The sequence below is a fragment of the Ctenopharyngodon idella genome, chromosome 17, assembly GCF_019924925.1.
Source record: "Ctenopharyngodon idella isolate HZGC_01 chromosome 17, HZGC01, whole genome shotgun sequence".
NCBI lineage: Eukaryota > Metazoa > Chordata > Actinopteri > Cypriniformes > Xenocyprididae > Ctenopharyngodon > Ctenopharyngodon idella.
Window position 1 is genome coordinate 11,966,234 of NC_067236.1, and position 72,089 is coordinate 12,038,322.

The 72,089-nt window shown below is 37.0% G+C and overlaps 3 protein-coding genes and 1 long non-coding RNA gene across 5 annotated transcripts in view; 1 reads left to right on the forward strand and 3 right to left on the reverse strand.

The window, feature by feature from the left end:
* Positions 1 to 9,535: 9,535 nt before the first annotated feature.
* On the reverse strand, positions 9,536 to 31,887 carry LOC127498700 (uncharacterized). Its single transcript, XR_007925950.1, has 3 exons — positions 30,778 to 31,887; positions 22,568 to 22,716; positions 9,536 to 10,354 (listed from the first exon to the last, which is right to left on the reverse strand). It is a non-coding gene; the product is annotated as an uncharacterized LOC127498700 (long non-coding RNA).
* An 833-nt stretch (positions 31,888 to 32,720) lies between these two features.
* Positions 32,721 to 36,760, reverse strand: ctsl.1 (cathepsin L.1). The gene is made up of 9 exons (XM_051869065.1): positions 36,611 to 36,760; positions 36,324 to 36,424; positions 35,850 to 35,992; positions 35,521 to 35,718; positions 33,784 to 33,975; positions 33,524 to 33,689; positions 33,305 to 33,410; positions 33,107 to 33,209; positions 32,721 to 32,932 (listed from the first exon to the last, which is right to left on the reverse strand). The coding sequence occupies exons 2-8, from the start codon at positions 36,421 to 36,423 to the stop codon at positions 33,110 to 33,112; spliced, it is 1,005 nt and encodes a 334-aa protein (XP_051725025.1). The 5' UTR covers position 36,424; positions 36,611 to 36,760; the 3' UTR covers positions 32,721 to 32,932; positions 33,107 to 33,109.
* A 7,182-nt stretch (positions 36,761 to 43,942) lies between these two features.
* vgll2b (vestigial-like family member 2b) lies at positions 43,943 to 53,743 on the reverse strand. Of its 2 annotated transcripts, none has more exons than XM_051869265.1 (4): positions 53,435 to 53,743; positions 52,154 to 52,481; positions 46,509 to 46,925; positions 43,943 to 44,915 (listed from the first exon to the last, which is right to left on the reverse strand). In XM_051869265.1, the coding sequence occupies exons 1-4, from the start codon at positions 53,519 to 53,521 to the stop codon at positions 44,872 to 44,874; spliced, it is 876 nt and encodes a 291-aa protein (XP_051725225.1). In that variant the 5' UTR covers positions 53,522 to 53,743; the 3' UTR covers positions 43,943 to 44,871. The 2 variants fall into 2 exon arrangements, with proteins under 2 accessions (XP_051725225.1, XP_051725224.1); XM_051869264.1 differs by having other exon boundaries at positions 46,509 to 46,928; positions 53,435 to 53,736.
* Positions 53,744 to 66,446: 12,703 nt separating this feature from the next.
* ythdf2 (YTH N6-methyladenosine RNA binding protein F2) overlaps positions 66,447 to 72,089 on the forward strand; it is a 14,189-nt gene continuing 8,546 nt past the window's right edge. The window contains exons 1-4 of the mRNA XM_051867471.1: positions 66,447 to 66,663; positions 66,828 to 66,852; positions 68,468 to 68,547; positions 70,103 to 71,725. Coding sequence (XP_051723431.1) covers positions 66,637 to 66,663; positions 66,828 to 66,852; positions 68,468 to 68,547; positions 70,103 to 71,725 — 1,755 coding nt within the window. The 5' untranslated portion in view covers positions 66,447 to 66,636. The remainder of the gene's footprint in view (positions 66,664 to 66,827; positions 66,853 to 68,467; positions 68,548 to 70,102; positions 71,726 to 72,089) is intronic.

Genomic DNA, 72,089 nt, shown 5'->3' on the forward strand with positions numbered 1-72,089 from the left:
TAGTTCAAAACATACTTTTGGCGAGATGTGTTTGCTTTGGGCCACCCAAGGCACTTATCCACTGAAGCAAAGCAATGAAGAGTGTGCACACTTCATAATGAAAATGATTATTAAAACTTTAAACAGTTACCCTCAGGTGGCTGTGTTTCAAAATTGAACAGCTAAACCCTGCAGCTGTTCTTTAAAATTGGAAGGTTAATTGCTCCCGTTGGAACTCTCTTCTTAAAGAGATTTGATAAATTTGTCCATTTGTTGAAGCTTTGTACAAACCATGTTTGCGTCTTCATCGCTTCACTCAGTAAACATCCTTCACGAGCGATTACACAGATAAAAGGGCTCAAATTAATAGACACTCACTTTTCATTCGGCTGCTTTTCTTTGCCTTGGCATGAACTCAACGCAGCGTTTCCTGTGTTCTCTCTTTCTCTTTCAATTCCTGCCCAATACAATCCCAGAATGCTCCGCTTCCTCTGTTTTTATTTATTTATTTGCTTCTCTCTGCATCATGAAGACTTTAAAATATTAATTATCATTTCCACAAAAGACTCTTGGGAGGCTGGGACTGACTCCATTATAATAGCTTATTTGCTGAGATAGAACCTCTTGTGTCTAGACGCATAAAATTTAGAAAAGTTCAGCACACTTTCTATGGGCTAAAATGATTATGGTTTGTTTTGTGGAAAAGACAATCATAAAAGACAGTAAACTAGACTATGACATACAATACTGTGTGAAATATTGCATATGGTTCATCCGACCACTTTACTTTTTTTATTAGTAAAATATTTTACACACATTTCATGCATTTTATTTGTTTGTTATCCTTTGCAACGCCAGGGCTGCCAACTCTCACGCATTCAGTCGAGAAGCGACTTGGTTTAGTCACGCAATTGACACTGTTCTCACGCGACAATGCATTAACAGACAAGACAGAGCAGGTTACTTTCGATCTGAAACTCTCAGCCTTCAAAATTTGTACGTTTTATTATGAAATTCAAACAATAAATACCGTTTTGGCGCTCTTAATATGGCGTGACAATTCGTCTCAGTTTAAGTGAAGCGATAATGCATATGAACTTATCTCTTCCACCTTACACTACAAAACAAACATGAATGAACATCAGAACATTGAAAGAACCAGTACAACTTACTGAAATGTATCATGTCTCATGTAATTGCTTAAAGAGATAGTTCACCCAAAATGAAAATTTGATGTTTATCTGCTTACCCCCAGGGCATCCAAGATGTAGGTGACTTTGTTTCTTCAGTAGAACACAAATGATGATTTTTAACTCCAACCGTTGCAGTCTGTCAGTCGTATAATGCATGTCAATGGGAACACAATCTATAAGAGTCAAAAAAACATGCACAGACAAATCCAAATTAAACCCTGCGGCTCGTGACGACACATTGATGTCTTAAGACACAAAACGATCGGTTTGTGCGAGAAACCGAACAGTATTTATATCATTTTTTACCTCTAATACACTACACTATACGCTATGTCCAACTGGGAAGGGTAGGACATACAGCGTAAACTTTTTTAAGAATACAGAAAGCGGAAGCACGTGCAAAGCAATCATTTGTGTTTATAAAGCATATACATTTGTATCTTTTTAGAAAATGACCAATCGTTTCGCTAGATAAGACCCTTAATTCCTCGTCTGGTATCGTATAAAGCCCTTTGAAGCTGCACTAAAACTGTCATTTTGACCTTCAACCGTTTGGAGTCCATTGAAGTCCAGTATAAGGAGAATAATCCTGGAATGTTTTCATCAAAAACCTTAATTTCTTTTCGACCGAAGAAAGACAGACATGAACATCTTGGATGACATGGGGGTGAGTAAATTATCAGGAAAATTTTATTTGAAAGTGGACTAATCCTTTAAACTACGCCAGAGCATGTGCACACCCCACGCACCGGATGCCATGCACAAGGCAGTTGGACATAGTGGTGTATTAGAGGTAAAAAATTATATAAATACTGTTCAGTTTCTCGCACAAACCAATCGTTTCGTGTCTTAGGACATCAATGTGTCGTCACGAGCCACAGGGTTTCATTTGGATTTGTCTGTGCATGTTTTTTTTACTCTTATAGATTGTGTTCCCATTGACATGCATTATAAGACTGCCAGACCGCAACGGTTGGAGTTAAAAATCATCACTTGTGTTCTACTGAAGAAACAAAGTCACCTACATCTTGGATGCCCTGGTGGTAAGCAGATAAACATTAAATTTTCATTTTTGGGTGAACTATCCCTTTAAACAGTGTTTCAACCATGGATAAAACAGCTTGTAAACAATGTGTCAGGTAACAATTATCTCAGAATAACCATTCATTGTCCATCACTGTTCACTGTATAGTGAGAAAAATGTATTCTAGAGAAATTGATGATGGTCTTTGTAAGGGAGTCCTTCAGTAATTCACTCAAACAATTAATTCAAACACACTTCAGGAATGAAAGTGACTCGTTTGCGTCGCAATTTGTATACTATCCACCCTAAAAACTATTTTTACAATATTACTAATCTCGAATACTATGGATATGATGCAAACTGTGATGCAGGTGACGCTTGTTCAAGGTTACTACTCTCTATTCTCTAATACTATTTAGAATGGATAGGATGCGAGACGCAGGACTGACTTTGTGAATGAGTCATTGAATCATTCACTCAAACCAGTTGAAACACTCTGATTCATTCAGGAACTAAACACTGCTGCGCTTGTTGCTCAGAGGCGCACAGTGGCTCTTCTATGGCATCGTTTGGAAATATTTTCGTCTGCAGAGCAAAAATACACAAACTGCAAATACTGTGTATAAAATGTAAGACTCAATATTAACAACTTCTTGTTTGTTAAACTGTAAAAGCAGTCCCACACTAGCAATGCTGTTGGTCCTTTCCTCTCTTGTAAACCATGGGATTTCATTAGCCCCGGTGAAAGGCTGTAGCTACGCCTGTTTTATTCAGAACATCTGTTAAATAATTCGCAGTCAGACCTCAGGCATATTCCCTTCTGTCGGTTCTTTAGATAGAGATAATGGGTCACACCCATTTGAGACTTGTTAGAGCTGCTGGATGGGATTGCTATTCCAATCACATACCCTTTCATTTGTAGTGTTTTCTTTTGCAGATTTCATTTGGTTGATCTATCATAAGACACCATTAAAACATCATTCTGCTGTTGGCTAGCCTTTTACTGCAGCAAACATTTTAATTGTTCAGTGTAATGGATGCATTTTTTGTTATGCTTGTTTCATTTCATTTGCTTTTGTTGGCTTTGGTTAATGGCTTAAAGCACCCATTTCCATTAGAAAGATTCTGTAATTTCTATAGTAGCTTTCCAACATCAACACTATTACTGGGGAACTCAAAAATAGCTTCTGTACATCTCTCTGCTTTTATACACACACTGTAAAAAAAAAAACTGGCAGCTGTGGTTGCCAGAATAATTCTGTAAAAATACAGTAAAAGGTAAACATGTTTACATAAAAAATACTATTTAAAACTGTAATTTACACGGAAGCCTGCACTGCGTTCGCTACGTCAACTGCGTATGACAACTGTTCAAATTGTTAAATAAAGTCGTTTATTTTTATTTTGTTTTGGCGCACACAAAGTACTCGCGACGCTTCATAACATTAAGGTTAAACCACTGTAGTCACATGGACTATTTTAACGATGTCTTTAATAAATTTCTAGACCTCAAAAGGTGCAGTGACGTTGCTGCCTATATGTGTGGTTCAGATACCCTTGGATTTTATCCAAAATATCTTAATTTGTGTTACGAAAATGAACGAAGGTCTTACGGGTTTGGGACGACATGAGGGTGAGTACTTAATGACAGAAATTTCATTTTTGGGTGAACTAACCCTTTAATTAGCAAGGTCATGCTGTTAATAAAATCCGTTTTGTACCTTTAACATATACTGACAACCACTATAATAACACTGGTGTTAAAGAGAAAACTTACTGTTAACCAATTACGGTAGCATTTTCCAGTTAAAAACATTTTTATATTGCACACACAAATGGCTGGAAGTCCAACTTACAGTGTTTTTCCAGTCCTTCAACTACCCTTATGTCTAACCCTCTAAGTTTTCAGTAGCTATTGTGGTTTTGTCTCTGATCTACACCTCACGGGGCTCACGGCCACGGGCCTTATAAGACAGCATCCTACCTGCTGCTGCTTTTTTTTTTTGTTCCAGGATCCTCCAGCCCAATGCCACTCCCAGCGATTAATCTCCTTTCTCTGCTTTGTTTACAGCGGCCCGTAAGTCAGACCACCGCTTGACAGGGTCATCCCTCTCCCTCTACGAGATAAAACTTTTACAGGGCTGCAAAGATAACAAACTGCAGCTACTGCCATGGGAGGACAGAGCGAGCGAGAGAGGGAGAGAAGGAGGATAGAAAAGGATAAATAGCTGCTTGTAAATTTGTCCTGGCAGCCTGTCTTTTCTTAGAGCTCCAGCTAGCTTGATGCTAACTGAGCTGAATATGTTTCACAGTTATATGAAATGCTGCATATGCTTAATAGTTTTATAAAAAAGATAAACATGCATGTTTTTCTACTGTATCCTACATACTTTCCAGTGACATCTTTTGTTTTTAAACTGAACTAATGCTATTTTATATCCCCTGACCTAAATGTAACCTCACAGAAACCTTTTTACATTTTTATGAACTCATTATTTAATGTGTTTATTAAGCCATTCCCCCACAACATGTATGATTTGAGGCTTTAGTATCACAATATAAGCAAAACCTAAACACACACTTCATCCCTTTGAGATCACTCACATCAGTAAAGTGCATTAATATGCAAAGTAACGAGTGGTTTTGGGTTGCTCTAAAACCAGACATTTGGGGGTGATTATCTTTTTCATGACCCAATAAAAGCATCGGCATTCCGGCGCTTCTTGTTTCCATCTGCTAAAATGGCATCTCAAATCTTCAGCACTGCATTGTACTATAATAAAGCTCAATAAATACCCATAAAGCTAGTTTTGCCCCCCAACACTTGCACTAAATGTGTACCCACGAGGCAAAATACAAAAACAACAGCTGAGCTTGTGTTGTAATTAAAACGTATTATCATATCTGCACCATTATGAGATTTGTTCGAGGGAGTTTTGGGAGTTTGTTCTCAATCTCTTTGTACTTTCTGTCTTGCAGATCTTTCATTGGTGCCACTATGCAGAGAAATTATTGTTGAATTACACTGATGTACCTGCCTAATATGCTGTTGGTCCTCCGCTTGCTGCCAAAACAGTGTCGACCCACAGAGACTTAGACTCTACAAGACCCCTGAAGGTATCCTGTGGTATCTGGCACCAAGACATTAGCAGCAGATCCTTAAAGTCCTGTAGGTTGTGAGGTGGAGCCACAGTGGATTAAACTTGTTGGTCCAGCACATCCCACATACATGGCCGTCCATGTAATGTAAAAGAAAACAGGATTTATTGGATGAACTGACCTTCTTCCACTGCTCCAAGGTCTAGTTCCAATGCTCACGTGCCCATTTTAGGCACTTTCGACATTGAACAGGGGTCACCATGGGCACTCTGATTGGCATAGGCAGTAGATTGCGATGCACTGTATGTTGGGACACATTCCTTCCAAAACCATCATTAAAACTTTGTGTGACTTGTGCTACAGTAGACCTTCTGTGGGTTCGGACCAGGCAGGATAGCCTTCATTACCCTTGAGCATCGATGAGCCTTGGCTGCCCAACACCCTGTCAGTGGTTTGTCCCTCCTGAGACCACTGTTGGTAAATTCTCACCACTGCTGACCAGGAACAACCAACAAGCCTTGCAGTTTCAGAGATAATCTGATCCAGTCGCCATAGGTGTAATTTGTGGGTGGGACATGTCCCCACCACTTTTTGCCAGGGTCGATATTGTCCCCACCAATTTTTGAAACATCTCGCGGCACGGATGTATCTTATACAAAAGAAACATCTCTAGTTGATTAGCAATTAATTCGTTTGTGTTAAATAATAGGCGACCTGGCGCTGGGATGTGCTGTTTTTGAAATCATGTTGAGTGCTCGTTGTCGCTGTTATCAGTGGCGCAACAGTGTTCTCTTGGCACTAGTGCACACTGCGCAGTCTTCACACGAATGAGCGCTTTAATCTATCGCTTAACGCTGTTGCGGAGACTCTCTATTTGTTCCGGTGAAATCACAAAACAAAATACACATAAACATGTCCTGCTCTTGATATACAATCTTTGATAAACCTTTTTGGTTTTAATAAGAAAATAAAATGCATTATACGAGGGCGGATTAGAACCCAGAACCTCTGGCACGCTGAACAAAAATTATACCACTAGTCCATCAGGACAATCTGATATTAAATGCGGATCCACATATATAAATACTAATGGATTAATGTAAATACTCTCGAGATTAACAATATATTGTATTATAGTAGATGTAAGGATGAAACTATCATGTTAAACATGAGGTCTATGTCAATAAATTTTGTGCATTTATTATTGTGATAATACAATTAATACACCACCCCACCACACATTCCTGTCCCACCCACTTTTTAAAACAAAGTTACGCCACTGCCAGTCGCCTTGCCATAACAGTTTGTCCCTTGTCAAAGTCGCTCAGATCTTTATTCCTGCCCATTTCTCCTGCATCCAACGTGTTGTTTACGAGAATGAATTGTTTGCCTAACACTTAATCTAACCAGATCTTATGCTGCATTCACGCCACTGCGTAATGACCGTAATCTTGAGATGACAACACGTGACGTTATATTCGGAGCTGTTCACGTCCTTGGACTGGGAATTAAGCATTTCGATGGCACAAGTATCAATGCCTAAATGAATCTACAGCAGTCAGGTGGTACAGCGGCCACGTAGTACACGTGGGAGCTTTCAGAAAACTCCCAGCATACAAAATAATTACAAGCTCTATGAGGACATAAACGCTTTTTTCGAGCCAGAATCTTGTAGTTAAAGTAATTATGATATGGCATGAACGCACCTTTAATATGTGGCCTTATTTAGAGATAATCAACGATATTCACCTCATCTGGGATAATCACAATTATTTTTGGTCAATATTAAAATCACAATTATTTAACATGATTGTTGGTGGGCGATATGATCAAAGTTATATTTTACGATACGAGTGATTTAAAATATTTTGACTGGCATAATGTTTTGGCTCATCAGTGTATAGCAGGGGTCATGTGACCTCCCCTGTAGCAGAGGCTGCAGGAATTAACTGATCTGGGCTGTTTCCCAAAAGCATTGTATGCCCAAGTAGACAGTAGAACCATTGGCACCAGTGGTCTCTACAGTGAACTTATTTATTTATTTATATATATTTTTTTAAATATTAGGCCTACATTTATTTATTTATTTAAATGTATTTATTTTGTTTTGTTTCTTTTTTCTCTCTTGTGTAGCGGTAAGTGTTCCATGATGTCCAATCGATTGATCCAGGGAAATCATATTTTCCCCCTCTCCACTATCCTTTAGCAAATTAAATTTGCTCCTAACTGTCCCACTGCAGTTAATTAGCTGCCTGTGGTAGCAAATTGCAAATTTACATTTTTATAGTTTTTCAAGTTAATTAGCCTGCTCACTCAGCCAGACATTTCCTGGTTATGTGTCTTCCGTTTTGGACCGTCTGTTTCAAAACTATTCAAAACAATGTCTCTTGGTGACAAATCTGCGACAAACCCTCAGCATTACAAAATTCCTCAAAGTGACATCATGAATGATATAATAACATAAAACGAAGTTTCTCTAGAACACTGATTAATGGATGGAAATTAAACAAACTCTTTTTTCAAAACTTTATTTATCTTCACTCTCCTTATCACTTTTTTTTTTTTTTGCAGACCCTGATGGATTGGCAAGGTGACTCAGCTCACTATAAATGCCTGTTGCATCTCAGACTAAGCACTCCTGTTGCTCAGCAGATTAAACCTACCGAGGAAAGTAAAGGGAAACCTTGATTCTGAAGCTGCTGGTCAAATATGTTGAACATATGCCCACTCTGCAAGTCAGACTATAAAGATAGCACCAAATACCAAACAGAATTACAAAAAAATGTTGGTTTTGAACTGCTCAAACCAACAGAACAGTGTGAGATCACCCCTCTGTGACCTCAAAATATGTCTGTTTATCACAGAGGAAGAGAAAAATCCTTCTGCTGAGTCACATGACCTGTCAACCCAGAGCACAGTGAGCAATGCGCTTTAACAAGATTCCTCTGGGTGACAGAAGCTTCACACTCATTTCATCTGTTTTACAGTGCTGTCATCATTAATTAAACATTCAGATTGACTTGACAGTGTGTCTATATCTCCTATATGCAGTGCTGGCCAAAAGTGATGTTCGGCCTAGGCCTAGGAAAATTGACGTCCTGTATTTACAGTAAAAATTAAAAATTTGTTAAATACTTCGTAAGCATATTGCATAGTTGTGCTTGGAGTGAATTGTTTGATTTGTGATAACACAATAAAACAGGCCAAATTGTGCGGACATATGCCCAGGCTGTCACAAAGAAATTATGAAGAAGAGAGCACCAACAAAATATTAGTAACTGATGTAGTCGGTGTATGCTTTTTCCTGTCAGCTTTTTGTTTTTCTACGCATTTTTTATGCATAGTAAAATAAAACCTGCCTTTTTTGCCATATAATTTCGTTGTGTATGTGTGTGTGTGCGTGTGAACAAAATGTTTACCACTGTAAAGCTCAATGCATCCGTCTGTCAAATGCATCCCTCTCACAGGCCTTGCTATGGGGTGGGGGGAGGGGGGTTCTGTCTCGAACCTGCTGTTCCCCTCATCTCCCCTTCTCTTAGTTAGTGGCAATCTAAGCCAGCTGTTTATAATTAAATTTATACACAGTGGTGAATAGCCAGATAAAGGGAACAGATAGTTCGGTGTGCTTTAACTACAATGCAGAAGGTAGACAATTATATACAATACCACTAATTAAGGGCTGCAGGGTTGTTATAGGAAGGAAAGGGAAAGCTTTAGGTGAACCTGCTGTAATGTAAAGCCTCTTATTTCTTCCCATTTTTGCTGCATCCTTAGTTTATTCAATGTTCATATGTGTGCTTTTGTAAAATGATCAGAAACCCCTGGAGAGGATCTGGGCAGATTGAACAAGCTTGTTTTTTGGTGTACTTTTATTATTTGTTGGCTCTTTGCCTCTTTTCAAGAGTATGAAAGATAGAGAGAGTAAATTTTCCTTGCGTAATGTTGTTTTAAGGTCCCTTTCCAGTATGGGTGTAATGATTCCTCAGTGGGTAAACAAATAAGAAATATAATTTTTTTTTAAATATAGAGCAAGAAGGAAAAAATGGGGGAGAATTGACTTGCTACACAGATAATTACAGTTAATTAAAAATATGAATATCATTAACATTAAAATTGTCATGTCAACATATAGGGAGCAAAGATTCCACCAAGTGCAGTGCCCTGAAATCAGCGAAAGTGAGCGAGCAATTATGGATGGATCAACTGATAAAAGACACGCAGCACAATAACATCCTGTATGTCTAATAGTTATAATTATATTAATTTTCTTTTTCCTCACAAAGACATACATTTCGAAATGGATCAGTTTGTTAGTAAATGTGCAACTGCATCACAGAATTGCTTTAATGCTTTATCTCTGAGGACAGAGATCAGCAAAAATAAACATCAAAGGATTGCCATGGCTACCTTGGGGATGATCTTCCATATGGTTTGATCTGGTGTATTCGAGCAGAAATATATTTAACAGCTTTAATTAAACTCCGAATGACAGATTGAGACTTGACCATATACAGTGGCCCCAAAATAGCATCTGAGAATATAAAATGAATATAATTGCATTAGTTACAAGATATCAAACCAAGTGCCATCTGCAAACAAACTGTGCTTTTTTTAAAGAACTTTTCTGAAACATTTTCGTTATGACTTTTGCCCATCTGTTGTCAAGATGTTTTTAGTCAATGTATTCTAGTTCCTCAAGTTTAAAGATGTCCTAGAAGGTGTAGTTCATCACAATGTTCCACTAACATTTGACAACCAAAAACACTGTATTTAAAGGGTTTTATAATATGAAAACTTGTTTTTGCGACATTATTTTTGCTATATTTCTTTGAAATACTATACGTTCAGTCACAACGTGCAGCGATGCAGATGTGAAGTCACTGCTGTGAAGAGACGAAATGAGAATCTGGAGCGGTCACATTTCCTCTGCTTGTTACTCATCAGACACAGATGTCAGCACTCCTTTTGTCCTTGTCGTTGATGAGCATCAAGTGACTGCAGCTGTGATTGGTTGACATCCAGCCAGCCAAGTTGCTTCACTGTGGTGCTGTCCATGGTGCTGTAGCACAAGAGACAAAGAACCAAGGGCTTTAGGCTTTTATTTCTCTTTTACTAATCTGGTCATATCTGCACTGATTGCAATTTTTATTGGATGAATACAATATAACATCCTTTATCAATCCTCCTATTCTACTTACTGTTTAAAGTCCTCAAAAAAGGTTGCTGGGGATGAGTCTACTGTTTATATGTTTATAATTATTTAAAAATGTACCTCTCTTTATAGAAAACTTAAAAACTTAAAAACAGGTTATATTACATTATAAATTATCAAATATAATCAACACTAATTAGTCAGTACGTTCATTATAATAGATTCAGTACGTTCCCTTTTTTCACCAAGGTCAATTTTTTATTTATGAAAAACAATTTTGACAGAAATTATTATAATAAGGGTAGGTTTGGGGTTTTAATTTAATTTATATTTTTATTTAATTTAAATTTATTTTATAGTAATTTTATGGCCAGATTTTGCTTTACTTCCGGTATTTTTCCCGGGTGCAAGAATTCAAACTTTCGGTTTCCAGTAAAGGAGCGGGTTGTAGGCAGTGGCTAAATTTTAGGCTGCAAAGAATACGGAATAAATACGAAGAGAATGCCGCGAACTGGATGACCAGGAACACCGTGTTTTAGGCCAAACGGAGGGGGGGACTAAAAGAAACTGCCGTTCTGTCAGTTCCGGCCAATCCCCCGAAGCAAAACTTCGTCACGCTTTATTTTTACCATAGTGCTGAGTAGGCAAAGTTCTGATGACAAATTCCTCCAGAATTCATTCTAATATGCTGATTTGGTGCTCAAGAAACGTTTCTTCTTATTATCAGTGTTGAAAATGGTTGTGTTGCTTAATGTTTTTGTGAAAACCGTGACAGGCTACACGTTTTTCAGGATTCTTTATCATTAATTTGAAATAGTAATGGTGGTGCACATATAATTTATTTTTCACCTTATATGGTAAGGTAGCTAACACTAAATTCATTTTGTACTGTATCATTTTTACATTCCTTTTCAGTTAAGATTAAGAACATTTTTAAAGTGTATATTTATATGTGTTTTGCTATAAAGGTCTGTGAGGCGAGGAAAGACAGACTCCTCCCCTTCCACACACTAATTAAGTATTGACCAACCAATAACAGCAAACCAAAGAGGAGATTAAAAATCCCATTTCAAAGGTTAATGTGCAGACCTGTTGAGACCTGTTGACTGACGACAGTTTCAGACTGTTTGTATGTCTAAACTCATTGGCTGTGTCCTAAATCGCCCCCTGTACCCTTAAATAGGGCACTATTTGAGGGGACAGCCATTTATAGTGGTGTCTGAAACTATAGTGGATGATGTTAAGTGCAATCATTCAATCCCAAAATGCAATGCAATAATGAGTGTACAACCAATGCACGCTCAACGGCTTGAGAATACCCATGATGCACTGTGAGAGTCGCACGCTGAATGAATTCCCGCGTCTCGCAAGGAGATGCCGCCCGCAGCTGAATCAATCCATTCATTTTCCAAACCGCGCTGGTCCAGCATAATGTCATACAGGTATAATAAATTCCTTTTTAATTGATCATTAAATCATTTAATTAAGGTTTGTACATGCTAGTTTTCATGGCAGAGTTCAACATAAATATTCACCACTAGAGCTGCCAGTTTGCTACGTTTCAAAAGATTATTAAACAGCAGCACAAACTATGTGAAATCGGCAGCCCTTCTGGTGTTCTGACAATTTGTGCTACCCTGTCAGATTTTGCTACCTCCCATTAAAACAGTGGGTAGCAAAATCTGACAGCGAAAAATGCTACCTATCAGATTGTGCTTCTAGTGTGATATTAACGTGGTTTATGGCTTTATTAACATCTACACCTACCCCAACCCTAAACCTACCCTTATAATAATGCAACTACAGTAGTGGTAGCACAATATGATATAGCATTAATCGTTAGAACAAGTATCGATAGCGAAAAATGCTACTTATCAGATTATGCTTTATTAATGTCTACACCTACCCCAACACTAAACCTATCCTTACAATAATGCAAATACAGTAATTTTGTGTTATTTATCATGACAAAAATGATGTAATATTGATGTGCGCACGTGCAGTAAGCCCGGGTAGGACAATCTGACAGGTAGGATGAAATGTCAGGACACCGGCACACTCAGTGTCCGAATTCACTCACTCATTTTATTCACTCCTTCAAGTGGACTACATTAGTGGATTAATGTAGAGAATAGTGAATGAGGGTATAGGGGACGATTTCGAACACAGCTATTTAGGGCTGTTTAAAAAATATCGATTTCTCGATTTTAATCGATTCTCATTTTAACGAACCGATATCGATTCTTAAATCCCAAGAATCGATTAGTCTAGTCTTTTTTCAGTTGATGAATGAACAGAACATGTAGCGCGCAATAATCTTTGTGCTTTGTTACTTTTGATATGAAGCAAAGTCTCATATTTCAAATGACATCCATCTTATTATGAGATTCAAAAAATAAATACCGTTTTGGCGCTGTTTAATGTGACGTGACAGATCGCTTTAGCGTCTCAGTTAATGAGAAGTGGCAGCACGGAGTGCATGTGAACATCCTCTCCTCCGCTTTAATACCAGTTACAGCGCAAAATAAACATGAATAAACATCTGAAGGTATGTTAAAATACACAGTACAACTTACTGAAATCCATATTGGTCTCGTGTAATAGCTCAATCAGTGTTTCAACCTCGGAAAGACGTCAATAAAACAGCTTGTAAACAATGTCACGTAACGTCACATTTACCTCAGAAAAACATATTCAGTGACCATAAACTCATTAAGTGAACTCTAGAAAGCAGCATTCTGATAAATATAGCTATGCACCGTTACATATTCATTATAATGTTCTTTAATATTTAATGCATGTTTGAATAAATCAGTTATGACAGCCACTATTTAAATGTTTATATTCCCAAAAAAATGAATTGGAGTAGAAATATGATTATGTAATTCTAAACTTTATTTATTATAAAAAAACATAATTGAGTGTAATTTAAATGTTTGTATATTTATCTGAGTGGAGCTCACAGACACTAGGATGGATTAACTCTATGGTTTTAGTTCTCAGATTTGGCTCCCTTGTTCTCGAAACCAAAGTGTTTCTGTTTAGATGCCGTATATACAGCGTATCTTTAGGCATATTTATACCTAGTAAGTTAATTTTAACCTTCAATATTATAGTAAAGTTGTACCAACTGACTCCCATGTGTAGTTTACAGCATTAGTTAAGAGATATACTGATATACTAGGCTACATCCAAAATAATCGATAACGAATCGAATAGTAATCGGAAACGAATCGCAAGCATGCGAATAGAAATCGAATCAAATCATGAAAATTGTGTCAATACCCAGCCCTACAGCAATTGTAAGTAACAAACTGATGAACTATCATACATACACGCCACACCAGTGACACCTCATAAGTAAAGCACTCCATAATTGACATATATGGTGGTGGCCAAAAGGGCATCAAGACAGGGCTTGGGGTGGCTTAACCCCCCCTGATGATCTCAAGCCCACCTGCAGTGATCTACACCTTCCAATTACATCATTTGAGATCTACATTTGTATGTATATTGCACATTGATAGAGACAGTCAGACTGAACTGCTGACCAGCAGCAGTGGCCGTGTAACTGAAGTGGCCCCCAGGTTACTGTATGAACTGCTTATAAATTCATTGGACTTCACCCCATCTGATAGAACAAACAGAGCCAGACCTATAAGCTGAGCTTATGGGCCCATTAACTCCTCTCTAGGTCCATGTTTATCGCAATACTGGTAGTGCAGGATAGTCCCCACGGACACAAAACAGCGGCATAAATCCACTCTTGAAAACCTCTGCGATATTTTACAGCTCATTCTCATGCACTAAACAGCTTTCAAATAGGCGTGTAGGAATTAGTGCACTGGTGAACGGGACACTCCCACGGCCCCCCACGGTATAGAGCACTCAACCCATCTCACAATATGAGCCAATTACATTATGGTTAATTTGCCTATTTAGAGCAATTTTACTTCACATAGATGGCACATTAAAGTGACAAATATATAGGAATCACAATCATGGAAAGCAATGTCTAACTTGCATGAATGCTCATTATTGATTTGCATGCACAGTGAAAATAACACCTTGTGTCTTTTTAGAATTAGCATAAATGTCATTGAATAACAATTCAATACTAAACAAACAAAAAAAATGGTAACATATTTCATTTTTGTGTGTTTTTGCTAAAAAAAAAAAAAAAAGCCTGTAGGCATCCATAATTCATGTTGTACATCATATTAAAAAAAAAAAAGTAAGCATTTGACTTACTGTCTGTACAGATCTCAGTTGTGATTTAATCTCTAAAGGAACATGCCCTCAATCTCACACAATCATATCAAGCATTCACGCTCCCTTCTTGTGCATTTAAATTACACACGACAGCTCAAAATCCTCATTTCCTGTCAGTTATCAACACACACAAACTGCAGTGTCACAGGTGCTGGTGGTGGGTTGAAGTGCTAATGTGGGTGAGTTATTTGAGCCTGACAGCGTATGTGTGTGTGTGTATGTGTGTCAAGGGGATTTATACATCCTCACGTCTGGATTTTCATTTGGGAGAGAATAATAACAGATCAGATATGGGAGTTAATCACAGCTTTTCTTCTTTATATCACCCCTGAGAATTAGACAGTGCTCTCTCTCCGTTTCTGTCTCACTTTGTCTCTATCTCTTTCTCCTTCACCTTCTCTATTGTCATCTCTCTTTTTTTTTCCTGAGTAAATGCCTCATAAATCAGGTTCATATAAAGCAGCCGTCATATTGGGGCAGCTGTTGTCCCCCAGAAACTCATTAAAGAAAGAAGAGAAGCACTCTTCCTTAATGAAAGTGAAGTGATGTCTAGGTCTTAACACACATTATTCTACAAGGGCTTATTGGGACAGAGAGAAGGAAGGGGACGAATATGATAAAGAGGCATGGAAAGAATAAGAAGAAAGGAGAGGAGACATAGATATTGGAATGTTATGATGATTAATAAGATTTTATGTGGGGTAGAGAAAAGTCAAGCTCAAAGTTAGTGATACAAAGCCATCAGATAACTCAGAGGGGAAATGCGCAGCGTCTCTGTACTCACATGGGCTATAAATACTAACACAATAAAACAGATGGAATAAAAAATAAAAGCAACTTGGGTTGTGTGTTTAGGGATATATTAACATGAATATTTTTGCTTTGTTTGGCTAGTCAGATGTTTAGGCCTTTTGTAGTAGAAGCTTCATGTGCAGATGTTTTTAATTGCTCCTTTGGGAAAAGACTAGGACTGTACATGCACGTTGGCTGGCCTAGCCAGAAAAATAAGCTTTTTTAATGCTATTTGAGCATAAGAAACAACATTTATGAGACAGTTCGTGTCAGATTTTGTTGATTTGAAATATATTATTTAAATGCGAATATGTGCGGCAAGCAGGATTTCCCCATTCAAGAAGATAGGATTTGGTCTTGGATGGCTGAAATAGTGGTGAGGCCAGAAATTTTAAAGTGAGTGGACTTTGGTGAAATAGGGTTGACCTCAATGCTAACTCTTAAATTACATTTTACAGTAGGCCTACATGGGCTAAAAATAATTTGACAATTTAAGACTAGTTTAATTTGCCTTATTGTCAGCCAACTGTTTATTGAAAATAACAAAATCCATTAATTAATAAAATAACCAATGTAATAATAACAGAATAAGAACAATACATGAAGGTAATAATATGCAGAACGTCAAAGGTTTCTATTTACAGCGTTTTTTGCAGTTTTGAGCAATGTAGCTAATCACAGACATGTCTGTTGATTTCTTGAACGCAATGGCCAATCAGAGGCGTTTAAGTTAGAATTCGCTCAAAGCCGGAGTTTTTGTCCAGTGCTGAGTTCTGCACGCTCGTAAACCATCTCTTTATAACAAAAAAGTGTAGACATTATGTAAATAAGAGCGATTCATTGTGTAGTGTAGACAGATTCATTGATTATAACAGAACTGTATGAGATCGTGTCACCCCAATGAAGTAAGATGAGTGACAGCTGTTTAGTGATAAAATGAGTGCTCTTTGCACACTTTCTAGGCAATATATATATATCAGAATTTAAATAAATCTTTTGTTTTATTTGCAGCGGCAGTGGCATAAGCATGAATGTCCACATGTAACCCTAACTATATGATGAACAAATGAATGAGATCATATGAATTATACAAATTAGCCACTAATTCACCCAAAATGTAAAATAGTTATGAACTACATAAGTGTATTGGAAAACCATATAATAAAACTAGCAAAGTACAAAACAAAACTATGCATTCATGCTACCTGCTACCATGCGCTTCAAAATTTATGAAAATGTGTCCAGAAGACTAGACATCCAAACAAGGAAAAGACTTACAAGGGACTAAATAATATCCTAAAGGGTTAGTTCACCCAAAAATGAAAATTCTGTCATTAATTACTCACCCTCATGTCGTTCCACACCCGTAAGACCTTCGTTTATCTTCAGAACACAAATTAAGATATTTTTGATGAAATCCGATGGCTCAGTGAGGCCTGCAAGTCAATTAACACTTTCAGATGCCCAGAAAGCTACTAAAAATATATTTAAAACAGTTCATGTGACTACAGTGGTTCAACCTTAATGTTATGAAGTGACGAGAATACTTTTTTGTGCGGCAAAAAACAAAATAAAGACTTTTCATTTTTGGGTGAACTAACCCTTTAATTCATATCTAAATATGCTAAAATGTGTGTGTTCTATACTTTTGTGTCCATTTGTATCTGTGAGTGTGTAACTGACTACGCTTCACTAAATGATTTTTGTTCTGATTTTATTTTATATTGTTCTGTTTTTTTGTGTAGCCGATAAAAGTCATGGTCAGTGCTTTGAAAAACCATGCCTATAACCAGGAGGGGAAGAGGTGTACTACTACCATCAATAGAAATGTTGTGTGTGTCAGTGAGACAGAGAGAAAGAGAGAGGAGCGGTCTTCTGGCACAAATGTGTTAGGCTCTTGAGTGATGCCCTGTCAGGCTTCTGTTTTGACACTTGTCAGTTCCACACCTCTGTGGACGTGTTTTTGTGTGTGTGTTTGTAAGTGCGCATGAGTGGGCCATTCTGACAGCGTCATTTGAGCCTCTGTGGACCCTGTTTGAGATAAAGTGACAGGCTGGTCAGTGTGTGAGTAAACTGAAACATTTTACCAAGCTGACAGGTTAATCAAACTCTGATGACCAGGTAGAAGGAACATCCATCTGTCTCTTTCCTTTCATTAACATGGAACAATCACACTAAAGCGCTCTGGTTATAGAATTTGAATTTGAATTTTTGGGTTGGAAATTGAGCTTGGAAGTCTGTGAATGTAATGCAAAAAAAGAAAAAGAAATAAGAAACATCTTTTTATATATAAAATCAAAAACACTGTAGCCTGATTCCCGAAACAAATGACTCTTATGATCCAGTTTGTTAAATAAATAGCTCACAAAGATGGTTACTGTCTTTATAAATTCTAAATCCAGCATAGAGGTTACTGAATCAACATCCAACTCACGATTTTAGTTCTGACTCTGATTCTGAATGAGTCAATCCATATGCAGTGGAATCTCTTTGCTGTTTTGGTTGTGCAGTGTGCGTGTTTTAAATGACTTGAATAAACCAATGTTTACTGAGTGGAAAATCATAGTGCATGGGAAGATAGGAGAGAGAAATAATGAAATAATGACGGTACAGGTGGAGGGAAGAAGTAAAAGGGAGGGAAGGCTGGGAAATGAGCAAGAGACTGATGTTCAGCACTCTAGAGGACTGACGCCGCTGGCATGCAAATATAGATAAAACAGGTTTCCCATATTTAATACCAAATTAATCATCCATGTGAGATTTATTAGTTATGCAAGACAATTTGGATAACGAAAATTAGCACTTATAAATCGAAACTTGATGGTTTGAAACAGACAGTTACAAACTGAAATGTAATCTATGTATCGTTTTATTATTACTAATTATATATATATATATATATATATATATATATATAATAATAGTAATATAATTAGTAATACAGTATGTATATACAGACTAAATCAAATTAAACTAATCAAAATGACAGAAAGACATAGTTACAAAAAATTCTATTTCACATAAATCTATTTAAAGAATTCTGAAAAAATATAGATTGTTTCAACAAAACATATTAAGCAGCAAAACATTTGTTTAATTGATAATATCAATTAAATGCACCATCAGCATTTTAGAATAATTTCAGAAGGATCATGTGACACTGATGACTTGATGACTTAAAGGGTTAGTTCACCCAAAAATTAAAATTCTGTCATTTATTACTCACCCTCATGTCATTCCACACCCGTAAGACCTTCGGAGCATAATGAATCAGCGTGTCGAATCAGCGGTTCGGAGCGCCAAAGTCACGTGATTTCAGCAGTTTGGAGGTTTGACACGTGACACGCACCAAAAATATTCTCGTCGCTCTATAATATTAATATTGAACCGCTGTACTCACATGAACTGATTTAAGTATGTTTTTAGTATCTTTATGGCTCTTGAGAGAGGAAATGTCATTGCTCCCTATGTAGGCCACACTGAGCCATCGGATTTCAACTAAAATATCTTAATTTGTGTTCCGAAGATGAACGAAGGTCTTACGGGTGTGGAACGGCATGAGGGTGAGTAATAAATGACATTATTTTCATTTTTGGGTGAACTAACCCTTTAAGAAATGATGCTGAAAATTCTGCTTTGCCATCACCGGAATTATATTTTAAAATATATTAAAATAGAAAATAGTTATTCTAAATTGTAACATTTCACAATATTACTTTTTTTACTGTATTTTTATTCAAATAAATGCAACTTTCTGTTAAAAACATCAAAATTCTCAAAAGTGTAAGGCAGAATTAGAATATCTTCCACGTGACTTTACCCCAGAAACCATGTAGGCCTAAACATTTAATGGAACATGAATCTACAGTGGACTAAAAAAAACAAAAAACAAAACAAAAAAAAACACAAAATGAAGCCTACCAGTAACTCATTGACATTCATCTGCTGTCGAGATACTGTAAGAGCATTGTAACACATCCACCCCTCTACACTCCTGTCTGTTGACACATCAGTTTATGATCTCATTACACAGTCCATTAATTAGCAGTGAATTAGTAAGAGAGAGCAGCCAACAGTGAACACCTGTCCACACACACTCATGGGTCCTCACCTCCTCTCTTTAGTGTGGCATGTTTTCTCTGCTCATGTTTTACCTGCAGTGCCATTCTTTTCATCTTAACGTCTGCCTGATGCCATGCATGTTTAGGGCCCTGTGCCACACCACAGCACCTCTGTGTGATGCTGAGCAGCATTTTGCTCAGGCACCCAAGAGGCTACCTAATCACACTGGCAATACAGCACAGCCTATCACTTAACTACCATGTCATTCATCACCATGGCGGTTAATTGACAGGTTCTGCTGTAACCGGAAGAGCTGTGTCAGCACAGATAAATGCAGGGTGTGCAGACAAATGAAAGCCGTTGTTTCGGTTCAGATGTTTATCGATGTCAGGCACACTAGTGGTCTACTTTACTGTAAATCGTTTTAGATATTAAATTGTAAATGTAAATATAATACTACAGAGTGTGAGAAGGTCATGATGAGTAAGACACAATATGGAGAATAGTCAAATATAGGATGCTGGCTGTCATTACCAATTGCTTTCTCTGTACATCAAAGACCCAAAAATAAAAATGCTCTCATCATTTATTCACCCTAATGTCTTTAACCTGTATGACCTACTTTCTTCTGTGAAATACAAAAGGAGATATTTAAAGCAGAATTTCTAAGCTGCTTTTTCTATACAATGAAAGTGAATGCCACCACGGCTGTCAAGCATTTTAATGCATGATTTTCAGTGAATAACAAATTCAGTTTCACAGGATCTCACACAAATGTCACACAAAGATAGTGATGACTTCAGAAAACATGAAATATACTGCAAAAACCATATAGATAACTTTAATTATGCTTTTATATTGCTTTTTGGATCCTGACAGCCTGGTCCCATCCACTTTCATTGCATTGAAGAGACAAGTGTAATGATTCTACAAAACAGTTCCTTTTGTGTTCCACATTAGAGTACTTATTACTTTAATAAGAATATACTTAAGTGTAAATTGAAATGTTAATTGTAATTAAATGAAAATGTGTTATAATTTAAATGTATATTAAATGCAATTTTTTGACCCACTTAAGTAGAAATTATTTTCACATGTAATTTCATAATTACTTTTATTGTCTTTGAAATGTGGTATAAATATATTAAGTATACTGCTGAATGTACTGGCAAGCAATATATCTTTACTCATTTGTAATGATGAAATTGCAATTAAAAGTACATTTAAATTATATTTGTCACGGTCGATGCAGGGAAGAGGAGAGACTTGTGTCTAATTGCAAACAGTATTTATTAAAGAAACAAAAAGGTAATCCACAAGGGAGAAACAAATCAAACCCTAACGTGACAACTCTACAAACCATGCAAAGACAATGACTCGCTAACACTGACTGAAAAATGGGGCTATTTATACACAAAAAGGTTAACAAGATACAATAAAGGGGAACCAGTGAACAAAAGAACTACAAAGGGACTACAAACAGACACAGGAAACTAAGGCATTAAACACAATAAAAGTCCTTTAGCACAAAACAGGGGAATCATGACAATATTAACTTTAAATGTAACACACTACAGTTAAAATTCTAATCAAGTGCTACATGTATGTGAGTATGCTAGTATGTTAGTTAACACATCAAAATAAGTGGGCTTCTTTAAAGCACGACAAAAGATCATTAAAACGTTTAAAATTTACATAAAGTAATTTTTTACATTATTACAAAGCACACTTTTTAAAAATCTACTTAAGTGTGTTAAGAAACAGTCATGAAAGTGTACTCTCTTTAGGTGCCGTTTTATTTTATTAATATTATATTATCTTACAGTTTTTTTAAAATATACTTTTAAGATTTTAAGTATATTACAAGTTTACACAGAATACAATTAAGCACAATTCTTTTCACAAGGGTCCCAAAACTGTTTTGTTTTTCCTCCCAAAAGGGTCACCTCAGGAGGCAAGGGAGGCAGTGCCTCCTCAAAAATATTGGATGAGAAAATAATCCATATTAGAATAATAAAACAACGCAAATATTACAAAATGCGACATTAAAAAATGTATAAACCACACATTTTTCTAAAGTAACACTCCAACAGTGACACCCGCAGGTGCCTCCTCTGATCCCATTGACTTAAAACAGACACCCTAAAGCCGCAGTCACGCTAGACTTTTGAGCATGCAAAATTTCTTCAGACACTGCAACAGTTGCCACACTCTGCTGCGTCGTTTTAATAAACATGAATTCAACATAACAAATAGTACTACACTCAAAATGTAAAAAATATACAATCTACTGGATTTAACAGCAAAAATATCAAAATATCATCATGACGTATCAATCTTCTACTGGTCACACATCTTCACAAGATGCGAATTCGCAGGTCAGAGTTCACCAAACTGTGTGTGCAACTTTTCGCATGAGCTTGTTTTCGGTCTGACACATTTGCATGCATTTGAATAGAAGTCAATAGAACGAAAAGTGCAGTGTGACCGCCTCTTAAAGTGTGCGGTGGGTTTGGTGGGGGGTAATTGAGAATGAATGGGGGAAAGTCACGTGAGAGGAGGCAATGCCTCCATCACGCTATGACTGGATATGATTGGTTATGTTGGGATATGATTGGGATAAAATAGGATAGAATTGTATTTGGTTTCTCTATTTTATGTAATGTTTATTTAACCAGGTAGATATAACAACATAAAGTGTGAATGGGACATGAATTTACATTTGATTTATATATACATATATATATATATAACATTAAAAAACAAAACTAAGGACTTTGCCTCCTCGTTTCAGAGCACCACCGCACACCACTGCTCTAACCTCATTAAAAAAATAAAGAAAAATAAAGAACAACTTTGTTACTATAAACCAGGAGCTGAATTTGGCAGTGTGGTCAGGTTTTAAATTATTGCTTTCCAAAGGTCACTGAATCCAAGATGTGACTCAGATAGATTAGTCCCAATGTCAGATCAATAAGTGGTCAATAGCCGTACCTGCTGGAACAAACCAGGCGGGCTTGTCTGAGGATAAGACAGGCAGAGGTGACGCTGAGACATCAGACACAGTGCTGGGTTGAGACCCTTCATTAGCAGCCAAAGGCCACAAGGTCAAGTCCTGCCTGAGGGAGTTCTGTGACACAAGCCTGAAAAAACGAGGGGAGGATTTGGTGAATCTCTCTGTCTGTTTGAAGCACAAAGGTCTGAATAAGAACAGGCGCCAAGGGAAAAGACAGAAAGAAAAAGAGACGGGTCAGACCGGGTTCATAGAAGAGGGAGAGAGCAGGGTACTCGGATTGTCTGGGTGAATTAGAAACAGTAGATATCTGCCTGCTTCTCTCACAGTGTCAGACACACTGAGAATACCAATAACATGATTTCAAAACACTTACATACAATTATGGCTCGTGACAACAGCTAACAGACCTGATCACATTCACACAGCTCTCCTTAAATGGACAGTTCAACTGAAAATCAAAATATTATCATAATTTTTTTTTTACTCCTCATGTCATGAAACATTCCTGAAAATTTTGAATGTGTTGGTTGCATCTTTCTTTTTCCACACCGTTAATAGCTTTCTTGTCCAATACTGTGACATATGAGGCACAAATCATTTGCATAAAATAACCGATTTCACTTCAGCCAGACTCTGTGTACCCTTTTCATTTCTTCCTGTTAATAAGTTGAGCGTGTGCTGAAGACCTCTCTAACTAAAAGTCTTCTCTTTGTGCTCTCAGTAGTTAATTTCATTTAAGTGCTTTAATTAAATGCTGTTTTGACGAGGCTGGCATGGAGAGACATGCACCGAAAAAGGATCAAAGCGTATTATGGAATCTCCCTGCTTCTCGGGAGGTTAATATTTCATTTTCAGCCTAATTTGCACCAAATCAAAAAGACATCGGAAAGCCGGGCGACAGCACGCAGCGGCTGTGAGCTTGGACCAGGAATGTCTCATTCCTTCCTATGTAGCAGAGGAAATTATATTTACCATCTATTTGAGAGGAAAATGACCATTGTTTGGCCATGGCTACATGAGTGGTGAACATTTTCTAGGCGTATTTCAAAGTCTTGACTTCAATTACTGTGTGTATTTCGCTATATATATTTATACATACACTGGCCGGCCAAAAAAAAAAAAGTCGCTCTTTGGATGTTAATAGGCAAATCCTTAAGAGTCTATGAATAAATCATTATTACAGTGATTATTATTTTTCTAGCATGTTATATGTTTGGCAACGGTTCTTTTAACCCTTAAAGATGGTGTGTAGCTTCTCATTTCTTAAACAACCATATAGGAAGACACATCATGGCCATATTCCAGGATGACAATGTCAAGATTCATCAGGCTCAAATTGTGAAAGAATTGTTGGGAGGGAGCATGAAGAATCATTTTCACACATGAATTGGCACTGACCTTAACCTCAGTGTAAGTTTTTGGGATGTGCTGGAGGAGACTTTACAGAGTGCTCACCTCTTGCAATGTCAATACAAGATCTTGACTAAAAAATGATGCACCTCTCGATGGAAATAAATGTTGTGATGTTATTTCCATCAAGAGGTGCATTAATTTTTGGTCAAGATCTTGTATTGACAATGCAAGAGGTGAGCACTCTGTAAAGTCTACTCCAGCACATCCCAAAGACTTTCAATGAAATTAAGGTCTGGACTCAGAGGTGCCAATTCATGTGTGAAAATGATTCTTCATGCTCACTGAACCATTCTTTCACAATTTTAACCCTGGTGAATCTTGACATTGTCATCCTGGAATATGGCCATGATGTGTCTTCCTGCATGGTTGTTTAAGAAATGAAAAGCTACACACTCCATCTTTAAGAGTTAAAAGAACCGTTGCCAAACATAACATGCTAGAAACATAATAATCACTGCAATAATGATCCATTCATAGATTCTTAAGCATTTGCCTATTAACATCCAAACAGCGACTTTTTTTTTTTTGGCCAGGCAGTGTGTGTATATATATATATATACACACACACTCAAATCAAATCCTCAAATAAATAAATAAACTAAATGAAAATAAGAAATAATATAATTTAGAAAAAACATAATGCAGATAAGAAATTACAAATAAGAAATAAATATGCAAGCATACCGGAGTTGGAGCAGAGATGATTTTGCCTGGAGCAAAGAGGTGTTTTGAAAGTCTGATTGTCTGTCTGTATATTCTCTCGCTCCTGGATTGTTTCTCTCTTTGGTGGAAAAACTCAAGAGTGGAGCTGGAGTAGATTTACAGTACAGAATTGCTGTCACTCCAGTCCACTCACAAACTTTGTTCCAGTCTGCATTACTTGGCAACGCACAACATTTGATGATTTGGCTTCTTTTGGAACCATTTTTGTTGGCAAAGAAAAAGATACACTAACTGTCCAGATTTTATTTGAAACATAAGTTACTTCATATTAACTTATGTGTTACAAATCAAAACTGACAATACATCGAACATCCCTCTACCTCCCCAACTCCATGCATGAACTGTATACCCTGAAATCAAACGCATGACCTTGGCATTGCAAGCTCCATGCTCTACTGTTTGAGCTACAGGAAATGCCATCTATTTTTCTATTAATTTTTTGTTAGATATTAATATTTTAGTCTTCATGAATTCTGTAGTCCATGGGGGTATTTAGCCCTAGACCTTCATCTCACACACAAGTATTAAATAAAAATGTGAACTCATGAATAAGAGAAAAAGAATTCCCTCAAAAGAATTCTCAAGACCAAGAGACCAAGACCAGCCATTGAATTTAGCTTTTTAAGGCAAGTCAGTTAATTTTATACTGATTTGCTATTTCTATTCATGCAAGTACATCTCTTATCTACTTGAAGTGGGAAACGCCAAAATCTCTAAATTTTTAACATTTGAAATCATAATATCTGACAACAATGACATAAATTGTTTCACAATTTTTAAACTGATATTTCCATATTGTATTTAACAGATGCCATATTTAACGTTATGATTTCTCTCATATATATATGTATTTATCTTAAAATGTCTCCAATCTTGTCACAATGTAAAATCATCCAAAACATCTGGTTTATAGCACCCCCTAGAGGAGTGTGTGTATTTGAAAGAGGCAGATGATAGTATTCAGATTAAAACTCTTACTTTATGTTGTGCAATCTGGATTAAATCCCGTAGGGACAGCATTAAACAACACTGGCTGAGAATCTGTATGTGTGTGGGGTGGAATGAGTAATAGTTTTGATTGGATTGAGGCTAGGGATTTGTGTATTTAAACTGAGATTACCAAAGCGATCCTGCCTTTGAGAGCTCTCTACACACTGACACGGGGGAGAGAGGTTGCTGTCTCTGACCCTGTTGGCTATAACCTTCTTTCTGAAGCGCGCTTGCTAGGATAATCTGCCTTGTGTCTCACAGTGCTCTAAAACGTGGCAGTTACAGAAGAGTGACATTTTAACAACCTGCAGGGATGTGAATGTGTGTGTATATGTGTGCGTTTATACGTGTGTGAGAACGTCTGTCTGGATTAAATGCCTGAGTGTTTTAACAGTGCCCTCTGCTGTCTGTTGATAACATACCTATACACAACTCTCATTCACTCACTCCATTAACAGAATCGAATAGAAAAAATACAGTTGCGTCTCGCAGATTAGATAAAGCAACTAAAGAAATGAAGAAGTCCTTGAGAAATGTTGTGGTGTAGACCGGTAACTTTAGCACTGTGGTGAGTTCAGTATTCAGGATCAGCCAAGTGTGTGTGGTTATACCCATTGATTATATGTCAGTCTGATCTCCACTGAAGGCCCATTACAGCAGACAAAGCCAGATGAATGTACACACACTACCAAAAACACACACGTAGCCTAACAGTTACACTGATTTTAATCCATATTGTTTTTCTAATTTGTATGTGTGTGTGTTCTTATGACAAATGTGTATAATGACATGGGTATTACAACATAAACACTTCATCCTCGTAAACCAAATGGCTTAAAAACATACTAAATGTTAGTTTATACAAGTATGCGTGTTTCAGCATACTTAACCAACTGACGTTATTTAGCATTTAGCATTCATATTAGTGTTGGGGAGTAGCTAAATAAATTAGCAAAACCGCTAACTTTGGGCGTGAATTACAAAGTATACTTAGGTTTTTTCGCATATATCAGCAGTAAGTGTGTACTAAAGTATATTTTGGGCTTTAGCTGCAACAAATAGACTATATGGTGTTTTCAAAATGGTGTAGCTTTTACAACAAGCTAGTGTGCTAAAATGCTACAATGACCTGCACAGAAGTGAATATTTAGCAAAATGTGTGGTTGTTTCTAACTATAGTTCTATACATTAGTTTTTTATTAGTTTATTATATTTTAAATAGCTTTAAGTAGTTTTAACTACTTTTTGTTAGTAGCTTTTTTACTATTGTATATAACTACTTTTTCAAAAGGCTAGCTTGACAATATCTGCTGCTTCACACACACACACACACACAATGGGGGCATATGCAGTTCGGGTAAAAATAAAATGAGGCTGACGGTAAAAAAAAAAAAAAAAAAAAAAAGATGATGAGAGAAAAATATAATCTTGATGACAAAATTCCACATGACAGTTAGCCTGAAGAATTAAAGGAGGGGAGAGGATGTATTTTCTTGGCTCATGTTTTAATCCTTTTTGTTTAATCTTTCATAAAAGATGATCAAAACGAATCATAACGGAGCCTGTCATCAACAACTGAATTAAACTGCCCAACAATGTTGAGTTTGTGTGTGATGTGCTCGAATGACTTTGAAGTCTAGCTAACAGCTTGAAGGAAACTCTTTATTTCAGCATTACAAAATATTTAGAACTTTTTTCAAGTGTTATATTTCTTGTTGATGGTCTTCTGAGTTTAATATGCAACCAAACAAAATAGAAATTAGCATGAAAATGGAGAAGATACTCGAGTGCTTTGTGTCAATGTATATCGCACCTTAAAGTTGTCATGAAATTAAATTAAATCTATTTTCTTAGTGCATGTTATTGATCTCATTGTGATTAATTTGTCCATGCATGTTTCATTTTGCCCCTTTTTTTACCTCAATTTTTAATCAAAATGTCATTACTCCATATTCCACTGAACGACAGACTTCTCTCTGGTGACGTATCCAGGACTTCTCCAATCATTTAGTCTGCTTAAACCTCCATCTAATCAACTACTGACGGATTGAACCAAACAACTTTAAGATGTGTCACTTTTCTATCTGAACTGATGCTGCATATAAATTTGTGTTCTGACAGAGAATGACATCTGTTCTGACACTTTTTTTTTTGCACTCAAGAAACATGCTGTGATGCTTTTGTTCTGATTGTCACATGCTCCATTGATCTTCAATCACTTCAGCTCTATTTGAGAACAATGCAAAGTCTTTGCTAATTCAAATATAACTCGGTCTTTAAGACATGTGGGCAGAGCTTCACACATGTGCCCAATAATTAACCATGTGGGTCGTCAGGCAACTCTGGCAGTCTGTGGGCACAGCAGGGATGGGTCCTTTTCTGACTAACAGCTGGAGGCAGCTGTGTGTGTGTGTGTGTGTGTGTGTGTGTGTGTGTGTGTGTGTGTGTGTCTGTGTGTTTGCCTGTTCGGAAAGAGGTATAATTGGGATTACAAGCTGTAATCAGGAGTCGTGCTGACTGCCCTAGTTTTTGCTGTTTATCTGATACACTTACTGAGTGAAAGAGCCTTTATGGTTTTGGTCTCAGCCAAGATTACTCTCTTCACTGCCCTTTCTTCATTTATTTACATTTGACTTTCGTTTCGTTTCATTACATTCGTCGTGCACTGAAATATGTTAATGAACCTTCTCTGTTTACATTCACACAGGGCCGTAACCACCATAGACACCCCCCCCACACACACACACACACTACACAGCACTCTGTATGTTGTTAGGATGACAAAAAGGTTTAAAAGTTATATTTTCAGTCTGGTCTGCCTCAGTGGTCTAACAGCACTTGTCAATGTCAAAATGATTGAGATGACCAATTAAAGTAGGCGGGGTTTACTGTTCACAGAAGCAGAGCATGAATTCCAGCACGAAGCGTCAGTTTAATGTTGAAAGAGAGTGAGGTACAATGTAAACAGCGAAACATTTAATACATGTCAACTGTTTTGCGATAGAAATGTTAAACGACTGACAGTAACATCCAGTGATGCATGTGATTCATGTAATTCCTAACTGAGTGTGAAACATTTTACATTTTCGACCTATTAGGCATACATGTGTGCAAATTTTAATGCAAATTAATGCAAATATTATTTGCAAATACTTCAAAATGATTACTTCCCAACTAGAACTAGACCTAGACATTTTTCACTGTTCTGTTTCTTTATGCTTTATAAAAAAATGTTTTGTTCAAGACATGGTTATGGCCTTGCATTCACATTTACTAAATGTGATAATATTTAATTCTTCTTTCTAAAGACTGGTTGCAATCATACTACACAGCATACAAAATTTTGATTGGTCAATCATGGCATTCACTGTTGTTGAGTGGAAAAGTCTGGTTCCAGAAGTAAAATCCCATTCATTGTCTCCATAAGGGTATTGATGATAGCCTAACTTTTAAATCTTTTAACACAGACTTTCTGTGAGCTACGCGTACAAGGTTATTAATCAATGGTATACGCTTTTGTTACGCTTTTTGTTCAATAATGTTTTCAACAGTGTAATTCTTGGTGAAAAACTACTTTAATATATAAAAAACATTTTAAATCAAGTTTTCTCCATTGATTTTAATCCAGTTGTGTCATTTGCAGTGCTTCATGGGATTAAGTACGCTGTTTTATACCTGTCATTTTGTCTGTTTTTCAAATACTTTTCAAATCAAAGATTGTAAAGCTGTGATTCACCTCATAGCTGATTGGTTTTGTTCATGGTTTATAACTCTTGAATGGATTTGAAATCCCTATGGTGGAAAAAAAAACAATATCCAGGACCAAGGCCACTGTTGCCTTTATAATCACAAGTTTTATTTTTCACAGAATAAATATTTTTAAATATACATGACAATATATAATTATCTATATAATGTAGGGGTCTTTTGCAAATGGAAGCATCATATTAGGGGTCCTTGGCATCAAAAAGTTTGAAAATGCCAAAACCACATAAAGCGAAAAGAGCACTTTCAGTTTTCGACTCATGTCTCTGAGTAGCTACAAGCACAGAAAATCCTTCCTGCCCACCAACATTAGTTTGGGTAATTAATCTTCTCTTCTTTCACTTGCCACAACTATTGCTCAGTATTTTTGGAAGAGCAGAAAAATCATTTTCATCGCAACAACCACTGAAAATGAGAGCTGAGAGTCTCATTAACCAACAGCTGTGTGCTGATGATGAGATTCACAGAGAGGAAAAGAGGAAGGAAGGAAAGAGAAATGATGGAGGATGAATGGAGTTTACAAAGCTGTGTAAACTGTACTATATGTGCATGTGTTCATGATGTGGATTCTTCATCATTTAGAGATTTATTTAGCATTACAAGGGCTCATAATCAACATGCTGCAATTTCAATATATTTATTAAACGCCTAATAATTCTGTGATTTAAATGTAAACTAATAACACAAATAGTTTAAAATTAAATATCTATGCTACCACATGCGCATGATGCAAATGAAGGAGCTGTGAAACAAATAAACTATGAAACAACCCTCCTCCTAAGTAAATATCACTCCTGCTTGCTGGTTGCTAATGCCATCCTTGATTTTTGTCTGTATCATTATCATTAGCTCAATATAAAACAAAAAAAGTCAATGGTGAGTCCCCACCATGACAGAAAAACAAATGTATGTGCCTGTTTTTGATCTAAGAGTGAGTCAGTGGGTGTTAATCCCACATTAATCTTGGCTAGGATGCCGCAGCTTTTCATTCTCGAACAAATATTAAGACCACAAGCATGAGACTGAATGACTCCGAACTAGTAAATCAAGGAGAGCTGAATTACAGAAAGTTGTTTATTCTCTTCTGTGTTCAATCCATTGCTGCCTCCTATGGTTATCAACAGGAGAGGGAGGATCATTATCATTATTATTGCATGTGACACTCTAACGAAATGCCATCATCAATCTTGTTACTGCTTCTCAGTAGCTCCAGTTTATAGCATTTGAATGTTGTTTGTCAAATGTTGGACTAAACCAGATAATCATGGCAAAAGTCAAAGCAAAACAGATGTTTTACCTGGATAGAAATCCATCATTTCTTCCACTTGCAGATAATATTGTGAAGGGACTTATTTTCAAATCATAAAAATGAAAACATGAGACTATACAGAAGTAAAAGCTTACCATAACCCCACACAGTAGCATAGAAGCTATTAGCAACAAAGGCGCTGCAAGTTTAGGACTGTCTCGCCATCCAGTGGTTAAAAGCATGAACTGCATTTCAGTTTTTTATTCGGTTGGCAGCGCTTTTCTTTTCAGAAATAAATAACATGTGACATAAAATAAACAAAACAAGACTGTATAAAGGCAAAAATACAAATAAAACAGAAATACAACATGACCAAAGAGAACAATCTCTTCTTATTGTTTATGGTTTTGGGCTTTGTGTCAATTGTATCCTGATGAGCCAAAACATTATGACCACCTGCCTAATATGCTATTGGTCCTCTACGTTCTGACAAAAGTGTCGACCTGTTGAGGCATGGACTCTACAAGACCCCTGAAGGTGTCCTGTGCTATCTGACATTAGCAGCAGATCCTTCAAGTCCTGCAGGTTGCGAGGTGGGACCACTGTGGATCGAGCTTGTTAGTCCAGCACATCCCACAGATGCTCAATTAGATTGAGATCTGGTGAATTTGGAGGCCAGGCCAACTCTTCTTCATGTTCCTCAAACAATTTACCAGGGAACACCAATGTCAACTGGTCTGGTCTGCAACGATGTTTAGGTAGGTGGCACATGTCAAATTTACGTCCACATGAATGGCCAGACCCAGAGATTCCCAGCAGAACATTGCCCAGAACATCACACTTTTCCACTGGCTTGTTGCCATCTCAGTTCATCTTGGTACCATCAAATTTCCCCAGGTACAACAGTGCACATGTACATGGCCGTCCATTGATGGAAAAGAAAACTAGACTCATTTGATGAAGCGACTTTCTTCCACTGCCCCAAGGTCCAGTTCCAACGCTCGCATGCGTGTTTGTTTAGGTAAAATGTGACCAGGAAATTGTAAGATGTTTTTTTCACTCAGTTTGCACACACCACTGAAAGATGTACATGTATAGAGCTGTGGCAAAATGCATGGAATGTAGCAAAATGAGCGACATCATTTTCTGCAAAGTCATTTTGACTATATGTATGGAATAAGGAAATCACTGTGGAATTATTCACAAAAACAAACTATTCTAAACTATATAAAAAATAATAATAATAATAATCACACATTCAAAAGCATAAAGTCTCTCATAAAGTCTGTGGTATGCAATCTAAATAAATGCACCTGCTTTAAGTACAAAATTAGTTAGCAGACTTTAAGTATATCAATTTAGTATATATACACTTAGTATATTTAGTATACTTTGTTATACCAAAAGTACAATTGCGATTATTTAAATTAATAAATATATGCTTAGCATAATAAATGTATTTCAAATACATTTTGGTATATTTATTTTTCACTAGGGAGGGTCTATTTTAAAACTGTTTATTTCAATAGAAAAAACAGCATCTGTTCCTTTAAAACAAACCAGGCTGGAGAGACTTTTCTTGTAAAAGAAACTTTACTGAAACACCCCCTCGGGACCTTAAGCTCTTCTAAACTATAGTAATGTTTAACTTTCAGTAATCATAATTTCATGAATTCTTTCAGTCACTGACAGATGGGAAAGAATGGATGTCAATGAGACATTCTCACTATGCGTTTATGTGTAAAAGCAATTATCTCAAGTTTTAAGTAGAAGCTTCCAGCAGATTCCCAGGCATATCACAATGGAGACTTGGTTCCATGATTTTTATGGGAAAAAATGCTTATGATTTGGATTCCTGACTATTTTAAAGAACTGTTTTATTAAAACAAGTTAAACACTTAGTTATCTAATTGCCATAAAAGATAGTATGCATTGTGCTGATTGTGAATTATGAAGATGAAATAAAGAAAACAACTAAGCCACAAGAATGCTTGATGATAAAATATACACCAATGTTAATTTTTTATTCTGTATTTTATGTTAACATAGTGTTTCAGAGGGTTTGAAAATAAAAACAATAGCTAAAACCAGTTAGTTAACATATTTGAATTTTCATTAAAATAAAAGTACAATTATGAGGTATTATTGTAGAATCAGTTCACATTCCCTTTTCTCCCATCAGCTCCAGATCTGTTGCCCTTTCCTGCAGAACATACAGGAAAAAAAAAATGTATTCCTACTGCAAAGTAAAACTTAAATTTAAACTTGTTATAAATGTTTATATAAGCCTGTTTTCTATAAATAAATGAAGGTAAGGTAAATAAACTTGCCCCAATTCTGTGAATTAAAGCCATAAAATCATATTAGTTGAACTCACCCATTAAACCAGAGGGTAACTGGATGCGGTAGCAATGCCACATTGGTTGTTCTTGTTCCTGGACATCAAGATGTAGCCATTTTGACCCCAATCCAGACCCCAGCTAAAATCACAGCAGAGTGTTTAGTTGTTTTGTGTTTCTATAATTTTTTTAAAATTCATTTTGTTTCATTGTCTTGTGCTTTTTATTTTCTTAACCTGTTCTTAACAAGCCAGTAGTCCTCTCCATCCTTAGTTCCATAACCAACAGCCAGGACACCATGATCTAAATCAGAGCTGCTGCAGTCAGGCTCATCGTAGACACCTAGAAACATTAATCATTAAATTAACTTGTCAATTAATTAGCCAGAAAATTTATAATTAAAAGATGGAAAAAAGTGTTAAAAAATACACCAAAAAATAGGTGATGACAATTACCAGAATCATAGAGCTGAAAGCTGCTGTGTCCAGCATCGATGGCAACAGATACAGGGCCGATTGTAGCAACAGCTTCCTGTAGCGCACTTTCATCCCCACTGGCGACATCGACATATCCTGTGCAAGTGGCGCCTATGGTGCTCGGGTTAAAACGGCACTGACCATCCTGTGTGGAGAATATTGATGAGCAAAAATTATTTAAAAAACTCAGTTGAAGCTTTAGGGTCGAGTTTTTTCTCACAAACATTGTTAGGACTCACCACAGCCTCATACGGGTAGGACTCCTCTGTATCCAGACCTTTATTGGCTTCAATGTACTGGAAGGCCTGGTCCATTAGTCCCCCGCCACAGCCCATGTTCCCATAATCACCAGAACAGTCCACCAGTTGCTGCTCACTCAAGGACACCAGTTTTCCTGTCTTCTTGAATGTCTGACCCTCTAGGGAACCGGTCTGAGAGACAAAAGAGGGATGAATAGCAGCAGAGGCAGAAAAGTAAGAATGAACTGGTATGGCAAGCCGTTTTAGCTTAAAATGTTCCCAGCATTACTTGTCGTAATTGCATTTTTACTAGTAAGAATTCCAATTATAGAGCTCTCTAATTCAATTACAGAGCTCTGCAATTAAACATCTTGGTAACGCTTTACAATAAGGTTTCATTAGTTAACATTAGTTAACATAAGAATTAACAATACTTCTACAGCATGTATTAATCTTAGTTAATTTCAACATTTACTAATACATTATTAAAATCAAATGTTACATTTGTTAACCTTAGTTAATGCACTGTGAACTAACATGAACAAACAATGAAAAGCTGGGCTAACTAACATTAAAAAAATAATAAATATTGTAACAAATGAATTGCTCATTGTTAGTTCATGTTAGTTAATACATTAACTAATGTTAAAGGGGTCATATAATGCCACTTTTACAAGATGTAAAATAAGTCTCTGATGTCCCCAGAGTGTGTATGTGAAGTTTTAGCTCAAAATACCCTACAGATAATTTTTTATAGAATGTAAATTTGTTACTTTTTGAGGGTGAGCAAAAACGCTCCGTTTTTGTGTGTGTCCCTTTAAATGCAAATGAGCTGCTGCTCCCAAGAAGAGGGTGGAGTTTCAAGAGCTCATGTTAGCAGCTCTGATTACCTCACGCAGACTCACTGAAACTGTCAGCCTTTTATGTTCAAACCGGAATCGGACAATGATGGAGAGACTCAAGAAGAAGTGACAACATGTAGAATGCAACAGGACGTTTCTGAATGGTTAGTTGATGAATTTATGTAGCTAATGTGTAGTTAACTATCTTAAAGTCATTGATTAGCATATTCTGTCATGATAACCGCTCGTGTTGGAACTGTTGTAAGATGCCTTCAAAGCCAGAGAATATATGTTGCATGAAGATAGAACAGGTATAGTTTGGTTTAATTATACGGTTATAACTTATGTTGTTATCTTGCTTTTATGAAACGCTAATGCATTTGTTACGTACTGTATTGCAACATGGCCTCACCCCCTTTGTTGCGTGTTCTCAGAGGAAGGGTTTTTGTAAATTTTAGAGTTAGTGATGTCACTAACCCGGGAAGAAGCTTGTTGTAGTCCCTACCAGCCGTTTGTTGTAGTCCTTAAAAAGCGATTTCTTTAAAAGAAAATATCTCCCTTTACAATGAACTTTGAGCGTCGTAACTTTGCAGATGTTGTTTATGCTCAAAAAGCAACATTACACACTAACTAAAGTTAAAAAAGTTAAATCATATTCAACCACCCCTTTAGTTAGTAAGAATTGAATGGGAAAGCTCTTTAACCATAATTGTTCCTAATAAGAATTGAATTAGAGAGCGCTCTAATTTAATTGTTACTAGTAAAAGTGCAATTACAACGAGTCACCCTGGGAACGTTAAAAGCTAATACAGCTTGCCATAGAACTGGAATAATTGGACTGTTTGAGCATTTGCCATATAAGATCTGTTTGTAAAGGCAAAAATGTGGGTCTTACTGCACTGAACGCCCAGCATGATCCACAATCCTTCTGGTCTTTAACATCGGTCACATAGCCCTTGTCCCTCCAGTCAACGGTATCGGGCAGCACAGCGCTATCTCTCAGCCGGAAGAATGTGGAACCACCACGGGCCTTAGTGTTGTTCATGGAGCCCAGGCATCCATGGAACGCTACCTGTCTGTATTCCTCATTGCTCTGAGAGAGGAATATGATAAAAATATGATAAATTAGTAAAACAGAAAAACTTTTCAGTATTAAAATATTGTTTGTGTGTGTATATATATATATATCTATCTATATATGTATACTTTTTTTTTTCTCCTTACCATGTCAGCAAAGTATGTCATGCCAAGCTTGTAGGATTTGAAGCCCTGATCTGCCATCATGTTGTGGACCAAAACCAGTTTGCGATTAGACATCCAGGTCATCTTACGGTGCGACTCTTCCTCAGTAGAACGGTAGCTCTTACCTGAGGCACGTGTGAAAAGTTGACGATGAAAGGGTTTTTAGGCAACCAAAAAATGGTTCTATGGCATCACAGCAAAACCCCCTTTTATTTCTAAGAGTGCAGGTTTAGGCATTTATCATAAATGTTTATGAGACATTGAGAGAAATGAGAAAGGACACAATTAACAATTGTGTGAGATTCAAAAAATACTCGTCTCTCTTTGCTCACTGTCTGAGTCTCAACTTCTCAAACTTCTTCAGTTTTCATCTGTTTTGTCTAGTTTGGTCATTCAGTCAATGAGGAGAACCTTATTAATCTCTTTTAATAAAACTAAAGAAGGAGACTCTCTTACCAAATTTCATTTTCCATGCGTGGAACTCCATGTCCTCCAGAGAAAGACTGGCAGCACTGGCAACAGCCAGAAAAGCAGCGGTAACAACCAAAAGCCTCATCCTGCAGAGAGAAAGAGATAACACAAGTGTGAGGTCGGGCTACGGTGCACAAGTTAAAAAAGAACTGAGTCCCTAATGTCACTGTTTCCTTTCTTCTTTAACACTCCCACACATTGTTTTTCAGTATAGTTCCAGTATATTTCCATATGATTGAAATGTGGTTAAACCTGAGTTTGAGAGTACTTACTTGTGATGGTATGTTAGATTTCCTTGATGTCAGTCAGCTGCGTGTCAGTGTTTGTGAGAATGAAGGTTAGGGTTTTTATAGGAGTCTTTAGTGTCTTTGATCAGGTGCCTCTCATAAACCCATAAAAGAGACAGTGATGCTGAGTGTAGAGAAAATTAGAGGGGAAATTACATAACAACAACTGTTTTGCAAATATGGGTGTAATACTGGGGAAGACACTGTGTGAAGGGAAGTTTCCTGTAAACACCAATCAGTGATTAATTTCTTCTTTGTTATATATATATATATATATTTTATTTTATTTTTTGTCTTTTTTTTTCTTACATTAGTTTGTCTCAGCGCGGTGGTATATGAGTTAAATTTTTCCCTGCATATAAAAAAAAAAAAACCTGTCAGCTGTCATACCAGTGACAACACCCCATAAGATAAATCATAAAAATTTTGTTGAAGTTGCAAATTTTACTACACTTCCAGTTACAAACTGCATGTGACACATTCTTTTAGAGCCAGTATGCATGTTGAGGTGTGTGTGTGACTCAGCTATTGTTCTGGCTTAATCTGAAAACACCATGAAAAAAACATATAGATAAAAATAACAATATATAGATATAAATAAAGTAACAATTTAGTTTTTTAATCAAAAAATGTTAGAATATTTGTTTAAAAAATTTTAAAGATGCCATGAAAAGTACGTTGCGATAGTCTTTTCTTCCACTCGCACTGTAAAAATGAAAAGATCCTGGAGGATCCTTTTGGGGTTCTTCACTTTGCCACATTAGCGAAACCCCCAAAAAATGGTTCTATGGCATCACAGCAAAACCCCCTTTTATTTCTAAGAGTGCAGGTTTAGGCGTTTATCATAAATGTTTATGAGATATTGAAAGAAATGAGAAAGGACACAATTAACAATTGTGTGAGATTCAAAAAATACTCGTCTCTCTTTGCTCACTGTCTGAGTCTCAACTTCTCAAACTTCTTCAGTTTTCATCTGTTTTGTCTAGTTTGGTCATTCAGTCGATGAGGAGAACCTTATTAATCTCTTTCCCATTTTAATAAAATGGGAAAGAGACTCTCTTACCAAATTTCATTTTCCATGCGTAGAACTCCATGTCCTCCAGAGAAAGACTGGCAGCACTGGCAACAGCCAAAAAAGCAGCAGTAACAACAAAAAATGTTAGAATTTATATAGATCAATTTTGATACGTACACTTAAATGCACTTAGAAAAAAGCTAATAATAGGCTAAATAACAATACATTAAAAAAATAGTATTATACATAAGCAACATGAATAATCAAGCATTTATATACAAAAGGCTATACAAGAAAAGAAATTTCAACAAAATGCATGTAAAAACCAATATGTTGTAATTAAAATGTAATAAATCAATGTAAAAAAAAAATGGCATTAACACTTTGACTACACTAATTAAAAGTGCATCAAATATTCTTGTATACTTCACTTTAAAACTATTACGGCTTTTTACACCTGGTATTAAGATGCGTTTCGGTCAATCATATCACAAGTGGACGACGTTAAATACAGGTGTAAATGGGGTCTAAAACCCTTTGAGCTTGTCCACATTCTACCAGAGGTAGTCGAAAACGCATTTGACCGGATTGCTTTCCTAGGCCCTGTTTACACCTTGTATTAAGATGTGTTTTGGTTGATCGGATCACAAGTGGACAAGGGAGACACATTCCCATTTACACCTATTGTTTTCATCTCTTTTATCCAACTTTTTTTTTTCAGATCTTTCAGTCTAATGGACAAAATAAGCACGTGCAATTTACATATGAACACATCTGGAGATGATGGAAAAACACGGAGAGCAGCAGCTGCTCTGATAGCCGCAAGACCACACCGAACGCTGTACGTGTGTGTTAGAAATAAGGAATGGTGAGAGAACATTGTGCTTGGTACATTTATCATCTTCTAACCAAACTTGGGTTATCAGCCGATAAAGCATCTACACTACAAAAACGATGCGGTTGAATATGTTTTCGACTACCTCTGAAAGTGTTCGAAAGTGGACAAGCTTAAAAAATTTTAGAACCTGTATTTAACGTCGTCCACTTGTGATCCGATCGATCAAAACACATCTTAATACAAGGTGTAAACAGGGCCTAGGAAAGTAGTCAAATGTGTTTGAACAGCCAAAAAAGACCACCTACGGGCCTACTGACCTAATTCTCACCATTCCTGATTTCTAATAAGCACTCACAGCGTTCGGTTTGGTCTTGCGGCTATCAGAGCAGAAACTAAAGCTGCTGCTCTCTATGTTTTTCTGCCATCTCCGGTCACGTTCATTCAAGAACACAAAGCAAAAGGTCATCAATATTCATTTTAAGAAGCTCGAGGAAAAGTTTATCAGCTTCCCTGTCAACACATTCTTACATACAATTTTTCACATGGATTTTATTACACATACTGAGATGATTTCTGTTTTTCTTTTTTTAACTCATTCTCTTTTCTCTGCCTGTAATCATTGTGATTAATGGAGCATTTGATTTCCTGTTACTGTAAAATTGTGTGAAATGTCATTTGAGTGGGAAGATGCGAACTATTTTGAAACGCATAGCTTGTCTCGATTTCTTTGAAATCTTTTACCAAACCCCAGACATCCTGTTTACTTCACTCAAAGTTTTGCCCCATTAACATATTCTCCCTGTTTCTCTATCACCCCCACCCTCGCACACGCATACACACTTTTTCTCTCTTTCTCATTGTATCATAATATGTTTTGTCACTCTCTCAGATGATCATGAATTCCTTGGACTCAAGGCCATGCCAACGATCATTCATGTGTCTCTATCAGCTGTTTTTTGCCTTGTCATGACAGAGGTTAAAGATCAGGTGACATGACAGCAGAGTTCCCTGCATGTGAAGAACACGACAGATGTGGTTTACGGTAATGTGTTGCAGTTCCCATTAACTGGACAATGAGCTGTTTTGTATTGAAGTGGACAAAAGTACAGGCCACATCTTGTTTTGTGGCAGTTTGAAATGTATATATGTAGGCATTTGTGTGTGCTCATGTGATAGTGCTAGTATACATTTTATGTATGTGTGTATGTGTGCTTGTTTGTGCATACACACGTCTTGCTCATTATTGTCTATTATAAATTCATAAGCTTCCATTATATATTGTTGTAGTGTGTATAAGTAGTTCTGGTGGGTCACAATAGAGTCATCACAGGAATAACTTACATTTTTAAAATATATTGAAATAGAAAACAGTTATATTAAATGAATAATATTTCACAATATTACTGTTTTACTGTATTTTCATAAATAAATGCAGCCTTGGTGATCATAAGAGACTTTAAAAAACATTAAAAATGTAAAATTTTCCAAACTTTTGATTGGTAGTGTAATCTAATGACCATATAACTGCAAATACTTTGTATCATAATGATTTTGTATATTGTTGAGTCTATGCAGTTAATGATAATAATATATATTTCATCCCGTTATAAGCAGGATAATGTTGTGAAGAGGTTTTGTACCAACCTAAAGCAGGTTGTTTTACGATATTAATAGGCTCACTGGATATTGTCCAGTAACAATAGAAGTCTATGGCTTCATTTAGTAAACATGATGTGGATTTGGGTGGGTTTGGACTGGGTTTGTGTGCCTCATTTAGCATTTTTTGTGGCTTTGATAAAAATGTATATGTTACGATAAAAGTATCTGCCATATGCATGAATGTAAATTTGTGATTGAGTGCTATTGCATGTCATCAGTATTATCATGGACTGTCTGAATACTCGATTCTGATTGGAGATGTTTTTGGCGGTTAGAAATGTATATATGTAGGCATTTGTGTGAGCTCATGTGATTAGTGCTTAGTATACATTTTATGTATGTGTGTATGTGTGCTTGTTTGTGCATACACACATCTTCTTGCTCATTATTGTCTATTATAAATTCATATGCTTCAATTATATATTGTTGCAGTGCGCATAAGTATTTCTGGTGGGTCACAATAGAGTCATCACATACATTTTAAAATAAATTTAAATAGAAAACAGTTTTATTAAATTTAATAATATTTCACAATATTACGGTTTTACTGTATTTTTGTAAATAAATGCTGCTTTGGTGAGCGTAAGAGACTTTCAAAAACATTAAAAATTGAAATTATTCCAAAATTTTGATCGGTAGTGTAATAAAATTCTACTGACCACATAGTTTGTATCCTAATAATTTTGCATATTGTTAGGTCTGTACAGTTAAAGATAATAAATTATATTTTATCGCTTGATTTTACGGACATTTTCTTTTCTTTTTCTTTTGTACAATTTTGGTACTGTGGGACCACCACTTGATCTTCAACATAAAATCTGGGTTCTGAAGCAAAACCAGTTGAGAATAACTGATCTAAACCACACTAGGTATACTTTAGAGGTCATGAGAAAAGCTACCAGATGACACAGAACCACTTGCTTTGTTTTATTTCTGATCACATGTTTGAAGTATACAAACTTTACGATTTCTGTCAAGTGACTGACTGTATCTGTGTCCTAAAAACCTCGACAGATGACTAGGCATTATCTGCTGATAAAAATATTTTCATATAAAAGCATTTTACCATCTAACACATGACTGTCATATAACAACAATATAACTTCCAATATAACTTCCATTTTTTTGTATACACCAGGGGTGTCAAACATATGGCCCGCGGGCTGAATACGGCCCACAAAGGTGTCCAATCCGGCCCGGAGGATGATTTGAACAATAATTAAAAAAAACAAAAAAAAAACAAATAAAAAAACAGTTATCCCAGGTGAAAAAATACTATAGTAATTTAAAATTAAATACTATAGTGTTTTTGAACCATACTATAGTAAAGTACTTGAATTAATTTGTTGGGGTAATTCTATAGTTGCTGTGGTAACATAACAACTATAGTAATATAAACAAATTACTTTATCCAATACTGTACTAAGTTTTCTACAACTATAGGGTATATTATACTACAAAATACACTACAGTTTACTGTAGTAAAAACTAAAGTATACTACAGTATTTATTACAGTTTATCAGTTCACTATAGTTAATACTACAGTATGCTGTAGCATTCATTAACAAAGTGTTGTAAATACTATAATATATACAGTATACTACAATTTACTATAATATGGTTCAAAAACACTATAGTATTTACTATAGTATTTTTTCACCTGGGATGCATGGTCCATCGGATATAAATCCAAACGGTTATTAGTTTTATTTTGGCCAATATCTATTCTGGACTTGCAAACAAACTGCTTTGCAATCATTTCCCAAACTGTCATTTGAAACTATTACGAAGTCTGTAAACAGGACGTTAACACAGCCACATGCTGAATACAGACACAAAAGAAGAACACAGACGCGCCAGCAGAGCAAATACTGTACCAGACCAAGCTCACTGTTTGTGAAATACAAAAGAAAAATATAAATCTTGAATTGGGTTTTTATATGAATGTAACTTAAAAGGGAACTGTCTTGAGAAAAGTTTCGATCTCCGTATAAGTAGACTATTTTATAATCGCAGCGATGCTTTGTGTACAGCGGTAACCAAGGAAACGCTATATCACTGCTGTTCCACAAGCGCCACCTACTGTTAGAGAGTGAATTTGCATTTTCATTCAGTCCGTCTGCTATTTCTGTTTTGTGCAAGCGTCTTATGTAGCCTAATTTCATTAAGCTATAAAGTCAGACCATGCTGTTTTTTTTTTTCTGTAAATCTTGAAATTATACAATCTAATTTAAATAAAAAACAACTGCTCATGCTCAAAATGCAGTGGTGCCTGTAGTATACTAAATGGCTACACATATTTTTTGTTTAAAGCCAGTTTGGCCTGTTATAGAACAAATAACAAATAAATTTGCTTAAAGAAAAAAAAGGCAACCAGTATTAAATTTGCTCCAAAAAAATAAATAAAATAAAATAAAATAAAAAAATCCTAAATCGGTGCATCATTAATAAAAATATTGAATCAAATGGTAACACTTTACAGTAAGGTTCATTAGTTAAACGTTAGTTAATGTATTAACTAACATGAACTAATCATGAACAATACATTTGTTACTGTATTTACTAATCTTCGTTAACATTAATAAAAATACAGTTGTTCATTGTTTGTTCATGTTAGTTCACAGTCCATTAACTAATGTTAACAAGATTTTAATAATGTAGGCCTATTAGTAAATGCTGAAATTAACATCAAAGATTAATAAATGCTGTAGAAGTGCAGTTCATTATTAGTTCATGTTAACTAATGTTAACTAATGGACCTTTTTGTAAAGTGTTACCAATCAAACATTATTTTAAAAGTCTAATAAAGTCTTTTCGCATTAAAAACAAATGCTGTTTTCAAAGAGTAGTGTTTTTTTTGTTTTGTTTTTTCTTGTTTTTTTTTTCTTGATGTGTAGATTGTATGGTTAATATTAATGCAACTGTCAGCTTACTACGGTTTAAAAAAAAAAAAAAAAAAAAAATCGGGCCGTACATTTTTTCCCACCCGGCCCTCAAACTAAAATGAGTTTGACACCCCTGGTTTACACCATTTTTAAAACACAATTACAATACATGACCAGTAGAGGTCGTTTTTTTTTTTTTTTTTTTTTGCGTGTGTGTTTCAGGTATTTGCTACCTTATGGGACCTTGTTTTTCTGTCCCCATGAGGAAAACAGCTTGTAAATCATACTAAATTATGTTGTTTTTTTTGTTTGTTTTTTTTTTTCAAAAAATATACACATGCAGAGCTTTCTGTGATGGGTAGGTTTAGCTTTATGGGATAGGATATACGGGTTTTACAGTTTAAAAATCATTATGTCTATGGAAAGTCCCCTAAAACATGAAAACGTGTTTTAGCTTCTGTTTTAGCTTAAACATGAATATAAATAGTACCTGACAGAGATTTTGTACCAGCTGGCTGTCATGTTTTATAGTTTTGGCAGGTGGAGTCTTAAAGGAACCAACTATTCATGCCCCCGTTTATAATTTCATGATCGGACAAGAGTGACTTTGTGCCCTACAACATCAGTGATAAGCCTGTAACATCTTTCCTTCCAGAGAAACATAAACACAGTCTGAACAGTATCAAATCTAAGCTACAGGAGCTCATCGTTACCCAACATGCAAAAATGAATTAAGGCTTTCCATTCCCATGACTTACATGTTAGCTGGAAAGGTTTCTTTGGTTCACAATTTGGATGTCATGAAGACAAATCAGATTTTTGATGTCCAGCTCAAATCTGATTATATATAACAAATATTTTCAAAATTTCATAAGTCTTTTTGAAATGAGCAATAGGCCATGACAAGTACAAGACAACATATTGAAATACATGTTTAATAAGGAAATACAAACACTTTCTTGCATTTTTAGTCTTAACAAGCAAGTCTATTCATTTTGAATTCAATAATGTAGACTCATACATTAAAAAATACACCAAAAATGACTTTCCCCTTATAACAACATCAATGGAACCTTTTCAGTTCTATACAGTGGTTCATTAACTTGGGAAATCACATCATTTTATTTCACTCTTTTGGTATGGTTTATTAATTCTTTGAGATCTTTCAAAGAGATTTTTTATTGTAACTGTTTCACACCATGTTACGTTTCCTAAGAAAAAGAAAAAATTAACAGCACTGGCCGTGAGTGTATTTTAATTGGAACACATAAATACTATTGTATGTATATATATATATATATATATATGTATATATATGTATGTATATATATATATATATATATATATATATATATATATATATACATATATATATATATATGTATATATATAAATAAAAATACTGTACATGAGAAGAAAAAAATAATGCAAAGAAACAATACAAACACATTGCCATCCTTTTTCAATCAATATAAACAGCCAGATTTTTAGGAAATGTATCATTCACTGCACCATGCGATGTTTCTTACGTCTCAACGTCCAAACAGAGAATCGTAGAGGGCAAGCTGGATTTTTACACCGCAATAAATTAATTTAAAAAAGATCAAAAAGAGAAAAAAAGATCAAAAACAGAAAGACCATGTCGTCTAGCGCCCCTGCCTCCCCCAGGCGCTCTCTCATCACCCTATGTTCATATCTCCATGGTGCACACAAATAGTCCTGGAGCGTGTTCAGAGCGTGTGCAGAGCTGGTGGAGAGCCGGTGTGCGTGGGGGCTAAAGAAACAACAGTTCGGGTACAATGGGCCAAACTGCAGGCTTTAATTGGATGGTCGATGAAGGGCTTCTCATTAAAACCAGTAGAGCTCCTTCCCTTTCTTGTGGTGCTGGAGACCTGCGGTGCGAAGCAGACATGAACACAATGGCTGAAAACAAGGAGGACCCATACACACACACAATCTCCATGGTGGCTGCAAACTCTCTATATAATAAGCACCAACAACTGAGGCCAAACAATCCATTTCCTGCCATTAACCTGTAGGGCATGTGGCTTGTTTGCTTTTAACATAATTCATGTACCTTTCTGAACGGAACATTCTGGAAACTTGATCAGTAATTGCATTGCAGTAATTCCTTAATTGGAAAATGAAGCTGTGTAGCACACATGAAAGCTTCATTTTCCGAACTGGAAGTTTAAATTAACAGCAAATTATTGATCAATTCACAACGTACAATTTAAAAAGTGTATGAATTATGTTTAAAGAAAAATAGTTAAAATACTAAGGATACGTTTACACGACAATGATGTAGCCTACTAAAACAGAAACGTTTTTTTTTTCTATGTACAGATGACAACGTTATCAAAACTATCCCTGTTCACACGGATCCGCGAAAATGAATAAAAACGCTGTATTACGTACGCCAGACAAGTAGCTGGTGATGTCACTTTGTAAAGAAAGACTACGCGCATGCGCATACGCATTCTTTTACAAACGCGCATGCCTATCCAACTTATTTTTAAAGTTTACTGCACTTTGATATTTTTCTCGTTATTTCCCTATAGCGTCTAATAAATCGGAAGTCTCGCACATTCACAGAAAACACGTTAAAAAATAAGGTGGATAGACTAAACACGTAATACGCATGTGTATGACGTCACCATTTTCACAGATTTTTTTTTTTTTTTTTTGCAGTTTACACGAAGATGACAATGGTATCATTTTCAAATACTTGCACTTTGAAACCTGTTTTCAAAAGTTTGCATTTCCAGGCCACCAAAACGCCATTGTCTTGTAAATGAACGGCCAAAACGCATAAAAAGCTTTCCGTTTTTAGCTGAAAACAGTGTCGAGTAAACAGCACCTAAAACTAAAAATGTAGAAGGTATATTTTTGTAAGCAGTTTTATGTATTTTTATGTATTATATTTATGTTTTAAAATGGTTACTAATGAGACACGTCTTTGACATGTGTAAAAATATGTATTTGATAATTAATAGCTGATGCTGACTGTTTGTTAATAGACATTTTTGATGTCCCCAGGTTTGGCATCAACCTTGTTATCATATTTTCCCCTTTTTAAAGTGATGAACTATTTTATAAATCAGCATAAATCACAAACATAATCATAATTTAAAGAAGTGCACTCTCCAGCGACAAATTAAATTATCTTTTTATCACATTATCTTATATTTTGTTACTGTTTTTAGTCAGGGATTATCTTGATGTCAACTCTGTTGCTTATCATGATGTCCACTCTTGCAATGATATTGTTTAATAAACAGTTAATAATATTCATTAGATTTTTGTAGAAATATCATTTAATTTATTAAACACTTAAATAAATTATTTATCTGATAGAATGTTTAAAATGTTTCACATTTATTTTAAATATCAACTTCAAAATCAAAGGCATTCACTTACTAAAATGATGAATTACAATAACCTCATGCATTTGCATTGTATTTGCCTACATTGGATCACCTTACCTGGTTCCATATTGAGAGCCAGACTCTGTGCCACTTCCCCAGGCGGAAGCAGCCCTGGCCATGTTGCAGTGGGTTCCAGCTTTCCCACTTCATAATGCCCAGGCAGCGTTGGGAGATGAGGCGGCCGGACGGCAGGCATCAGAAGAGGTCCATAGTGGGCATCAAGCCCAGGAGAGGAGTACAGTTCGTGGAGGGGCCGTGGGGGGGGATAAGGCTGGCTTTGAGAGTAGCTCCAGGACTCTGATGGGTGCGGGTGAGCGTGTGAGTGAGGCAGACCGGGGTGCAAGGCCTGGGCGTAGGGGTCCATTGCGTAAGTGGGAGCACCTGCAGGATCACAGTGGGGTCGACTGGGCGGAGATGGGTAGTTGCTGTCCCAGAAAGATGGAGGGAAACTGCGTCGACTGCTTGAGGATGAAGCTTCTAATGGGGAGAGAAAAGAATTTAAGAATTTTTGGAGAAGATCAACTTCTTAAGGATTTTCTGTCCAAAACAACAAACAAAACAAAACAAACTGTCTCGCACAACAAAATGTTTTAGCACCCCTTGCTCAGTTAGCTAACAGTCAACTAATAAACAAAACATTTTTTGTGATGTATAAGGTTATGATTAAAAATTACAGTACAGTAGTACTACTGTTCAGGGTCAGAAACTAATGGGGGCTTGGGGCAAAAATGCTACCAAAATTAATAAAACTGCCTCCAAAATTCAAATATTGTTGCAAAAAATTACCCTTACAATTTTTATATTTATAACATAGAGTATTGTTAAGCAATCATATGAGCAAGAGTACTATTTTTCCCAAATATCAGTACAATTGCAAATGTGATATTGATTTTATACAATAAACAGTTCAATAAACAAAAAGTTAGTATTAAGTGACTTACATCTTAGGCACAATATTGTCTGTTTTTGCTGTATTTTGCCAACAGAAATAGTTCCAAAAATAATCCAGAACAGTTGTGCATCTCTGAGCAACACACAATGGTGTTCTCTTTCATTCCTGAATGGATCTGCATTTTTGAATGAGCGTATGAGTGAAAGATTCAATTACACATTCATTAAATATGTCTGGTTGAGTGAATAATTCAATGATACACATTCATAAAGACAGTGGCTACATCTGAAATCGCATACTTCCCTACTATATAGTAGGAATAAAACAGTATGTGACGAGTAATATGTCTGAAATCAAAGTACCTGGATGACCTACTTCTTCCAGCAAGATTCTGAAGTGTGCATACACTTTAAACTTTACTATCTCATGAGGCCACAGGAGAGGAATTTGTGAATGGCAGTAATGCGATGTAACTGACGCTGGTAGGTCATATGATAATGACAACATGGTGAATGTAGTACGTCTGGATTACATTCATACTACACACATTCATACTAACTAGAATATACTTTTTGTAGCGGTCACAAACTAAGTACTCAAAATAATTACCTACTCAAGAGAGTATGCAATTTCGGACACAGGCAGTGCTTTGTTCCGGAATGAATCAGCAGTTTTGAACAAATAGTTTGAATGAATAATTCAATGACTCACTCATTTGTGACTTACCGCCACCTACTGGTGATTTTAGCTTCATAAAAGTAGGCTATAATTTTTTCTATACTTAAATATAAATTTTTTCTATACTTAAAATTCAATCTCACAACATTTTTTATGCAGTTGTCAGCTTTAAGGTGTCTTATTATTAATATAATATGTTATTATATAACATAATATTTTGAGTTTCTGTTGATTAAACCAATCGCCTTCATTGTATTAACTCAAATTTTTAATTTCAATGAACTCAACCAGGTTAACTTATTTAAGTTAAACCAACAATTCTTTTTTACAGTGTGGTTACATTTAAGAATTTATACAAAATATGACATTTAAAAATTTGTTCTTATAAATGTGCAGTAATGCCCTTGGAAATCTGTTTAAGAAAGTTCAATGAAGTTTAATGAAAAATTCATTTCTATCACTGCCACTGTTGCTATGGTGACCTCCTCAGGCGAATATGACCTCTGTTCACTAGCATCTCTGCTGTGTTCTCTGACTAACTCGTAATCTTACGTTGATGATTACTGAAATGTTGTCTGAATGCCATTAAAACTTCTTTTGGAGTGTTCGAGCTTTATTAATTTGCACGCTGGTGTCGGTTAGTTATCATATTATTATAGGTTCAGCTGAGATGACATTTCTCTGTGTCTTATTTGTCCACATATAAGGCCGTTGCACCTTGGACTCTCAGGTCAGGCTTGTCACATGATTTCACATGATTTCCAACCCCACGCCCTCAGATGTCTTTCTGACTGAATCATATGGTGTTCCAATTGCTTCTAAAGAGCTTAGCACACATCACAGAAATACACACGGCCACATGAGAGAGATGAGAGACGGAAAGAGAGAGGGAGGGAGAGAGCTAGAAAGGAGCAAGAAAACCCATTAAAGATATACAAAAGAGGTCAGGATATTGACAAACAACAAAAGAGCAGAAGAAAGAAAAGAAAATTTCCATTGTTTTTTTATGTAAACATGCTTTAGACAGACATGTTTGACTGTTGGCTCTCATCTCACGTCTTTTGCAGTGGTTCGCACATGACATGGCGTTCTAAAAGCGTGGCGCTCAGGTTAAAAGAAGTTTAACTTTTAAAAAACACGCCTCAAGAGCTTGTTTCTTTTCTCCGTTCCACTGACCTGCATTCTGTGTGAACGGCCCCTAAGACAGTCTCGGTCTATCCTAAAGGTCTATATAAGGCAGGAGTTTAAACCTGGAGAACCGCATGTGGTCTTCTTCTGCTGTCATGTCAGCTCCCCAACATCTCCACAGACCTGCAGACCCCTGTCTCTGCTCGTGCCCCCACCTGTTGTTTTTACTAACCCTCTCGCCCCCCGTAACCCCTCCTAGAATGTGGAGGGAGGGGTGAAGTGTGTTTTTAGCCGTTACTTTTATATTTAGAATTCCTCTGAAAAAAGACACCGGTGATGTAGTCGTGATCAGAGGAGGGGTGGGCGAGCTCCTCATAAATCTGACGCTCGGTATTGTGAGCTGTTTGAACGCGATATGAGCTCGAGCCACTGCGCTTACCGCTGCGTATAAACATAGTATCTGTTGGGAGGCAGGCAGCGTCTGAGAGGCTGGATGAAGATGTCACGGAGAGGGAGGGAGGGAATATACCAAAGGTTCATTAAGGTAAACACACACACATTAAACACCACCTTGCATAGAAGACACTTGTGTGATCTGGTAACAGGCTACGCACGCTATCTCACTTGGCGACACAAAAGGGGCAGAAAGCAAAAGACATTTGTGGCTATTTGTGACTGTGAAACATTGTCAGTTTGCTTCCGCCCACCCAAAAATGAAAATGATGCTATCATTTATTCACCCTCATGACGTTGTGAGCTCATATGATTTTCTTTCTTTTACAGACCGGGGTCTTTTTTGTAGCTTGAAACTTATGGACCTTATTGACTTTAAAGAGGTCATGAATTGAGAAATTAAATTTTCCTTGATCTTATGAAATGTATGAGGTCATTGTATTACTAAAACATCCTGTAAGTTTCAGAGCTCAAAACTTCCTTGTTAGTCCAAAAACAGCTTTTATTGAAACCAAGCTCCAGAAATGACTCGATTTTGTCACATTATGATGAATTGATGTGCAACGAAAGACCGCCCCTGCAGAATAAGATCATGGCATCTTTGGTCCCGCCCACTGGCGCATTAGTGATGTGTGAAAGAAAGAAGAGAGATACAGGATCACTGGATTAGAAATTACATTACCTTCCAAAGGATTCTAAAGCTGTAGTTATTTATTTTCAACTATGTGAATGTCTCAGTAGAGCATTATTTGTTTGTTCGGAACATTTCTCTGCGAGTTCTTTGGTAAATCAGGGTACGTTTACATGTCAACAATGTAATAAAAACGGAAATGTTTTTCCTTTGCATTTTTCACGTACAGACTTCACCATTGTCAAACCGATCTGCAAAACAACTAAAACTGCTGTATTATGCATGCCAGGCCAGTAGTTGGCGATGTCACTTTGTAAAGAAACACTACGCACCTATAGACTCATAATATGCACGTGCATGATGTCAGCATTTTTACAAATTCATTTTCAAAAACTTGCACTTTGAAACCCTTTTTTTTTTTTTTTCAGGTCACCAAAATGCCATGGTCGTAAATGAACGAAGTTTTTAGTTGAAAACAGTGTTGTGTAAAGGCAATTTCTAAGTTTAAGTCACAATTTCGGCACAGGCTTTGCAAACAGTCTTTTACTTTGACATTAATGTAAATAACATGTTAATTCTAATGCCTAATCTGTGATAAGTAATTTCTGATATGTAATGAATCATGTACACTCAGACACGTTCTTTGTCTCAAAATTGTTTATTGCTGTTTATGCGTCAGTCAATCAAACCAGTGGCTGAATGGTCAACTTCACATTGTTTCTCTTAGTAGCATGAAAATAATCTGTTATTTAAATTGAGATTAAATAATATACAGAAAGTGATCAAAGAACGCTCCCTTTATAATCACTGGAGATGTCAATCACACAGCGCAAGTCTGACTGGGTACTAGACTCTCGCCAAAACTCCCGTTATAATCAATGACGCTGTGTACACTGTACAACAAATCTCTTATTTACATTGTGTTCACACTGTTAGTTATGATGAAAGCATTCGCGAGAGTGCAGAATCGAGTTGCAATGACGAGACCACAGCATTCATGCGCTCAATAGACATGTCTGTTGTCAACTACGATGCATAGATCTAAATATAATGCTGTAATCAACACGTTTCACGATTAGTTAATCTCGACAGCCGTAATAGTAAAAACGTAGTAAAATTTTTCGAGAGACTTCCACATGTAATACTTATTTCATAGGCAAAGATGTTAGCCAATCACATCAGTGGGCATTTACACTGAAGTCTCATAGCAGACACGTCCCTTCAAACAGAGCGTTCAAATCAGAGGGCTAAAATCCGGGTAGAAAATGGCCTTATATTTCTAAATTATGACAATTTTTTATGTAAAAATCATAACATTATAATTGCATCTCAGGAAACATTATAAAAAAAATAATGCAGTTAATGACCCCTTTAACTGATTGTATGAACACAAGGGGGTTTCATAGTGATGCAATAGAAAAACCATCTTGGGTTCCCCAATGAACTTTCTGTGAACATCCTTTAAGAAAACATTTTTAGCGTGAAGAATATTTTAATAATCTAAAGAACCTTTTTCCACTATAAAGAACCTTTGTAATGGTGGATGTTAAAGGTTCTTAATGGAACCATCAATGCAAAAAAAAACCCTTTATTTTTAAGAGTGCAGAAGAAAGAACGTCGCACAGGTTTGGAAACGACACAAGGATTAATGATAGAATTTTCATTTTGGGGTGAAGTATCACTACAAGAATATCTCATTGTTTCAATTCTCTCATTGTTCTAACAAGCAGCTTTATTCATTCCATTAAATTCAAATTGTTTTGATTGGATTCAGTGCATTTGAATGCAGATGAGCTGAGATTGCTGAGATAATTTGTGCACACAAATTATTAGCAGTGATTGTAAATTCTTTTTCTTGTGTCTATATCTTATATCCGTCTCAGATAAAAACAATGGACACTTTTTTTTCCACACTCTCACCTGTGCTGGGATCGCTGTGCCTCTTTTTGCCCTCGGCCTCCATGTAGGTGCTGAGAGCTCTGGAGAAGTGTTCGTCCACCACGCTACTAATGTCCCCTTGGTAGTAGGTGAAGAGGATGCATCGTGAGCTCAGGTATTCTGCCTCCCCGACCTCTTTGTCCTTCGTAGCCTCCTCTACCTGTCCGGCCGAAGGATATGGTGATGGGGACGGACCCCCTGAGCTGGAGCTTCCGGCAGAAACCGGGACGCCTTCTGAGCAGCACGGGACCCCCACGCTGTCCATCGGATCCCTGCAGCGAGACGAGGGGCTTCTCAGACCAAGGGGTGCCTAAGAAAATGAAGTAGTTGAGAACCATTGCGACACATTTTGTTGTGTGTGTGTATGTGTGTGTATGACTGTGTCAGTGTTTGACTGTGTCAGTGTTTATGTTTGTGTGTCTGACAGTGTGATTGTCAATCTATATGTAAGAGAGTATGTATGTGCAATCATAAAAGGTAAGACCAGCGCTAGTTGTCACACAGCGAAGTTCTAAATAACTATACAGTTGTGTGTCAAAAATCCAGTTACGCCAATGCTTGTTTTCTCTAGCAGTCTCTCTTAAATTAGGATTATTTTTGTGTGAATTCTATCCCCAAAATTAAAAACTTCCAACATAATCTGTTATATATTCTGGACAAAAAAGTAAACAATAAAACCACACTAGTATAAATTCAGGTTAAAGTCAGCTATATAAATATATTAAATATACAATTTTATATAAAATTTTAACTGAAAGGCTGAACTGTGTTCTCCGTCTTCTCGGAGACAAGTTGACTCTTGTGTTTTGAATGTTATTTTACATTTATTTATGCAGTTTATCAGTCACAATATTTGTTGATCACAACAATTATTTTATAGGCTATTTTTGTACTGTTTTTACTTGTTAAATTTAGCAAGTCCATAGTAAACTGTTTAATGGTTCCACTCAGACAACTTACTCCACATAGCGGAACAACATGTCCCGAGCAAAAGGTCAATGTGTTCAGTGAACTGCATATTTCTGAGCTGTATTTCTGTGCAATAAAATGTTAAACTGCTTTTAATAGCCAAGAATTGAAGGCTTGCCCCTATACTGAGAAATGGTCACTGGAGTGTGACAACTTGCCCCGGTCTAGCCGACCTCACACACACAGCAAACACATTCGTCAAATAAACAATAAAAAGTGAGGTTAAAATGCACAAAAACTTGCATATTCAATTTAACAGTAATTTAACAACGCATTGCGCGGAAACGTGCTTACCGGTAAAGTGCTGATGAACGCTGAAGCTTTGTGCGCGTACGGTGCGTAATGACCATAAGCCGGGTACATAACATCCAGACAACTCATGATAACCCGCTCGCTCCTCTTGGCTCGCAGGCAACGGAACAGTCGACCACTGTTTCACGTGCAGAAGCAGAGAAACGGGTAAGAAAAGTCAAGTAGGACAGTGCAACATCTCGGTGTCGGTAAGCAGAGCGCGCGGAGACTGATCAGTGGTCCACGGTGACGCACACCTGACAGCTGCGCTCGCGGTACTGTGGTTTGGTTTATACCACAGAATATGCCCAAGACAGAGCTTCACATGACGACCCCTCCCCACACCGAGACCCCCGACCACCCTCTAAAATTTAATTGCGTGATCCACACAATGCAGGGCACGTCCGTGAGTTTGGGCTACTGGCTTCAATAACAACATTCATACCATGATTGATGCTCAAAGCACTTACGTAATGGATTTGTGAACCAGGTTTTTGCAATAAATATGTGCAAAATAAATACATTGCATTTTTTAATAACACAAATTTAACAAGTAGCCTATAGGCCTACAGGTTTAAAATGATAGCAGAGACACTTGTCTCAAGCCTTGCACCGTAAAAAATATGTTCATGATTTATCACAACATTTTTCTTTAGTCAAATCAAACTTAATGTGGTTCAGATAACATAATATTTTAAGTTTCTGTTGATTAAACCAATCACCTTCATTAGAAATGTTTAATTTCAATGAACTCAAAATTTTAAGGCAACCAGGTCACTTACTTTAAGTTAAACCAACAATATTCTTTTTTACAGTGTATGGATTTTGAAAATACGACATAAAGTTGGTCATAAGTGAGAGCTCCATTAAATATCCTGAGCTATAAAAGAGCAACAACTGAGCTTTCTTTCAACATCTGAGCTCTTTCAAGTTTTCTTCCATTTTCAGAGAAATTACATAAACAAAGAAAAATATGTCTAAAGCATTCATTAATCTTAGTCAATGTTAATCTCAACATTTACTGATACATTTTAAGATCAAAAGCTGGCATTAGTTAATGCACTGTGAACATGAGTGTGAACATTTTTATTAACTAACTTTAACAAAGGTTAATAAAAGCTGCAAAAATTGTTAGTTTATGTTAGCTAATGCGTTACCAAATAAGATCAGTAAAGTGTTATCAAAATATCTTAATCCCTAAACCAGAGCAGACACAAAATCATATGAAGGTTATTTAAACCTAGTATTCCCATATTCTTCTACAAATTAAAGTTGTCTAGAAATGTACTATGTATGCATGTATGTATGTATGTATGTATGTTACATGTATGTATTTAATTAGTGGTTACAAGGTCCCCCAAATTTGTTACACTGTAAAAACAGAGTTGTTGGTTTAACTTAAAAAAAGTAAGTTACCTGGTTGCCTTAAAATTTTGAGTTCATTGAAATTAAAAATTTGAGTTAATACAATGAGGCGATTGGTTTAATCAACAGAAACTCAAAATATTATGTTATCTTAACCACATTAATTATCTAAGTTGATCTGACGAATCATGAAAAAATTTTTTACAGTGTACTCTGAGAAAACATGGACATCAGTTTAGATTTTTTTAAATGTCTTTTACTAATATTATTATTTTATATTGTGTAATCATTTTTTTTTAACAAATAATACTTGTCATTTATAAAATAAAAAGTATAATAAAATCATAAAATATAAAATAAATGCATTTAAATAAACTAAAACTATAAAAAATAAAATATTTATTTAAAAAACATAATTCGAAAAAAAAAAAAAAATTATAAATATTTTTATTATCTTAGAGCAGTTCCAAAATGCTTAAGGAAGAAAAAAAAGAAAATGAAAACTTTTCAAATTTCATTTGATACCATCTCCTTAACTATAAAACATCATGTAGTAAAGTACAGTTAACTTGTTGCGCTGAAGAACATTGGAGGTATTTGGCTGATTCTCAGGGTGGCACATTGGTGTGAGGTAAAGACTGGACACCCAATCCATACCAGCACTTGAGCAAAGAGATTCCTCTCAAATCTAGCTCACATTATCACCTTCACTTAAACAAACACGAGGTCAGTCAAACACACACCTATAAATGTGTCTCTGTTCCACTAGTTTGAATTAATATTCCAAATTAAAGCTGTTAATGCTTTATTCAAGAAGGAACCTCCTCTATGTCCTGCTTTGTAAACTCTGTCAGATATTCTCTCAGATATTAATATGTGCACTTTGGATCTTGAGTGCCAGGAGTTTTCTGACAGACATTCTAGAACGTTAAGAGAATCGTGTGGAATATTTGCAGAATTTCATCCAGCAGTGTTAAACAGAGAGGAATGTCTCTGAAGTGTTTGCTCAGGGTCGACGGAGGAGATGTGTGCCAGAACTCTATGTCAGCTTCAATTGACCAATAAACTCTAATATAATCAGTTTCAGACCAACTCTTCCTAGCTGTCATTTTTCCTTCATTTTTAATAAATAAATATATACCAATCACCTAATAAATTAAAATATTATATAAAAATATTATTATTATTAATATAATATTAAAAGTAAACATACATTATATAACGAGATTTTATTCATTGGTTAAGCAGTTCTCATCTACACTGTCACATGCGGTCTGATCAGTACTAAAACTAAAGAAATCATTTGCAGAACTTCATGCAGATGCATTGTAATGATTTGTACTAACACAACCGTTAAAATATACTCGAACAATTATGGAGCACGTTTGCGGGAATGAGAGACACGGACACTTGAGACAAAGTTGGATCAAGCTCCACACTGCTGTCATGAGTACATGCTTAACTATTCCCTGCTGGAGGTCAGGAGGTCTGAGACCATTAACATCTCATTTTACACACATTTAAAAGACTTGTTATCTGAATGTATTCTGGAGTCATGGACATGCTGTTGCCCATCTAATGTCTGTCCCGGCCGAAGCGCACTGTGAAACTTTACTCGCACTGGTGTGGGGTTTTTTTGGGATACAGAGGGAATGATGCAATGCCACAGGGAAAGGGGTTGAGAGCTTCAGCGTGACGGACAGCTGCTCTTGACAACACGCAGCAAGGAGTTTAAAACAGACTCTGCACTATGACCACATGTAGGAGGAACCATTTATATTAATGGCCATGACCGATTGCTCTCTCACTCTCTCTCTCTCTCTCTCTCTTTATCTCTCAAAGTCTTCCCAGCAACACATATCACTCTCTCCTTCCTTTTTGGAACAGTAAGTCATTTGTCAATACTAAGAAAACAGGTTGTATGACTATATGCGTATGCGTGTGATGTCTAGCCCAGTCTGTATCACAATCTCTGAGCCACAGCAAATGACCCCTGATGTAGAGCTCTGAGTGACCAAACTAGGGAACAGAAGAGAAGGACAGATTCCCCCCTCCTTCCCTTCTCTCTCTCCATCCATTTCTCTTTATTCCTGTTTCATTCACTTCCTAACACTGTGTGTTTGTGTGTATGTGTGTGTGTATTTGTGAACGAGCAGAAGATAAACACTGATTGCATCATTGTTTGGTTTAGACCCTTGATGCTAGACCAAATCTCTCAGTCATAAAACTAAACTGACAAGTCATGTGGTCACAGGGACTAAAATACCATGTAAAACATACTGCAGGATTGTATCAATATGTGCAATAAAAATCACTGATAGCTTTTCATGTTCTGCAATACTTGAATTAACAAGAAAAAATGACCCAAACACATTCAGATTCTATGAATTGATTCTATGATTGCTATGAAATACTTCAAGGAAGTTGACGTCCTGCATTTTGACATGCAATAATAAAGAATATGTCTAAAACAACCAAATATTTATATATCTTTTGATAATTATTTATTCAAATGCGTTTATGTGTGTGATTATATATATATATATATATATCAATCACAGTTGGGTGAAATAAAGTTAAGTGCAGGATCTAATCTCAATTAGTAAAAAGGTACCCAGGTAAGTTCAAGATTAGCTTGAGCAAACTCTGGTTTTTCTGACACAAGAAGGTGGATTGGTTTTTAGCAAGTGTGGCAAAAGTTTGACCGAGGTCCACCCACCACAGTTTCACAAAATCCTGTGGGAAACACTGAAGTCCATGGCGCAGGCAGAGCAATGATTAACCATGGCGGAGCCCTGAGGGACGAGAAAGCCCGGTGGAGCCGAGAGGACGATGGTACCAGGTGGAGCCGAGGAAGGGAGGAGCCACGGCGGAGCAGACTGTTCGACAGGCCTAGGAGGTCCTAAGTGGAGCTACTAGGTCGACCATCCATGGACGGGTTGGCGAATACTCAGACCGAGGTGAATCGACATGAGCCGAAGTGCTGAGGAGAGGCAGTGCATGCAAGGCTGGAGGACTGGGCAGTGCAAATAGGGGTGAACAAGACAGGCTTAACAGGTTCAGATGAAACAGACATAAAATTCAGGAATAGCTCTCTAGGCTGACACAGAACAGGCAGGCTTAAAACAAGCAGAGGAGGTGGGAGGCAGGGCGGGAATTCAAATTCTAACAATTCAGTGCTGGGAACAGGCTCAGCGCAGGGAACAGAAATAGGCAGGATGCATTCACTCTCCCAGTCAATAAGCAGCTCGTCAGCCGTTATTGAGGGGGTTGGGCTCCACTTCATCCCCTCAAACTCTAGCAGAATTCCTTCAGGGACTGATGTTGTGGCTGGATCACGCACCTGGTCAGACTTTTCTTTGGGCTCGGGCTCCAGGGCGATCCTTGGCTCAGTCTCTTTTGTCACTGGCACTGGCATTGTGGTGGGCTCAGGCTTGTCTGTCACTAAGGTGATGCATGCAGTTTTTCTCCTCACTCTCACAGATGGTGAAGGGGGAACCATTGATGAGGAGTACCCACTACACACACTCCTTAAACGACCCTCAAAGACGGTCTCCAGGCAAGCGCGCTCTCGTCTCTGCATTGAGACCTGCCTGGAAAAAACACACACAGGCTATCGTCATCATAATGAACTAGTTGGTATAAATGTAGGAAAGCCCACGTGTAAGTACTAAAAGTAAAATGTATTGATCGAATAATGTTTATTTTGTAAATTTATATACTTCTAAATTAATTTTATATTATATATATTATATAACCCTACTGCTCAAAATACCTGGGGGAGGGGAATTGCTGGGTCTACCACCATTATGAATTATTATAATTTGTCAAAGAGCCAGCACTAGTCAGTAAGGAAGATTAGTGGATGCAGATGCAGGTTTTTGAATGAAAGCTATGCAAACATACTAGTTTTATATCATTTGAAACTGCTACGGCAGCGAAGAATGCAAGTGCAATAATTTGCATTATTTTAATATTATGGTGTTATTGTTTTTTACTTAAAATCTACAACGTTGGGATGGTGACATGCCCTAATTCAAGCATTGGCTAGCTCATTTTACAGCAGATTTAGTTCACAAACTACGGAGCCCCGCATATGACATGCAAGAAAAAAAATTAAATTTGTCCTACTATTTTTTTCCTGCATGTCATGTCCGGGGCTCCGCAACAAATGAACTGACAGTTGTGACCTCAAGATGAGTTTCATTTACAATAATCAATCCTAAAATTCGGCATTTGTAACCTACTTTTCGCGCCATCAGTCGCACGTTCACCCAAGTTCCGAGGATCTCCCGGTTCTTGGCTCATTTTGAGTCAGACTTGTGGATTCAGTTAACTAGAGACTCGTGAACGGATCATTGAATCAGTGAGTTGTTGACTCGGAACAGCTCGGATCAGTCCAATTAGCAAATGAATCATTCACTGCGATGAGCGAACCGTTTTAACAGGTTCATTGAATAGAAAAATAACAATATGTTTTTTATTAAATGTAGTAAAAAGTACTATATTAGGCCTATGCCTTTTTTAATGTAGTGAAGTAGAAGTAAATGTTTCTCAAAATAAAAATACTCCAGTAAAGTATGTAGGCACAGGTCCGTAGCCAGCCTATTTTTCAAAAAGTGGACCTTTTTGCAGTTTTTCACCTCCTTTTGTATTTAATTATGAGGTTCAAATACTTCATTTTGGTGACCTTTTATGCACTAATTTGTGCTGGATTAGCTTGTCTGCTGGTATCTTAACGAGCACGCTTTTTGATGCACCTAAAATATTTACTGCATTGTTGTCAAATTGCTTCCTCATGACCTTTGTCAGTCCATACACAGTTCATAAGTTTAAAGACCACACTAACAACAGAATAGAATTAATGAACTTTACTGAAATATTAATAATAATTCTTCTCATCATCATTTCTTGACTCTCTGTCAATGCCTCTTTGAATAAGACGCGCACCGAAGGAGAAGCATTTCCATTGGCTCCAGTCTGCCGGTATTGGCCAATCACAAAAGTCGATATTGCACCGCCAATATCACTGAATATCCCACTATGTTTTATTATTATAATTACGCTACGTTTATATGGTTATTATATTGTAGACTATTGAGTGGATAAAATATAAAAATCCTTTTAATTAAAAAGAATATATATATAACCCCTCCCCCCCCCATCATTCAGAGGCGATGCTTCTTCACCGTTGCTTTGAAAAGTGTATTGCGAGAACTGTCTCTGAACTGCACGTGCGGCACACACACACGTCCAGCTACAATAATGTATCATATTAATTTGAAACAGCAACCCAGAATATTTGCCACAAGCATTGATTAAAACAATGATGACAATAATCACATAAAAAAAAAAAAAAAAAAAAAAAAAAAAAAAAACTTAAATTCTGGATACTCATGACGTCACCATTTTCACAAATTCGCGTTTTTGTAGTTACACGGAGACGATAATGGTATCATTTTCAAAAACTTGAAATTTGAAAATATAAAATTCACCTGTCATCGACCTGTCAAAAGTTTACATCTTCAGGCCCCCCAAAACGCTGTTGTCATGTAAATGACAGCTAAAACAAATAAAAAATTTTAAATTTTTAGTTGAAAGCAGTGTTGTAAACTCAACAGGACATGACCCTGAGTATAGGCCTATATCATTTAAAATACTGTATACTCTTTACCTTATACATTCAGATACATTTTAACTTTAAAATCTTGAAAACTTTAAAGTGAAAAAAAAAAATTTATAGATATTAACTCTATGTATAACTTACACTATATCATTTGCACTGGCACCAGTGTTATTTAGTATCACTGAGCTACTATCAAATTTTTTTTATTAATATGTTGAAATCGTTTTTTATTTTATTTTAGTTTTCATTTTCATTTTAAAGTTTTAATAATTTTGTTGTGTTTTGTCATTTGTCACATTTTTTTAATAATATATAAGGGTGTATAATTTATATATTTTAAATATAATTTAAAATATATAAATTATAAATTATATTTATATATTTTAAATATATTTTAAATTTTTTATTTTATTTATTTTTTATTTTATTTCAGTTTAAATATTTTCGTACATCAGGTATGGTTAATTTTTTTTTTAATATATTTTCTTTTATTTCAGTTAAAGTTTATTATATAATAAAAGTTTTTTAGCCTGCAGCCTATATGCAGATGGTACTCCCGAAACATTGCAGTGTGTACGTGGCCACAGGCCAAGCATGAAAAACAAGTTTTATTCAGATTCTATAGGCTATATATATATATATATATATATATATATATATATATATATATATATATATATATATATATATATATACATATATATTATTATATATCACCTAGAAAGCGTGCAAAGAGCGCACTCTTTATATTCCCTAAAAAAATGTTACTCATCTTAGTTCATCACAATCTCACAAAGATCTGTTATAATTGATGAAGCTGACTTTACAATGGATGTCTTATTTATGTAATGTCTGCACTTTGTAATAATGAGAGGATTTGCAAGCGTGCAGAACTCAGCACTGGTTTTGAGCGGTGAGTGGAACCTAACTTAAACACTTCTGATTGGCCATCAAGAAGCCAACAGATATGCTTGTGATTGGCTACATTGTTCAACGCTGCAAAAACACTTTGTAATAAATAGAAACCTTTGTAGCTCTCCAGAGAGCAAACACAGATATGCACTGGACTGTTTGCCAAATCTGTTTCGCCAATGCTTTTATGACATCAAAAACATATCCTAGACTAGCAGTTATTGTATGGGCGGCTTTTCCCTCTAAAAGCAATCAGAAGCAGCAGCATGCAGTGGTTTGAGCAAGAAAATTTCACGCTAGTCTCGAGTCCGTGGCCAGGGGAAGGCTAAGCCTTCCCCAGCCTTACACACGCTCTGCCTATGCCTGAATTTAATTCCTAAAAATACATACAAAACCCTCCCCATACCACTTGCACACTCAAGCATTTATATAGGGAGTCAGATCTTGTGAGGGCCCTGAAACAACAGCCTGAATTTAGGGCCTGATATGGCTCATCACCAAGGGGGTCAGGGCTGGAGGTTATAGTGTTGTTTGTCTTTTTCAGCTATAGCTCCTTGTGTGGCATACAGTTGCTGCATAAGCACACACACACACACACACACACACACACAGAGAGAGAGAGAGACAAGTGTGTGCTGTCTGTTACCACAACAAAAGCCACAAGCGGTCTGATTCTGCATTATAATCAGAGCTTTAGAATGTTTAACTTTAGCTCCAAAATTCTTAACTGTATTAAGAGGAGGGACTGAAGATGCTTAATTGTCTTGTAAGATTATCTTAACCTTAAATCTGGTTTCAGACTGAAAAAGATCATCTCTGCATGTCCAGTTATGTTCGATTTTTTTTCTTGGTGCATCTTATCATAATTATAAACTATTGCCATTATGAATATGGGGTTTAGTATGACTCTTTGTATCAAGGTCATTCCTTGCTTTTCCACAGAAAAGAAAAGAAAAAACAAAAAAACACTGTTAACTTAATTTAATTACTTTAATGTAAATGCTTAATTGTGCCCAAACAAATAGACTGTCCTCCCCTCTCAGTAGCTTTTATCTCCATCAAACACTTTCTCCTTGGGCCTGTTTATTAAAAGCTAACCCACTCAGTATGGATAGTACGTGAACAAGCAGCATGGCTGAAGTAACTGACGGGTGCTACATTCCCCCTTTGGCAGCCTGGAGTGTCCCAGCGATGTAGACAAGCAGCTGATGTCATCCTCGGTGTGTGTGTGCGTGTGTGTTTGTAAAGGGCTAGCAGGAGATTGTCACCCTGCTGCTGAACATTCCTGTCCCACAAGCACAGGAGGGCACTACTGCCCCCAGAGAAAAAAAGAAAGAAAGGAAGAGCGCGAGAGAGAAACTGAACTGATTGAAGAGAAGATGCGGTTACAAAGCTGCTGTGTCACATGCTCCAACAGCGATAATTTACTCCACTGCAGTCAGATGGTGTTGGTGCCTCAGAATGCCAGGAACGCAGATGAGTTCATTTTGCACGCTATAAGACGATCACACTGGAACTCAGTGTTAAAGGGCAATTCTACCAAATGTTTCAGGATTCCCCAATGCTTCACTGTGGTTTTGTGTTTTTTTTGCTTCCTAGCAGGGACGACATCCCCTAGATTTACTGAGAACATTTTCAGTTTTCTTCTTTTATTTCACATGAACTTGGATCAGTTCATCATAAAGAATGTTTTTATTTAGTCTATTTAGCGAATTCTGTATACTGGATCTATATGAATGTGCTGCTGTACTGTTTTGAATTATGGGAATTATTTATTTCATGCTGTGCCACCTCATTTCAAATTTAGAGTGATTTATTCAGTGATGACATCATAGAGTTCACAGCTATTTTTATTGGCCAATAACTGGAAGATCTGCCCTCAGTTACAACAGCTAGCCAATCAGAGAAGGTCTAGGAGAAAGAAAAAAAAAAACACTTTCAAACAGACTTCAAATCTATGTAAAAATTATGTAAGAATATGCCAATGGCTTGTGTGACAAATGTCTGTAATTCTTGAATATTTTTCTGTAAAATAAAGCTTGTCTCTATGATATCAAGGTCATTGCCTTGCCAACCCCACAACTCAAACCAAATACTTTATCCAATCATTTTCCATCTCTTATTTCTCACAGGACCCTGGAACATCGAGGACACTAACGTCACCCCTGTGCAATGTCAGTGCGGGACACTCTACTCAGATCAGTGCCATCCATTTTAAATATAAAATTCACCTGTCATCGACCTGTCATGTGCATCAATGATAGGCATAGCTGTTATGACATCACAGCCATGTGACAAATGTTGGATATTTTATGTCTTGGACAAATGACAGAAATTGTAATCTTGTCTTTGAAATGAAGTAAATGTAGAAAAACGGGGGGTTTCTTTATTACGAGAGTTTAAAAAGCAAGACCCATGTGAATATCTCAATGATTCTCAAATGTCAGTAATTTTTCTCACTTCGAATAAAAATTATAACAGCATTGTGCAGGGAATTGCAAATTTGACATACGGCATGTGTGTCATTGTGAAACTAGCAACTTCCTTTTTTCTCTCTCTTTGCGTGGTCATTCAGTTACAGTTGAGAGTGTGACACATTCATATCTATAGCAAGCTTTTTTTCCCTTTTCTACTGTTTTGAAAATAAATGTTAAAAGGGTTCAAATATAACTAATTTTGGACCAACACATCCAACCACAAAATTCAAAGTATACACATCAAATGCTATATTAAAACCAGAGAGCTAATTACTTACTCTATTAGGAATTCACTAGACCACAAGCTCTTTTTCCATCAGAATAATCTTAGAAGATCTGACACTGGCCATAACAGGCAGAGGCCGAAGCTTGAAAGATTATAGAGCACAAGTCTCACATCTCTTAATAAATTAAAAGGTGAGATAGAGCTACTAATGAGTTGTTTTGACAGTCTGAGGCTCACAAATTGGATCAATACGCATTCAGTAAATGGTCAAGACACCATCTTAATTGGTCGTTCATGTCATTCATGTCCCTCTTTGCAGATTTTAACAGGTTAATTTGTGTGTGTGCGTGTGTGTGTGTGTGTGTATGGGAGAGAGAGAGAGAGAGAGCGGGAAAAAGAGTGTGATTTCCATAGATAGTGTAACATCAACTGAAAGGGGCCATAGTGGGCCAAGTTCCTGATTGCGCCTCCATTTTTGGGTTCCCCAAAGAACCTTTCTTTACACTGCTTTCGCAATTGTACAGTTTTTGAAAGAAAGAAAGGTTAGGGTGCTATTGTTAAATTTCTGACTTTGTATAAGGACGATGGCAGGTGTGTTATTTAAATCCATTGTATTACTTTGTAGATCACACAAATGCTGCTTGCCACTCGCATAAGACCTCTTCTCGCGCTCAACCCATCGAAGGTAGTAGGCTACTAGCATATACATCCCATGTTAACACTAAAAAACAATGTATTTTCGCTCAAAATGGTAATTAAGTTCGTCGCTATTAAAAAGAAAACATAAAGCAGTAGCACGTAGGCCTACTGTAGTCGCCTACGTTTGGTCCACGTCTGCATTGAACTGGCTTTGTATTGGCCAATGTACTGAGTCAAATTAATGTGCTGCATAATAATGGGGACATCTAGTGGCCTACAGGTGACAGTACAGATATTATTATTGTGGCTTTCATAGTCCGCCTGACTTTTCATAGTTCATCATAGAATACAGCACACAAATACAGTGTGAACTTACTATGTCAACACAAAATTAGCAGATTTTATTTATATTTTTTTGTTCATTCCCTTCAACCGCCAAAACACATGCAATTTTCTTTCATAGCCTAATTGAAAGAACTAAGTGCGCAGTTAGAGCTTCAAGGGATAGTTCACCCAAAAATGAAAATTCTGTCATCATTTACCCACCCTCAAGTTGTTCCAAACCTGTATAGATTTCTTTGTTCTACTGAACATAAAGGAAGATATTTTGAAGAAAGTTTGTAACCAGGCTGCTTTGGGGCACCATTGACTTCCATAGTAGGGAAAAAAATACTATGGAAGTCAATGATCCCCAGAACTGTTCAGTTACTCACATTCTTCAAAATATTTTCCTTTTGGTTCAACAGAACAAATTTATACTGGTTTGGAACAACCTGAGGGGGAGTAAATGATGACAGAATTTTCATTTTTGGGTGAACTAACCCTTTAAATAAGAGACTTACCCCTGGTTTCACAGACAAGGCTTAAGCTGGTCCTAGACTAAAATGCATGTTTGAGCTGTTTTAACTGAAAGCAACTTGTACTGACATATCTTAAAATATGTCTGTGCCATTGTTTTGTCACAAGATGCACACCAGTAATGTTTTTTTTCTAGTGAAAGTTTATAAAAGCTAATTGTAAAAGTCCTAATTGAACTAAGGCCTGTGAAACAGGCCTTAAAGTTAATTTTGATATTTTATCTTTTAAAATGTTTGTGATAACATTTCAAGTTCTGTAATTTCAGGATGAATGTTTTAAACTGAGACAAACAAACCAATATCTTCATTTCATCTTAGTTCATGATAAGTAGTTGCGTACTGTTGTCATACTCTGTAACAGAAATAAGTCCTTTTACGCATAGCAGTGTTGTGAGGAACGGGCACAACAACCTAAAGCACATGCAGTCAAACCAAAATTTATTCAGACACCTTGAACATTTCATTCATTAATACAGTTTATTCACTGTTTAAAAATGGTAATAAAATATGACAAGATCTCAGATTTAAACTGTGTCAGAAAAAAAAATTATCTTTATTATGTCAGATAACACTTAAGCAAAACATGGTCAGGTCAAAGTGTCTGAATAATTTTTGGTTCCAAATTCTTATCAATTTTACTGGTAGTCCACTGTGTGAAGAATTTTTGGGTATAATATGTCACAGTTTACTTTATTTTGCTATCCTCACTTACATAAATGAACTATAGTGTCCTGCACCCACTTGTAAAAATATATCAAAAATATCAAAAATGTCTGAATAATATTTGGCTTGAGTGTATTTAAATGTATGTATGTCCAATGAAGATTTCCCCATCACGTACATTCACAACCTCCTCCTCCCAGCCGTACAGCGGCGCTGTACTGCCGTGGATAAATGTGCGGCGGCCGCTCGGCCATGTTGAAGTGTGGAGGAACTGCAGCCCGCCATTGTGTGCCTGATCTGCAGCTGTACTGAGAGAGAGAGAGAGAGAGAGAGAGAGCGAGAGAGACGGGCGCAAAGACTTTAAAAACACACACATTTCCCGTTGACTTTAACCCGCAAACAAACGCGCAGTATAACACACAGGCTCCGGGGAGAGAGATATGTCAGCCAGCAGCCTTCTGGAGCAGGTAAACAGAGGCACTTTGTGAACATTGAGCAGAAGTGGCGTCGAGGCGGGTTTTTTTCTCTCTCGCAGCGCGAGTTCAGGCCTGAGCTTCATATAAACCTTCATTTATTCTCCCTCTTTCCTCTCAAAACTCACTCCTTCATGAATCACCTGGACCCAATCCAGAGACCGAAAGGCCAAGCAAACAAAGGTAGGTGAAGTGCTGGCATACCGTTTTTGCGCTGTAATAAGAGTCTCGTGTTGGTGTTGCTGTTAGCAGGCCGTGTGTTCATACCAATTCCGCTATTAAATCAAGCGGTTAAACCTGCTTAAAACAATCCCACGTGGGATTAGAAGAGAAGTAGGTCTTATAGTAGAGAATCTGGTTGGATTTAGTCTCTCAGAACTGAGAAGAGCTTGTGTTTGGAGCCCACGCTAGTTAGCCGCCTAGCACAGGCGAATAGTGAGGCCGAGTGCAGCTGAACGCGTGACACACACTCAAGCACCTGAAAACCCACATACACTGCTTGAACACTGTTTTAGGTGTTTACTTCAAATGTAGTGGTGTAAGTGTCACACATACACTTAAATCAGCATCCCTATCAGTGGCCAAGAGGCCGGGGTTTAAACCGGGAGGAACCTGTTAAGGGGATTTTCGGCACCACACGAAATGTATCAACCTTTCACAATCCAGTTACATGTTGAATCCGAGCACATGACCACGTGGATATGATGTGAGAGCTTTTAATCCTTAATTTTAGTCTCATTTTCAATTTAAAAGTGCTGACGGTGTTTTTCATACAGTATTTAGTAAAAAGACGCTACCAGCTAATGTTACACAGTGACAAAAAATGAGGAAATACTAAAACATAGCCAGTATAATCTTAATAAAATAATTACTATATATTAAGTTAAATGTACTAGACAAAGTTGAATGCAGTACACTTACAGCAAAACATAAATGACAATTAAGTTTACACTTTTACAAACTTAATAAACTAGTATGAAGATCAGATCGCAGGCTGGTTTCTGATGTTTAAATATAAATTTGGCTGTGATGAATGAACATCTGCATTTGATCTCTTTTAAAATGATGTGATACTTTGTTTTATTCTAGCTGTTTCTTTTGAATTTCAGTCAGTGTGATTAATCCACATGTTGAGTTCAGCAGCAGGTGCATTGATCTGATGGTGCGTTCAGGTGCATGTCAGAAAGATCATGTGCTTTCAACTTTTATTCATGAACAGCACCACACAGTCATAATTATGAGTGGGAATAATCAGAGTTGAGGGCCATCAGTGAGACAATGGATGTAGCTGATGGTAAATCTGTTGAAATGTATGAATTTTTTTTTTACAATAAAACTAACAAAGTTGCCTGTGCAAAATACAAAAGTATTGTACAATTATAATAGAACATATACAACGATTCAGTTTACAGAGCTTTCAGATAGAATATCTAGCAGAATCAATATCAATAGAAACATAAAAATGCAAAACCACACCTGATGTGCATTATTCATAATTCATAAAGTAGAGTTAGAAAGCTTTGCTTTTTTTTTTGTGTGTGTGGAAAAAGTATGTTGTCATCTCACTCCAAACAAAGTGATTTGAACACACCTGATTTTGTAATAATAAATCCCCAGCTTCCCAGGAGGACTTGAACACACCATGAGTTTTGTTCCTTGAGAAGCATACACAGTTCTTTCAAAGTTCCCACATAAAAATTTCCAGCTTTGGCTTAACCTTATCACATCCTTTTCTTTAGGCTGCTGTGAAAAAGAAAAATCATGGATGCTCTAACTTTTTGTATCTTTTGCTTTCCAGTGCAAAACGGAGCAGTTACCCAAAAGGATACTTTGAACGATGATGAGTTCGAGCCTTACCTGAACGCTCAGCCCAGACAGGTAGGTCTTGTTTCAGAGCTAAACAAAAGAAGGAACCCATAGAGACAAAGAGCAGGGCAATTGTTTTTGCTGCCTATTCTCTTGAGGGTTCCTTATGGCCCGTAATTGCATCCTGGTCTCTGGGCTTTGTTTTCTTATTGGGATGTCACTATGGCAGTCTACACTACGGCCAAAGGCTGTATGAGAGTTGGTTAAAGAGGTGTGTGGGATTAGTAAAGTCATCCATCATATTATTTACACAGGCAGATGTTTAGTTGCTGCCACAATTTTAGTGCACATTGGTGACTCATAGGAAATTGTGCAAAATGCAGCACAGTTGTTTACCAGGAAGTGATAAAGGTGATTATGGAATGAAATAATTATGAAAAATTACATTTGTTCCTGTCCAGACATTCTGTAATAGAATTTCATTCAAATGAAAAATTCCACAATTTATCAATCCTTGCACTAATATATGCTGAAATAGCGGGTTTTCTGGCAGTGGATGTCTTCTCAGAAAAATGGGACAAATGAATAAAGGGTCTAGTATTCACTCTGTCAAAGGAATGCTGGGATCCTTTGTAGGGAATCTGTGCCACTGTTGCTTTCACAAAGCTGATTGCTGGTGTTGAAAATATGAGCAGGCTGTGTGCCTGGAGGGGTGTCCCAGTCCTTGACCATTCCTAAATGGTCTTCTCAAAGCTCAACATTTCTGAAGATATGTTTTAGTACAGATGTTAGTACAGTTTTATGTTGGTTAGCAGGCCTCAACAATAAAGATGGCCTGCTGACCCTAGGGCACCTTTTTTATTATTATTACAATGTTACTACAATTTAAAATGACTTTATATATTTTAAAATGTTATTTATTCCTGTAATGGCAAAGATAGTATATCAGCGTTATTACTCCAGTGTCACATGATACTTCAGAATTATCCTGATTTGGTGCTCAAGAAACACATCTTAGTAATGTTAAAAACAGTTGTGCTGCTTATTTTGTTGAAAAGAACAGCATTTATTTGAAGTTTTGTAACAAGTGTATTTACTGTAACTTTTGGTCCATTCAATACATCTTTGCTAAAATGTTTATTTTTTTATTTATTTTTTTAACAGACCCCAAAATTGAACAAAAGTGTATGTGAAACTACTGAAAAAAGTTTAGACAACTGTAATTGTCTGTGTAAATTAATTTGTAAATTGTGAACCATTTTAAACTCTTTGTGTTGGCCAGTGAAATTTTGGCAAGTAGTAATTTGAGCTACTGGCCATACAAGCAGCATAAATTCTTATTATTTAAGCCCTTGTTAGCCTCACTTCCGTAATTTATTTTATTAAGCATTATTTTCTTTCAAAACAGCAGTAATGTTAAGGGAAAGTGGAGAATATTTGGATGACTGAATGACTTTAATGGACAGTATAGATAATTGGTAGAAAATTGTTCCTTTGCTTCTTGCACCGCAATGTCACTTGTTAATATTAACCCTCCGCTGCTTTTGTATCGTTCTTGTTTGCATTTTCAACCTGTGCAGCTGACAATGATCAATGAGAAGCTCATATATTGTTCTTGTTTTTGCAGAGCAATGCCTATACGGCCATGTCCGACTCCTACATGCCCAGTTACTACAGCCCCTCGATAGGCTTCACCTATTCGCTGAATGAAGCAGCATGGTCTACAGGCGGTGACCCCCCGATGCCTTACCTGGCCTCTTATGGACAGCTTAGCAATGGGGAGCACCACTTTCTCCCAGATGCCATGTTCGGCCAGTCTGGGGCACTGGGGAGCAACCCTTTCCTGGGACAGCACGGCTTCAACTTCTTCCCCAGTGGGATTGACTTCCCTGCCTGGGGGAACAGCAGCTCTCAGGGACAGTCCACACAGAGCTCAGGTTACAGCAGCAGTTACGCCTACGCACCTAGCACGCTAGGAGGCGCAATGATCGATGGACAGTCTCCCTTTGCAGCAAATGAGCCGCTCAACAAGGCCGTGGGAATGAATAGCTTGGATCAGAGCATGGCGGGGCTTAAGATTGGAGCTGGGGACATGGCACCCAAAGTTGTTGGTTCTGGACTTCCTGGAGGGCCACTGAGTCAGGTGTCTGCAGCTCCCACTATGCCTCCTGCCTCCATGGCTCCTGCAAAAACTGCATCTTGGGCGGACATTGCCAGCAAGCCGGCCAAACCACAGCCTAAGCTGAAAACCAAGGGGGGACTTGGCGGGACAAATCTGCCACCGCCTCCAATCAAACATAACATGGATATTGGGACTTGGGACAACAAGGGGACTATGCCTAAACCAGCAGCCCCACAGCAGACTTCCCTGCCAACTAACGGTCAGCCGCCCAATCAATCGTCTCCTCAACCGGGTGCTACTGCTGGCGGGGTGCCGCAGCTGCCCCTCAGCAATGGACAGCTAGGGCCTCCTACTAGTCAACTCGGTCAGCACCCTCTTCCTCCAGGTGGCCAGCCGGGTGCTGTCCCACCTCCATTATCCCAGGGCCCTGCTGCTCCCCAATCCTCCCAGCCAACCCGCTGGGTGCCTCCGCGTAACCGTGCCAACGGCTTTGGGGATGCAGCGGGCGGACCTGGCCAATCCCCTCCCAATTCAGGAATAGGTGGGGTTGCTGTGCCAGCAGAACCCCACCCAGTTCTGGAGAAACTGCGCATGGTGAACAACTACAATCCCAAGGACTTTGACTGGAACCCTAAGCACGGTCGCGTCTTCATCATCAAGAGCTACTCTGAGGACGACATCCATCGCTCCATTAAGTACAATATCTGGTGCAGCACAGAACATGGCAATAAGCGCCTGGACGCTGCGTACCGTTCGCTGGCCAACAAAGGGCCCCTCTATCTGCTCTTCAGCGTGAACGGCAGCGGGCACTTCTGTGGTGTGGCTGAGATGCGATCACCCGTGGACTACAACACTTGTGCAGGCGTGTGGTCGCAGGACAAGTGGAAGGGCCGTTTTGATGTGCGTTGGATCTTTGTGAAGGACGTTCCCAACAGTCAACTGAGGCACATTCGTCTGGAAAACAATGAGAATAAGCCGGTGACCAACTCCCGTGACACTCAGGAGGTTCCGCTGGACAAAGCGCGTCAGGTGTTGAAGATCATCGCAAGTTACAAGCACACCACCTCCATTTTTGACGACTTCTCACACTACGAGAAGCGTCAGGAAGAGGAGGAAAGTGTGAAAAAGGTAACCTGCCATGGCCTTGCTCCATCAGGAATATAAAGCTGATTATCTTTAATCCAGTTCTTCACAAAGTTCTTTTGCTGATGTCGATTTTCAAAATGTTAAATGTCAATTTTGTCCTTATGATATTTTGCATCTGAAATCATACCTTTTATGCTCTTAGAAATGGAGTTATTTTATCTGAAGCAGATTAAGATTGTTTCCTTTAGGGCTGCACGATATTGAAGAAATGCAATATGCAAAAAATTCTTTATAAAATGCGATAGTCGATATGCAGTGTGATAATGCTTCAAGTGTGTGAAATCTATTTAAATTATATTTAATTATTTAAAATCTGAAAATTATATAACACAGTATGTTTCACATT

Bases quoted from the DNA above. Each gene is read 5' to 3' on its own strand.
- vgll2b (XM_051869264.1), bottom strand. From the start codon at position 53,521: ATGAGTTGTCTGGATGTTATGTACCCGGCTTATGGTCATTACGCACCG. The intron at 52,482-53,434 runs GTAAGCACGTTT...TCATTTTCTTAG, and splicing joins CGTTCATCAGCACTTTACCG to GCACCCCTTGGTCTGAGAAG. The intron at 44,916-46,508 runs GTAAGGTGATCC...TTCGCACCGCAG, and splicing joins GGCTCTCAATATGGAACCAG to GTCTCCAGCACCACAAGAAA.
- ctsl.1 (XM_051869065.1), bottom strand. From the start codon at position 36,423: ATGAGGCTTTTGGTTGTTACCGCTGCTTTTCTGGCTGTTGCCAGTGCT. The intron at 35,719-35,849 runs GTAAGGAGAAAA...TTCCTCTCTCAG, and splicing joins TGACATACTTTGCTGACATG to AGCAATGAGGAATACAGACA. The intron at 33,210-33,304 runs GTTAAGAAAATA...CTGTGATTTTAG, and splicing joins TACTGGCTTGTTAAGAACAG to CTGGGGTCTGGATTGGGGTC.